General features: G+C 46.7%; 1 protein-coding gene across 2 annotated transcripts; it reads right to left on the bottom strand.

The window, feature by feature from the left end:
• Positions 1-22,419: 22,419 nt before the first annotated feature.
• SLCO2B1 (solute carrier organic anion transporter family member 2B1) lies at positions 22,420-70,683 on the bottom strand. 2 transcript variants are annotated; one of them, XM_060273993.2, is made up of 16 exons: positions 69,925-70,683; positions 60,245-60,314; positions 59,416-59,508; positions 54,697-54,834; positions 54,424-54,586; positions 52,477-52,686; positions 50,835-50,933; positions 49,399-49,529; positions 39,595-39,703; positions 34,546-34,710; positions 33,409-33,601; positions 30,478-30,637; positions 29,448-29,617; positions 26,324-26,388; positions 23,925-24,045; positions 22,420-23,353 (listed from the first exon to the last, which is right to left on the bottom strand). In XM_060273993.2, the coding sequence occupies exons 3-16, from the start codon at positions 59,482-59,484 to the stop codon at positions 23,209-23,211; spliced, it is 1,938 nt and encodes a 645-aa protein (XP_060129976.2). In that variant the 5' UTR covers positions 59,485-59,508; positions 60,245-60,314; positions 69,925-70,683; the 3' UTR covers positions 22,420-23,208. The 2 variants fall into 2 exon arrangements, with proteins under 2 accessions (XP_060129976.2, XP_060129977.2); XM_060273994.2 differs by lacking the exon at positions 60,245-60,314.
• Positions 70,684-71,687: the final 1,004 nt, after the last annotated feature.

Raw genomic sequence — 71,687 nt, 5'->3', positions numbered from 1 at the left:
GACAAACTGTGGACATGTATTTTGAGATATATATTTCAGGGTGGATTTGTGCGCGGGTTTTTAAAAATAAAAAGGGGAAGATCGACATAGAGATGGGTGGCCATCTGTCAGCAGGGGCGTTGAGCCCCCATTTTGCTGCCTGAGGCAAAATGGGAAGATGTCACCCTGCCACTGAAGTTTCCCGTGTGTGTGTGTGTGTGTGTGTGTGTGTGTGTGTGTGTGTGTGTTGAGCAGCAGCAGCACCTGCAAAGAGGGGGGCAAGGGTGGGCAGTTTCCGGTGAGACCTGGCAAGATCTCGTGGATTGTGTGAGATCTCGTGAGATTTGGGCAAATCTCCTGAGATCTCTCCAGAAGTGATTACCAATGCTGCCTCTCCACTTTTGTGGAAGGAAGGGGAACAATAGAAATTTAATCTCTACTTCTTCCCAACGCTGACACTCCTTCTTCTAACTGTGATGGTGGAAGAACTATCTTTCCTCTCCTCCGGAGAGCAATCTACATTTTGAACTGAACTATAGATATTTGTACATTTAAGGATGATTGCCTGCCTGATTTTCCTCGGTTTCTGTTGAATCCTGGCAAGACTTTTGATGTCAGTAAAGCTCATGTTTTCTTGTTTGCCTAAGAGTCTAAGTGTGGTTTCTTTATTAGGAGGGAAGCATAAAAGGGAGAATCATAGAAGAGTTGGAAGCGACCACAAGGGCCAGCCAGTCGAACCCCCTGCCAAGCAGGAAACACCATCAAAGCATTCTTGATAGATGGCTGTCAAGCCTCCGCTTAAAGACCTCCAAAGAAGGAGACTCCACCACACTCCTTGGCAGCAAATTCCACTGCCGAACACCTCTTACTGTCAGGAAGTTCTTCCTAATGCTTAGGTGGAATCTTCTTTCTTGTAGTTTGAATCCATTGCTCCGTGTCTGCTTCTCTGGAGCAGCAGAAAACAACCTTTCACCCTCCTCTATATGACATCCTTTTATATATTTGAACATGGCTATCATATCACCCCTTAACCTTCTCTTCTCCAGGCTAAACATACCCAGCTCCCTAAGCCGTTCCTCATAAGGCATTGTTTCCAGGCCTTTGACCATTTTGGTTGCCCTCTTCTGGATACGTTCCAGCTTGTCAGTATCCTTCTTGAACTGTGGTGCCCAGAACTGGACACAGTACTCCAGGTGAGGTCTGACCAGAGCAGAATACAGTGGTACTATTACTTCCCTTGATCTAGATGCTATACTCCTATTGATGCAGCCCAGAATTGTACTGGCTTTTTTAGCTGCTGCATCACACTGCTGACTCATGTCAAGTTTGTGGTCTACCAAGACTCCTAGATCCTTTTCACATGTACTGCTCTCAAGCCCAGGTGTCACCCATCCTGTATTTGTGTCTTTCATTTTTTTTTTTTGCCCAAGTGTAGTACTTTACATTTCTCCCTGTTAAAATTCATCTTATTTGCTTTGGCCAACAAGATAATCCAATTCTGCCTAAAGCACGCTTTGTCCTAACAGCCTCCAGAGATAAGCTGTGCATGGATGGTGGTGTTGAACTCTGCTGAAGTAGATATTTGCATTGTCACATAAGTGAGGAAGAGGAAGGATGATTACTAAATCAAAGATCCTCTCCTCCTCATCTAAATCCATCCAACAGCCTCTACACAGGTTCCACCTGGGTGGGCCAGCCCTGCCTATCATGGGTGCTTTAGCTGAGATTCCTGTCTTGCAGGGTTTTGGAGTAGATTACCTTTGGGTCCTTTCCAACTCTACGATTCTATGATTCTACCAAACGGGACGAAACTGGCTCACAAGTGAAGGCGTACAGAAATGGAACAGTCTGGAAAGAGACAATTCCACTGCAGCCTGATTCTCTGGTTGGGGGAGTCCTTCAAGCAGGGCTGTTTATTATCTTGCCAACATGTGTTAGTTGCTGGGTGGGGGGGATCTCCTCTACAGGAAGATCAGGGAGGAGAGCTAAATCTCATGCTGTGGGCTCCTCTTGACGAGCGCGTAATGAACCGGAATGACATTTGCCAATTGGAAATCCCTGTGGCAAGTTACGCAACTGAATTATCCGTCCATATGGCAGACAGGAGTCCGCAGTTAATTGATTTAATCTAATCATATGCAGCCAGTCGCTAGTTGTACTCAAAGGCACACATACGCAGCCCAAACAGCCACCCCCAACACGGGCACCTTAACAGGAGCACATCATGTTCCCTTGCTTCGCAATGATATGCGCTGCATCGCAAAAAGCTGCTGCAAATCGTCAGGGTGTATTAGGGAGTACAAATGAGGAAAGTGTCCACTTTTAATTTCATTAGAATTAGCATGTAATCAGAGAGAATGGAAGGGATTTTGAAAGGCAACCCTTCTCTCTCTTGTATATCTGAAGTGCATATTTCTCAAGTGTTTCTAATCTCTGTTATTGTTGGCAGCGGACAAGGAAAGCTGGCATTTCCCAGTGCCTTTACTGCTTCCCTCTTTCTAAAAATTACTTGTCATAGAATTGTAGGGTTGGAAGGGGCCCCCAAGGGTCATCCAGCCCAACCCCTTGCAATGCAGGAATCACAACTGAAGCATTCCCGACACAATTCTCCCCAAATGCATTATGAAAGCCTGTATTCCTGAACATACAACTCAAAACAGTATCCATCTGCAAAACTCATTCTTAAGTGATCCACAGGTTTCCACAAACCTTTGCGACTAGTCTTTGGATTTCTGAATAATTTGTGAACAAAATTAAGGTTCCACAAAGGCGTCTCTGTGCTCCCCCCAACCTTAATTTGTGAGTCAATTTTTCCATAAAGGCAATACGCCACCCTCCCTTGTACCAGGCGTTCAAGTCTGCGCCTTTTTAAGTCCTTCCAGAATGTATCTATAACCCTACGTGCTGCCATTGAGAGAAATACTATTGGTGTCCTGTCCCCCCCCCATTAATTCCTGGTTTATTAAGACTTTCCAAATACAGATTCAGTAAGGCAAGGTCTGGAGTCTTTGTGGCATGCTGATGTGTAATCCTACTTATCTCATAAAATACTTGTTCCCCCAAAATTGTCACCTTTGGGCATGTCCACCACAAGGGGTTTAGAGCTGCCTCTTCCCAGTGCTGTTAAGGAGAAAAATAAGTTCTCTGAGTAGGCCACCCAAAGGGGACATTGTTAAGAGGTTCCCAGGGGTCCTAAAAACCCTGGCTGTTTCTCCTGGGATCCCCATATATCTTATCCCCTTCCTGCTTTTCCTGGAACTTAAAAAAAAACCACTTTGTTTACAGGACCTCCAAGAGCTGTGCTGCGAAAACCTTGCCCACCCATCTTAATTTGCAAAGAGGCCTGAATCTGTCTCTTGAATATTTGTATATTGGCATTTGCCAATATTTTGCAAGTGTTTGTGATGGGGCTATGCTTTTTAAGGGCCAAGGAATGTCCTTGATGCTCACCTACTCTGCTGGGAGCTTTTTGAAACGGCCTTACGCTCTTTGCTGTTTTTCTAGAAAAATAGGGGCAGAACTTACCATGAAGGCCTCCCTCATTCTCTCAGATCAGTGGTGCCCAGCTGAGAGGTGCCGGAAGTGAGTTCCGGTGAGCTCCAGCTGAACAAAAAGCCCTGCTTACACCAAGCCAGGCTACTGGTCCATGAAGGCCAATTCTGCCTCGCCTAACTGGTAACCACATTCCAGGGTCTCAGACAGAGTGGGGGGGGGGTCTTGCCGTCACCTGCTCCCTGAAATCCTTTTAAATGGATGGAGAAAGCCAGCAGTAGTGCAGCAGAGCAGGGACGAAGGGAAGCCTCTGGTTTTGCATTCTTCGACTGTGGAACTCTCTGCCACAGGAGGCAGGGATGGCCACCAAATTGGATGGTTTTAGAAGAGGACTGGACAAATTCGTGGAGGAGGAGAGGGATATTGATGGCTACTAGCCAGGATGGCTATGCTCTGCCTCCATGGGTTCTTGGGAAGGGGGGGGGGTTCTCTCTCATTGGGGCTCGAAGGAAAGAGGCCCTCAAAATTAAGGCTTCTTGGGTTTGTGCATGAGAATTGGCAGTATTGAAGATCACTGCTCAGGGGCGGAGCAAGCGGGGGCGGGGGACGGTCCGCCCCAGGCATCGCCTTGGAGGGAGTGTCACTTAGGGCTGCGCCCCCACCCCTCGCCTCCACATGGCAGCCTCAGGGGAAAACAAAACAAAACAAAAGCTGCAGGCGCGCCGGCCAAGGGATTGGGCGCCGCGCGGGTGCCTGCTAGAGGGGGGGGTGACACTCAGGGCCACGCCCCCACCCCACGATCGGCGCCTGAGCCTGGACTCTCCGTTTAGGCTCCATTTAGAAGTTGTGGGGGGGCATGACCCCCCTCTACCTAGCACACATGTGCAGCAGGATGCTGCAAATGCGTACAACGTAGAGGGGATCATAACCCCCGCGACTTCTAAACGGAGCCTAAACTGAGCGTCCAGGCTCCATTTTGAATTCGCCGGGTGTGTGTGTGTTTTGCGATCCCTGTCTACGTAGCGACACACGCGTTATTACGTAGTGACACTGCCCCCACCCCCGGGGCATGGCAATTTGCTGCCCCGGGTGTCGTGGCGCCTCACTACGCCCCTGTCACTTCTAGTTATGTTATACAACCTTCTTTCTGTATGCCACAACAGCTGCAAGATTATTAATTGCCAAGAATTGGAAGACAGAAGAAATATCAACTATAGATGAATGGCAGATGAAGATGATGGACTTTATGGAACTCGCCGAACTGACTGGGAGATTTCGTGACCAGGGAGAAGAGATGGCGGAAGATGAATGGAAGAAATTTAAAGAATATTTGAGGAAATATTGTAATATTTAATACTTAGAAAGCTTATGGGAAGTTGATATAGGCTTTCGGGTTAGAAATAGAATATAGGTTTCGTTTTTTTAAAAGATAATTTGGAGTATAGTATTGGAAATTTAAAATTTGTTTTAGTAATGGTGATGCTATGATTTTTGTGTTAAGGAAAACTGCTAAAGATGATTATAAGTGAAAATCAGATGGAGGGGGGGGGGGACTCGGGGAAGTCACCTAAGAAGATAAATGGAAAATATGAATTTAAAAGAATATAAGTGTTGTTTGTAGGGTTTTTTTGTATTAGATTGTTTGTAGTTGTTTTAATATGTTTTGTTTGGTTGTTGTTTATATAAAATGAATAAAAAAATGAGAGAGAGAGAGAGAGAGAACTAGCAGTCTTGCAGGCCGGCCAAGAACAGACAAGGCTGCTGGACGGCACCTTTGCTTCAACTCCGTTCCAATTAAAGCATCCCGTTCCAGCTTCATGAATTATGTATCTTTCCCTGCCGCTGCCGCTCGGCTTTCCTTCCGATTAATTTCTGCTTTCCTGATAAAGATTAAGGTGCTGAAGTGCCAGGAGGGTTTAATAAGTGCAAACGCTTGGCCTTTTGGAGCCATTGTTCAGCTGTTGTTCTCGGTTCGCTTCCAGGGTGAAATGTAAATACAAAGCAAAAGAAACAGGAGGAGAGGCGTATTCCCCCCCCCCTACTTTTGCAAAATCTCAAATTGCGCTTGCCTCTCCACCTTTAGCACAAAAATAGCCAAGGTACGCTTCTGCCAGAGTGAGCCACTGTGGTATGGGGAAAGCGGTTTGAGAAAAAGTTTCCTCCTCTCTTACAGCGCCACAATTTGGTATTAACTTCAATAGCTTCTACAAAGGATGAGACAAATTCTTGGCCCAACATTACATAACGGTAAAGGGACCCCTGACCATTAGGTCCAGTTGTGACCGTCTCTGGGGTTGCAGCGCTCATCTCGCATTATTGGCGAAGGAGCCGGCATACAGCTTCCAGGTCATGTGGCCAGCATGACAAAGCCACTTCTGGCGAACCAGAGCAGCGCATGGAAATGTCGTTTACCTTCCCGCTGGAGCGGTACCTATTTATCTACTTGTACTTTGATGTGCTTTCGAGCTGCTAGGTGGGCAGGAGCTGGGACCGAGCAACGGGAGCTCACCCCATCGCAGGGATTTGAACCGTCGACCTGCTGATCGGCAAGCCCTAGGCCAGGCACCCCCAAACTATGGCTCTCCAGATTTTTGGCCTACAACTCTCATGATCCCTAGCTAACAGGACCAGTGGTCAGGGAAGATAGGAATTGTAGTCCAAAATATCTGGAGGGCTCAAGTTTGGGGCTGCCTGCACTAGGCTCTGTGGTTTAACCCACAGCGCCACCTGCATCCCCAACAATACATAGAACCTCCCTATTCATGGCAGTATATCTCTAGATAGCAATAACGGGGTGAAGTTGCTTCAAGGGAGCCAGCGTGGTCTAGTAGTTAAGAGCAGTGAACTCATAATCTGGTGAACCGGGTTCGCTTCCCCGCTTCTCCACATGCAGCTGCTGTGTGACCTTGGGCTAGTCACACTTCTCTGAAGTCTCTCAGCCTCACTCACCTCACAGAGTGTTTGTTTTAGGGGAGGAAGGGAAAGGAGAATGTTAGCCACTTTGAGACTCCTTAGGGTAGTGATAAAGCAGGATATCAAATCCAAATTCTTCTCTTCTCTTCTCTTTTCAGAATCTGGTATTCAGAAGCATTGCTGCCTCCAACTGTGGAGGCAGAGCACAGCCAGCCTGGCAAGTAGCCATCCATAGCCATCACTCCTATGTGAGTGAGTTCCATAGTTTAACTATGCGCTGCATTAAGAAGTCCTTTCTGTCTTTCAGATACCACAGAGAAGCTCATAAAACAAGACTTAGTTGAATCAGTGGTGTAGCAAGGGGTTGCCAGTGCCCAGGGCTGTGGGGAGAGGGCGGGTGGGACGGAGGGAAACGGACGCAGTACGCATGCGCATTCAACTGCCTAACAGCATCCATGATACCTAGGGGGTCCCAGCCACAGAGATAAGAAAAGAAGAGTTGTTCCGCTGTCTGGAGAGGTCACTTCCTGGTTCACCCAGCAGCTGCATGTGGAGGAGCGGAGACGCGAACCCAGTACCCCAGATTACGAGTTTACCGCTCTTAACCACTACACCAAACTGCAGGAAGGGAGAGGAGCTGTTCTTAAGCTCTCATCTGGCTTGCCTTTGCTGGAGAGAGAATTCAGGGTCTGATATACCCCTTGCATTTCCCAGCGAGGCCACTCTTTTGTTGGTTTTAGAAATACTGCATCACTTCCTGCTGTGATCAGAGCTGTACTAAAGGATGAGCTTGCAACTGGTAAGGTAAGCTTGATATTGGTTCGCCTGATGGAGGGAGAGACAGTGCTCATTAGCCCCCCAAGGTGCAGTTGTGATATTGTCTTATTTTCGGAGAAACATGGTACCTTAATTTCCGTGAAGAGAAATTGGCAATGGCAAGTTGTTGAAAAGATGCGGGTTTCTAGACCTCAGGGCACTCTCCCCACTGCGGGAACCTAATCAAGAGGTGTGAATACCTTGCAGACTCCCCGGCCGGAGTCAAGCAACTGTGTGCAACATTGTCCTCTGCTGGATGGAACCGGGTGTGCCAGGCTAACCGGCACCCGGAGCAGCGTGTCGGAGGGCAAAGCAAACTGCCCAGCGGGGCATGCACATGCACTGTACTTACACATGTGCCGTACGTAACAGCACTGCGCATGTGCTGCCGGGCGGTTTGCCAACAGTGCTGCTCAACCGCCGTACGGACGGCGGTGGGATCCTCCGCTCACGGCGGTGGTGGGATCTGTCACCCCCTCAGAGATGGCATCTGGCGTGGCCTGCCCCCCACCCTCTTCCTCCGCCACTGGGGTGTGCTCACTTTTGCACAAAGCAGGTGAGATGAGTTGGGGAAGCCCAGGCATCCTTTAGTTTTGACCTGAATGTGGTTTGGGTGAAGCTGGGTTAAAAATCCCCGTTTGGACCGTTCATCTGTATCGAAAGTGCGTCTGTCTGGGGCTGGATACACACCATACCAAAAGAAGCCTGGAAACTATAGCTTACCCCCCAAAGAGCTGCAATTCCCAGCACCAGGGATTCCCCCCCCCCCAGGGGGAACTCATAGAAACTCACTTCTGGCACCTCTCAGTCAGGAAAATAGCACTGCAACAGCACTCTTATCAAACTACTACTGGGCATGGACCAAAATGCAGGAAGCTGGAAAGGAGGAGATAGAGTTCTTTTGATTCTCAGCTGAAAAAGCTGGTTTTTCGCAAAGGTATGTGTGAGGGACAGGGGATATCGCGAAGTCCCTCCCCTCCTGAGTTCAAGCCAATCCCCGAGCACAGGGGGAAGCAGAGAGAGTTCCGATTCCAGTGGGGAAGCAGGAAGTCGTGTCCGAGGCTCAGGCAAGGTAGAGGAGCCAGGGTCCCAGGTGGGACAGGAAGGGGCGAATAAGGGCGGGAGACCCATCCCCCCAACTCCGGAATTACGCAGAAAGAGGAGGGGAAAGAGGATGGGTCTGCCAAAGCTTTTGTGTTGGAGAAAGACGCGCCAAAAGCCATTAGGAGGTTCTGAAACCGACTGACCACATCACTCCGTGTAAATAGCAATGACTTAAGCACTGTAAATACGCAGCACCAATAAAAGAATAAAATGCAGAGCTGCGTAGCGTCGTTACTCTGAAGTAGTCCACTCCGGCCACTGTGACAGCAACCTCCTAATCCTTTTTGGGCTACTTTGGAGTTGCCGGGATGAGCGTGTCAGAGGCGGAGAGATGGCGGCAGATCGCGGAGCAAGCCCAGCAAGAACTGCAGCAGCTGTCGCTGCAGGCGCAGGGGGAATTGAAGGCAGCTAAAGAAGAGACTAAGAAGGTCCAGGACGACCGGCTACAACTTGCGGAACAGGTGAGAGCGCTACAGGAAAGAGAGCAGGAATTAAGGGCGGTGGCGGTAGACCTCCAAAACAAGCTGGATGCAGAGAAAAACAAGGCGGGAGGGGCACCCCAAGTCCAAGTGCTGCCAGGAAGGAGAGCCGGGACGCTAGTAAGCAAGTTCAATGGAGACCCGAAGGAATATCAGGGCTTTGAGACTGAGATTGTGTATGCTCTTGAGCTGCACCACGATGAGTTCCCTGATGATGAGCACAGGGTAGCGTTTATTGTGGAGCACCTTACCGGGGCAGCCAGGGAGTGGCTAAGACCGTTAATTGCAACAAAGAATCCTTGCATGAAGAATGTCAAACTATTTCTAGAAGGTTTGAAAACGATGTATTCGTCCGATAGTCATATGGACCAGACTAAGGAGGAACTTCATAATTTACGCCAAGGAAATATGACAGTTCGCGCGTATTGGGCGAAATTCACCATGCTGGTGCACAGATTGGGGTGGGAACTAGAGTCACCCCCAATGCAAGCGGCGTTCTACTTGGGGTTGCATGAGGAGGTGAAGGATGAGCTCTCGAGAGGTCCAAAGCCCAGTAATATGGATCAGCTGAGCAAAGCGGCTCTGGCGGTGGGGGTGAGACAGGAATCCCGGTGGAGCGACAAGCAAGCAACGCGCGCAAAGCGGGCTTGGTTCCCACGGTCGCAGGAGAAGCCACTCCCCCAACAACCCTTTCAAGCCACGCCTGGGGCCAGTCAGGACCAGGAACCCATGCAGATCGATAGCGCGCGCGCGCGGGCTTTTCAAACCCCAGCGGCGCCAAGACGCAAGGAGGGAAGGGGTGGGAATTGCTTTCTCTGCAACTCCCCCCAGCATCTCGTCAGAGACTGCCCACATCGCAGGGAGTGGCAAGGAAAGGCGGGAACGGTTGTGCCCTCCCCCACTGACGCAGCACCACAGCAGGGAAACGGGAAAGCCTGGCTGCAGGAGACAAGGGGCAGCAGCCAGGCACAGTCAGCAGACAACAGCCCCAGCCCACCCACCCGCACAGAGAGGAGCAGAGCCAGCCCACCCCTCCCAGAGCAGGAGTGGTTCTAGAAGTGACGCTCACGCTCCCAAATGGCTATCCCCTGACGGTCCTCGCCCTAATTGACAGTGGTGCCTCAGCGAACTTCTTCTCGAGAAACTTTGCAGAAGAGCACCAGATCCAGCTTCTGCAGCTGGATTTTCCCCTGCACGTGGCAACCATTGACGGCAGAGAGCTGCTGGGAGGGGCCATCACTCATCAAACCCCCCCCATGAGAATGACGGTGGGAAGGCACTCAGAGACACTGGCATTCAACGTCACAACCATCTCAGACCCCCCCATCGTCTTGGGCATGAGCTGGCTGGCGCGCCATGACCCCTCCATAAGTTGGCACCAGAGATGCATCACTTTTGGATCGGACTTTTGCCTGGAAAATTGCATGCAGCACCAACCCGGGGAGGGGCCTCCGATAGCCACGGTGGCCACCATGCACGTCAAAGGGGGTGAGGCGATACCCAAGCCGTACTGGGACCTGCAGGAGGTCTTCAGCGAAGCGGAGTCCGACCACCTACCCCCACACAGGCCTTTTGACTGCCAGATCAACCTGGTGCCAGGGGCAACTATACCCCCAGCCAAGCTGTACGCCATGTCAGACCAGGAACTGGAGGATCTGCGCGCTTTCATCGACAAGAACCTCAAGCGGGGGTTCATCAGAGAAAGCAAGGCAGCAGGGGGCAGCCCGGTCTTCTGGGTGGACAAGAAAGACACGCAACAGCGCCGTCTGGTGGTGGATTTTAGACGGCTGAATTCAGTGACAGAGCCAGTGGCTTTCCCCATGCCCAGAGTGGATGATCTCCTGACAGCGGCACGCAGGGGCAAGATTTTCACCAAGCTAGACCTGAGGGGGGCGTACAACTTGATCAGGATCCGGGAAGGCGATGAATGGAAAACCACGATGTTCACGCCTCTGGGCTCTTTTGAATATCTGGTGATGCCCTTCGGGTTGCAAGGGGGCTCAGCATGCTTCCAGGCCTTCATGCACCATGTCCTGGGGTCCCTCCTCTTCAGGAAATGCTTGGTCTTCCTGGATGACATCCTTATTTACTCCAATGACCCAGTGCAGCATGTGAAAGATGTCAGGGAGGTGTTGCAGCGCCTGAAGGAGAACCACCTGTATGTGAAGCTGGAGAAGTGCAAGTTTCACACCAAGGAGGTGGACTTCCTGGGCTACAAGCTGTCAGACAAGGGGCTGGCGATGGACAAGGACAAGGTGCAGGCCATCCAGGACTGGCACAGCCCCAGGACGCGCAAAGATGCCCAACGCCTACTAGGCTTCGCCAACTTCTACAGGAAGTTCATCAAGAACTTCTCTCGCGTTACGGCTCCCATCACTGACTGCCTGAGAGGCAAGCAGAAGTTCAGGTGGACACCAGAGGCGCAAGCAGCGTTCGAAAGCCTCAAGAGGGTGTTCGCCTCAGACCAGAACCTGTTCCACGTGGTTCAGGACGCGCCCCTACGCGTGGAGACAGATGCTTCTGATAAAGCTGTGGGCGCCATTTTGTTGCAACTGGACGCCAACAGAGAGTGGAGACCCTGTGCCTTCTTCTCCAGGAAGTTGACCCAGCCAGAGCGAAATTACACAGTGTTTGATCGGGAACTTCTTGCGATCCACGCTGCGTTCCAGCACTGGAGACACTTCCTGGTGGGCGCCAAGCACCCCATCCAGGTGTGCACAGACCACAAGAACCTGGAGTTCTGGAGAACTGCCAGGGTGCTCAACCAGCGGCAGATACGGTGGGCAGAGTTCTTCTCGAACTTCAACTTCTCCATACACTACATCCCGGGAGAGCAGAATGTCAGGGCGGATGCCCTCTCCCGCAAGCCAGAGTACATGGAGGAGGAGGCGCCACCGGCACCCAGGCACATTTTCCCCCCGTCAGCATGGTCCTGCGGAGCAGCAGTGGTGAGCGAGGCAGAACTCACAGCACTGACGGCAGCGGATGAATTTGCCAACCGCATCTTCAGAGAACTGAGAGGGGGGGGAGCAGGCAAAAGACTTTGCAGAACGCAGGGGGCTGCTTTTCTACAAGGGTGCACTGTACCTGCCCACCACCCAGCTTAGACGTACGGTCCTCAAGCAGATGCACGACAACCCAACGGCGGGTCACTTCGGGAGGGACAAAACCACTCACCTAGTCATGAGACACTTCTGGTGGCCAGGGGTGCGGGAAGATGTTCGAGACTATGTAAGGGGCTGTGACACCTGCCAGCGGGCAAAGGTGGTCAGAGCAGCGCCACCGGGATTGCTGGAGCCCTTAGCCACGCCACACAGGCCGTGGGAAGTGGTGTCCATGGACTTCATCACAGATCTGCCTTCTTCCAGGGGCAAGACCGCAGTGTTGGTGGTGGTGGACCTCATGTCCAAAATGTGCCATTTTATACCATGTGCCAGGGCGGTCTCTGCAGAAGAGACAGCCAAACTGTTTGTGGATCACGTATTCAGACTGCATGGATTACCCTTAAGGGTTATTTCGGATCGTGGCCGCCAATTTGTTTCCAGGTTCTGGCGGCGGCTCATGAACCTCCTGCAGGTGGAGGTCAGCTTGTCGACGGCTAGACACCCGCAGACCAATGGACAGGCGGAGAGGGTCAACGCCATTCTGCAGCAGTACCTGAGATGTTACGTCAGCCAGAGGCAAACGGACTGGGTGGATCGCCTGCCACTGGCAGAATTTGCCTACAACAATGCGGTGCACGTCTCCACAGGGGTGTCGCCCTTTAAGGCCAATTACGGGCGTGACCTCAGATCTTTCCCTGAGAGGGAGGGGGAGGAGGAGGAGGAGGGCCCACAGGCTGAGGATTGGGCAGAGGAACTGGAGACGGTGCACCAGCAGCTCAGAGAACACTTGGAGAGAGCCAAGGAAGCGTACAAGAGGGGGGCAGATCGCCACAGGCGACCGGGGGAGGTCATTAGGGTGGGGGACAAAGTTTGGTTGTCCTCGGAGGGCCTTCCCATCAGAGGGCGATGCAAAAAGCTGGCGCCCAGAAGGTTGGGCCCCTTCACGGTCACGCAACAGGTCAACCCGGTGGCATACAGGCTGGCACTGCCAGAGGACATGAGGGTGCACCCAGTGTTTCATAGATCGCTGCTGTCGCCGTACAGGGAAAGCAGCAGGCTCCGAGACAGCGAACAAACCCCTGAGGGAGGGGGGGAGAGGGAAGGCAGGGAGCAACTCAATGAGGCCACAGCCATCCTGGATTCAAGGTGGGGGGTGGGGGGACTGGAGTACCTCATGGCATGGGAGGATGCTCCACCGTCCCAGAATGAATGGGTCCCAGCCACTCAGATACAGGAGGAATTCCTGGTAGAAGAATTTCACGCCCTCTTTCCCCATAGACCCAAGCCCTGGCACATGGAAAGGGAGGGGGAGGGGGAGGAAGCACGGGAGAGCAGTTCACCATGGCGCTGGGAAGCGGAGTTTGAGGAACCAGAGGATGAGGTATGGGTGTCACCGAGATCCACCCAGTCAGAGGAAGGAGCAGATTGGCAGAACATTTTTACCCCCACCAGCTCTGACGCCACAGACTTTTTGGGATTCCCGTCCTCCCAGGCGGAAGGGGGGGGGCTTGCAGGACTGGGGGGAGGTGTTCACACCAACGGGCTCGGAAAGCACTGAGTTCTTAGGCTTCCAGTCGTCACCGACACCTGGGGGGGACCTGGGGAGGGGTGAAGGAGAGCTTGGGAGGGGGGTGGATGTGAGGGACAGGGGATATCGCGAAGTCCCTCCCCTCCTGAGTTCAAGCCAATCCCCGAGCACAGGGGGAAGCAGAGAGAGTTCCGATTCCAGTGGGGAAGCAGGAAGTCGTGTCCGAGGCTCAGGCAAGGTAGAGGAGCCAGGGTCCCAGGTGGGACAGGAAGGGGCGAATAAGGGCGGGAGACCCATCCCCCCAACTCCGGAATTACGCAGAAAGAGGAGGGGAAAGAGGATGGGTCTGCCAAAGCTTTTGTGTTGGAGAAAGACGCGCCAAAAGCCATTAGGAGGTTCTGAAACCGACTGACCACATCACTCCGTGTAAATAGCAATGACTTAAGCACTGTAAATACGCAGCACCAATAAAAGAATAAAATGCAGAGCTGCGTAGCGTCGTTACTCTGAAGTAGTCCACTCCGGCCACTGTGACAGTATGTTTTGGAGCCTTACACTGGGGCCAGTGTATGTACGGTAAGCATAGAACCGTATAACTGAGACAATGTATTTTTTTATTGTATTTTGCAACATTTAAACCAAGTAAAGTAAAATGTGTGTGTGTGCTTGCGCAGCATTGATTTCTACACAAGACAGCCCCTTATAGGCTTATAATCTTAAAAACCTCCCACGACACACGAGGGAAAAGGCGCGGGAAGGGAAGAGGAAAGCAAAAATCTAAACTCAGCTACAACTCCCAGCATGGCTGTGCTGCTGCCTCAATTCATATCTGGTGAGGTCGCAATTAGATTCAGGGTGGAATTCTTTCCCGGGCCACACCCCACCTGTGGAGCAGTATCTGGCCATACCTGGCCTAGGTCTTCTCTGCTGGTAGAGGGAAAGGTGCTGCCGATTCCCCTTGCTTTGCCTCCCTGAAGTCCCCGCGCAGCCCCTCCACCATAAAGCAGGGCTTCTTGTTCTGTGCTGTGCAGGTTTCTGGGTTTGTAGGGCGGCCCCTAGGTGCGGGGTATTTAAAATGCAGTCGAACCAACAATTCATGTCTTGCTAGATGGGCACGTGATGGCTGAAGCTGAGAGAGTTTTCCTATAAGTGTGCTAGAGAGAACTCTGTGAGAGACAGTACCAGTGTGTGTCCTAACAGAGCGAGGGAGTAGCTATATATCTTCCTGCCTGCCTGGGTACAGTCTCTTCTTTCCATCTCTCCACCAAGCCCTCTGTACTCTTGCAGCTGACAAGGAACAAGGCTGCTTCCTGCTTTGCAGTCCCTGTTTTCCCCTCATTTGGCACCAAAGGACAGAAAGGGCTGACAAATATATATCCTTTCTCCTTGGCTTTTTGAGTTGAAATGAAAGCTGCAGAGGGAGGCGTGAAGCGCAGAGTTGGGAGGTGGGAGCCCCGCCATGCCCGGTTATCCACCTTTTGCAGGATTCCCTCCTGCAAAATCCCTGCCCGTGAGCTCCAATTTAAATGCAGCTGGGTGGGGAATGTGCTGTTCCCACTGGACCTGCCCCGGTTGCCGCATTGCAGACAGGTAGGCTTAGCGTTGCCAGGTCAGGAGCATCCCAGAACTTGTGCAAGGCCCCCAATCCCTGCTAATGTCACATGAGGAGGCCCCTGGGGATGGAAGTTAATTGGGAGAGGGAAGCCAATGAACACAGACAGACCCCCCTCCCCCCAAAAGGGTATGTGTACTATAATTTGCAACCAGCTCTTGCCAGGCTGATGCACACAAGCTGTAGGCAGTCTTCTTAAATCATCATCATCATTAAAGACCTACCTGCAGATTCAAGCCGTCCACCTGCCCGCCGGAGGAGGCCAGGCAACCTGGAAACCTCAGGTCACACCTGGATGTCTGGCAACCCCAGACATGTTCCCTGCCTACTGGGGAAGGTTAGCTGTGATTCCTGCATTGCGGGAGGTTGGACTAGAGGCAGGGGCATAGCAAGAGGGGTGCGTTGGGGGCGGGCTGCCCTGGGTGCCACCCTGGAGGGGGGTGACACTCAGCGCCCCCCCCTGCGACTCCCAAGCCGAGCTCTGCCGCCCAGTAGAAAGCCTTGCTCGGCGCAGCGGCTGGCTTACTCACTCACTCACCTGCTCAACGGGCGCGCGCTTTGCTTCTTCTTTCCTGTTGGGTGGTCCGTACGGGGTGCCACTCGTGCAGCAGCCTATATGGCCGCCGTGCGCAAGCAGCAGCCCATACAGAGTGCACATGCGCGGAATGCCGCACATGCACAGTCCGTACGGGGTGCCACACAGGCACCACACTGGGTACCATCTGGGCTTGCTATGCCACTAACTTTAGGTTACCTTCAACTCTACAAGTCTATGATTCTATGAAGAGGAGAGCCTGCTCTATGTACATAGGCTCCTTCTTCTCAAGCAGGCCAGGCAGGGACATGACGGAGCTGGTGAGGCCAGCAAGAATGGCTCTGCTCTCTCCCTTTGCATATTTTTTCCCTCACGTGGCTGCAGCGCAATTGTAAATGGGCAGCCCCCTCCCCTTGGCAGCATGCAAGGCTCAGACACTTCCATCATTCTGGCGCCAAGTAAAGATGTCTCGCTTTGCCTGGGCAATTTGCAGGTTATTAGAGTCCTCCTGTGCAATTTTAAATAGCTTTAGCACTGCATTTTTAGCATCTCTCACTATGTTTATAGTTTGGATGGCTTTTAAGGATCTGGGCTCATGTGCTATATTAACATGTGTTTTTCACCCCACCCTGTGATCGATGAAGGATGGGCTATAATTATGCCAAATGGGCAAGCAAATGGAGAGCAACCAAATGAGGTTTAAGGGAATTTCTATATCCATTCAAGAATAAATAAGATGTCTGCAGTACACTTGTTTCCCTTTGGTAGGTGTGCTCAGGGATAAAGGAGCACATAAAAGAAGATGTGTTGAGTCTGCAGGGACATCTGCACCAAGGTTTATTTTGTGCAGTTTCTCAACAGATGTACACATGTGAAGCTGTGGAACGCCATGCAAAAAATAATCTTGGTACAGTAACATCCCGTTATCTTGAGATTGCTTTATTTGAAGGATAAATCCAGCCTCATATAACCAACATGCTTAACTCTAGTTAATACATGGAGTTAAGATCATAGAGTAAGGGTTACCAAACTTTTTGTTCTCTCTTTTTCCACCATATTAACACTACTACCAGGGAGGTCTAGGCTGGATGCTCCATGCTTAGACCGCATGGCTTTAGCAAGCCATCTTTGTGTTTCTATGCAAATTATTTTGACATATTTACCATTTTGAAACTAAGTTAAACTTCCTGTCTTTTCTTGCTGTTTTTTAAAAGCAGTTTCCCCCACACATAATGGATTTTTGGATGTGCTTTTCACAAGTATTTTCATTTTTTGCAGGCACACTTTTTTCAGGGATTGCAGATTAGGTAAATTGATCTTTAAATGCAACCTATGTCAAAATCTCCCCTCATCCTTGCCTGGTAGTGAAATGTTTCATGCTGTGGTGTTACAGCAGTGAACAGCCTGGGGTGAAATCTACACACATATAAAAATGTTGTGAAAATGCTTTTTAGACTTTTCAAGGACATCTGAAGGCAGCCCTGTTTAGGGGAGCTTTTAATGTTTAATAAATTATTGTATTTTAATACTTCTGTTAGAAGCCGCCCAGAGTGGCTGGGGAAACCCAGCCAGATGGGCGGGGTATAAAGTATTATTATTATTATTATTATTATTATTATTATTATTATTATTATTATATTTTTTAAAAAAGTTTTGAAAAATACATCAAATTTTGCGTAGCTCACTGTCGCCATCTAGTGTCTCATCTGTATATTGCACCTTACAACACATTTAAAATGTTTTATTTGCAGCTGTGTAGATGAGTCCTGACCACAGCAAACTGTGTCGACCACAGCAAACTATGGCAAGTTCTTAAAGAAATGGGAGTGCCTGATCACCTCATCTGTCTCCTGAGAAATCTCTATGTGGGACAAGAAGCTACAGTTAGAACTGGATATGGAACAACTGATTGGTTTAAAATTGGGAAAGGAGTACGACAAGGTTGTATATTGTCTCCCTGCTTATTTAACTTATATGCAGAATTCATCATGCAAAAGGCTGGACTAGATGAATCCCAAGCCGGAATTAAGATTGCCGGAAGAAATATCAACAACCTCAGATATGCAGATGACACAACCTTGATGGCAGAAAGCGAGGAGGAATTAAAGAACCTTTTAATGAGGGTGAAAGAGGAGAGCGCAAAATATGGTCTGAAGCTCAACATCAAAAAAACCAAGATCATGGCCACTGGTCCCATCACCTCCTGGCAAATAGAAGGGGAAGAAATGGAGGCAGTGAGAGATTTCACCTTCTTGGGCTCCTTGATCACTGCAGATGGTGACAGCAGTCACGAAATTAAAAGACGCCTGCTTCTTGGGAGAAAAGCAATGACAAACCTAGACAGCATCTTAAAAAGCAGAGACATCACCTTGCCTACAAAGGTCCGTATAGTTAAAGCTATGGTTTTCCCAGTAGTGATGTATGGAAGTGAGAGCTGGACCATAAAGAAGGCTGATCGCCGAAGAATTGATGCTTTTGAATTATGGTGCTGGAGGAGACTCTTGAGAGTCCCATGGACTGCAAGAAGATCAAACCTATCCATTCTTAAGGAAATCAGCCCTGAGTGCTCACTAGAAGGACAGATCGTGAAGCTGAGGCTCCAATACTTTGGCCACCTCATGAGAAGAGAAGAATCCTTGGAAAAGACCTTGATGTTGGGAAAAATGGAGGGCACTAGGAGAAGGGGACGACAGAGGACGAGATGGTTGGACAGTGTTCTTGAGGCTACGAACATGAGTTTGACCAAACTGCGGGAGGCAGTGGAAGACAGGAGTGCCTGGCGTGCTATGGTCCATGGGGTCACGAAGAGTCGGACACGACTAAACAACAACAAGATGAGTCCTGAAGGGACGAGGGTGGCGCTGTGGTCGAAATCACAGAGCCTAGGGCTTGCTGATCAGAAGGTTGGCGGTTCAAATCCCCGCGATGGGGTGAGCTCCTGTTGTTCAGTCCCAGCTCCTGCCCACCTAGCAGTTCGAAGGCATGTCAAAGTGCGAGTAGATAAATGGGTACCGGTCCAGCGGGAAGCTAAACGCGTTTCCATGCGCTGCTCTGGTTTCGCCAGAAGCGGCTTAGTCCTGCTGACCACATGACCCGGAAGCTGTATGCCGGCTCCCTCAGCCTATAAAGCGAGATGAGAGCACAACCCCAGAGTCGTCTGCCACTGGACCTAATGGTCAGGGGTACCTTTACCATTAGATGAGTCCTGGCAGTCCCCAAAATTCCCTCTTCTGCACTCAGGAAATGAATCCAGCTCCCCTCCCCTCTCCCAAATGCATCTGGTTTTCTTAATCACATCCATTTCTTCAACCCAACACAGCAGTATTTGAAGTCAGAAAGGCCATGATTGTGACTGGCAAAACACACACACACACACACACACACACACACACACACACACACACACACACATTCCCCTTCACGAGGTCTAGTGAGATTGCCCATTGTTCTGGCTTGAATGGCTAGCAAATTGCTCCAGCCTTTCCTTGTCAGAAATGAGTTTCCCAATTTTAGGGTGGGTAATTGGTCCGGCTTTTTTATCATTGCATCATGCAGACTGCAGCAAAATTATTGCAAAAGACGCCTCTTACTTTTGGGGAGTGGGGTGGGGGCATGGAATCTTTGCAGACAATGCAGGCAGGCTTATTTCCTGCAACCACTAGGACTAAAGAACATCTGTGCCATTCAATACAATATTCAGCCCATGCCTATCCAACTGTCTCCTGCTTGAAGCTTCTTCTTGCTCCCTGATGGATTTGAGCTGCAGCATTTAACCAGGAGTTACCTGGTGGGTTTTTGAGGGAGCCTAAGCTCAGCCCTTGCACCAGAGTCACACAGTCTCTGTTCTGGCCGGGTATTTTCTACTTTATGCATAGTGGTCCTCAGATTCTCAGGGAGAGGGTCTTCCAGATCACTGGCGACAACCTGGACCTTTATAACACGGAGATGGAAAGGACAGATATCGAGACCTTCTGCATGCAAAATGGAGTAATAGAATTGCAGAGTTGGAAGGGACCACAAGGGTCATCCAGCCCACCCCCTGCGATGTAGGAATAAATAGCTTACCTTATTCCAGTGGTTCTCCAAGGCTGTGGCATGTCACACTGGTGTGTGGCAGGAGAGCATGTCAAGGGTGGCAGGAAGATTCAAGGACAGTCAAAGAAACATTTAAACATTTCAGTATACAGTGGAACCTCGGTTTATGAACACCTCGGTTTATGAATTTTCGATTTACGAACGCCGCGGACCCATCTGGAACGGATTAATTCACTTTCCATTACTTTCAATGGGAAAGTTCGCTTCAGTTTATGAACGCTTCAGTTTATGAACAGACTTCCGGAACCAATAACACCCATGCTTCGGGTTAAGTACGCTTCAGGTTGAGTAATCCGCGGACCGTCTGGAACAGATTAATCCACTTTCCATTACTTTCAATGGGAAAGTTCGCTTCAGTTTATGAACAGACTTCCGGAACCAATTGTGTTCATAAACCAAGGTACCACTGTAGTATAGTAAATTTGTTTGGATGTTCACCCAGAAACAGTATCCACACCTCTCTTCAAGAGCACTTTTATATTCTTCTACCATTCTCCATTGTTGTGAACAGGGATTTTCAACTCTGACAAATATCCAAGATCAGAAAAGAGCAAGGCTTCTATGCGCTGATGAGGTGGTGAGCATTTGTTTGTCCCGAATTAGACCTAATATACCATACCTTTTCCGTGTACAAGACGAGGTTTTTTTGTTACTCTAAAATTATGTTCAAAAACTTGCCTCGTCTTATACATGGATAGTGAATGGGGTGGACGGGTGATTGGCTGCCGCTGCCGCGATTGGCGTCTGCTGCTCTGGGACGCATACAGTTGCCAGCGGACAGCTTTTCTCGGTCAGGTATGATTTTTTTTTTTGCTGGGGAAGGGTCTGTTTGTGATTGGCTGTCGCTGTGGCAAGTGGCCGATTGTATGCTGCTGGTGATTGTCAGCGCTGATGGTGCATGTGAGCGATTTTTGGCAATTCCCTTCTCCCCCAAAGCTGTAAAACTCTGGACAATCCTCCACAAAAAGAAAAGAAAAGCTCAACAACTCCGAACCATCTTCCCCACCCCCATTTTCTTAAACTTGAGTGCCCCAAAATAGGGGGCATCTTATATATGTAGGTGTCTTATAGATGGAAAAGTTCAGTAAATCCAATTACCTGGCAAAAGTGAGCTCACACCTCTCAGTGACTTTGTATATGTGCAGCTTGAACGTGTGACGCAAGCATGCTCTGCAATGTGCCTGCATGGCTGCCACAGAACTTTGAGGACTCCCAGCCCCTTCACTGAATTTTTTTTGGGGAGGCGTCTGCTCTCTCCCCCCCCCCCCATTTGGCACACCTAACTTAAGGTACATACCGTGTTTCTCATATTATAAGACACGTCTTATATTTATTTTTTCCTCAAAAAAACACACTATGGCTTATTTTCAAGGGATGTCTTATTTTTTTCCTCCTCCTCCTCCTGCCGTGGCCGGCATTGCTGCTGCGCCTATCACTATGTCTTATTTTCGGGGTATGGCTTATATTCCTTGAATGCTTAAAAATCCTGCTATGGCTTATTTTATGGGTATGTCTTAAAATATGAGAAACAGGGTATGTAAGAGGTTCATTTATAATTATATTTCACAGAATCATAGAGTTGGAAGAGACCACAAGGGCCATCCAGTCCAACCCCCTGCCGAGCAGGAAACACCATCAAAGCATTCCTGACAGATGGCGTCAAGCCTCTGCTTAAAGACCTCCAAAGAAGGAGACTGCACCACACTCCTTGGCAGCAAGTTCCACTGCCGAACAGCTCTTACTGTCAGCTCTTACTGTTCTTATGTAGCTGCCCCATGATCACATTATAAAGTCGTGTCCTGTGTTATAAACTGAGCGCTGCAAGTTCTTCCTTATTGTTTTCCAGTGTATTTCTTATCAATACAAAATTCAGGCTAAGTTGAAGGTGCTGGTTTTGGTGTGCATAAAACCCTATACAGCTGGGGACTAGGAGATCTGAAAGATTGGATACTATCTTATCAGGAGGTCCAGTCCCTATGAGAGAGGAATCAGGTCTTTAGTGTGGTGGCACCGACCCTTTGTAATTTCATCCCCCTGAATATTAGTCAGGCACAGACTCTGTAGTCTTTTCAGCACCTGCTGAAGACTTTCCTCTTCCAGCAAGCTGTTGAAGTCAAGATCTTTTCTAGGTTGCATCTGTACTGTAATTGTTTTAATATGTTTGTATCCCTTGTTGTTCGCTGCTCTGAGGTCCTCTGGGAGGAAGGGCCGCCGGACAGAACTTAAAGAAAACAACGTTTTCATCAAGATAAGCGTTTTCACACACCTTATGGTTGGAGAACTGTGCCTCCAAATTTGGAGAAGTTTGAACTTTGAAGGTTAGGTGTTTCAGTTCGCTTATTGGTTTGGGAGATATGAATTGGGTAGGTTTGCCTACTAGCACATCTCTCTCCCATCCTTACCTGGGGAGGTGATGGCTCACTCACAAGAGCACCAGTTTTGCACTCAGAATTCCCCAGGTTTTTGACTCAAAAGGATTACAGGATTGAGATACCCTGATCAGCGACTACAAGATAGCTTCATATGCCTACCCCCAAACCTCAGCTTCTGGCCATCCCTCGACCCACACACTTCCGAGGCTTGCTTTTATTTTTTTGAAAGGACAGTTGGGATTCTCCAGAAGTTGAAGGAAGCACCCCGTACCCATTCCTGCACTTTCCTGACCCAAACGTGGACCAAGTGTGATGACTTCTGTAGACTCCCCATAACATGACATGTTCCAAACAACACTTCCCCTGGAGTCAGACTAACTTGCCCCAGCGTAACTGACACAAACCTTTAATAAATTCACAATGCCACAGGATATATTATTGCCAATATAAGCTTTCTTTTTATACAAAAGCGATTACTCCTGGAAGGAATTATTCCAGCCCTTACTGGTTCTCTTCTTTGAGAGTCCATGTAATCCAGTAGTGACAGCCTCGGGCTTTAGAACAGCCAGTCCACCCGACTCTCTTGGACGAGGTCATTATGTCAGTTCTCTGTCCGTAAAATGGGCACGTTACGGCGCCACTTCCCTGTGCTGTTACTATATGTAAAGGGGATATTGTGACGGGATTGTAGGGAGTCGCTGCTTCCTCCATGAGGATAAGAAGGGTTCAACCACAAGGATTCTCCTTCTCTCTGTAGCAGACAAAGGCAGCCTCCTCTTGCTGGTGCCGTTGCCCAATTTCCCACTGCTCTTCACCTTGAGCCACCAAAATGGAACCACAGGCCTCTCTCCAGGAAGGAAATATAAGACGTTGCACCCAAGGTGGTATGCAGCGTCTAATGATCAGCTTGGGGGTCCTGTTATGACTGACAGGTGGGGTTATATGTTTATGTAAAATATTTATATCTTGCCCTTTGCCAAATGGCACTTGGGCAGCTAACACCAAGTTGTATGTACAAAAGAAGGAACGGATAAAAGTGCCAGAATTGAACACGGCACGAGGAAGTCTGCTCTGTCTTCAGTCTCGTTCTGTTCGCATCGCAGCCGGGACACGTGCTTAACCTCTGCAGCTTGGCCTCTTCTTTTGGCAGAATAGAAATTGGAGGTCCTGGTGGGTTGGTCAAGCAGCTGTCTCCTGGGCCGGTGGCGGGGAGCTGGCGATGGATTCTCTGCGGGCCTCACTCTCCTTATTTTTTAACATGAAGTATATAATGCAAAGCAACAAAAAGCAGCTTGCTTCCAATAAAATCTGAAGGCCAACAAACCTGAGGGCCCAAAAAATTTAAAGGAGGAAATCAGTAAGGTCAAAGGGACCACAGTGCAGCATCTACCAGCCTGCCTAGCCATCCATCCATCTAAAAATGGATGCCAAGCCTCCTTCTCCACTCCCCAGGGAATCCAAATTCTGCCACATGCCCTGCCTTGGGCTTGAAAGGAGAACTGTGGTTAAAATCAAGATTCATACAACTAACCCTATCTTCTGACCTAGAGGAAACTTCTGAAAGTCATAGTTATCTGAAAAACAGTTGAAGGGCAAGTGTTATGCACCTGGCCACCTGAACAGATGGCCCGTCTTGTGGGACTTTACATCTGTTTTGCTTTGTCTTGTTTTCACATCGCCGTATTTTAAAATGGCTGTGCCATGAGATCACTTGCAATAAATTAAGCAAACTCCATCTTTTGCTGTTGCCTTTCAACCTGACCCTTATCTGTAAATAGTATTGATGCCACAAACACACACACACACACTCGCACACACACACACACACACACACACACACACCAAATTAGTGGCCTGTTATGAGGACAAAGAGAGGGGCTTGGTAGGAGACTTACCTGTGCCGGAATAAGACATTGTTATAGTATCTGCAGGCTGTTCTCTTTTGGCACTTGTATTGCCACAGGACACAGGAGGTGTCGATGAGGCTACCGTACACCACTGGGGCAGGCAACCAGGCTAGGAAAGCAAGCAAGAGGTTCATGCTAAATAAGAGTTGGCCTCCCCCAAACCTTTCCAACAGCAGCCCTGATATTGCCAGATTTCAGCCTGGACCACTTGGGCCATTTTGCAGGTTTTTGGAGAATTGAAAGGGGTTAAAGAAGCACTGCGTTGAAGTCACCCAAGCAGCTTGAAAAGTGCTCGCTGGCCTCGCAGTAAGAAATAGGGAATTAGCCAGGCAGTTTCATTGCAGGGCAGATGTCCCCATTGCACGGTCCCCCATGGTGCATGGGGCCCCAATAACTGGCATCCTCTTTTGGAGCAGCCTGAATAGGGAAGGCATTTCATTATTACCTACGTATGCCTGCAACTAACAGAAAGAGCAGCTTCAGCTCAGTTTGTTGCTGGCTGATCTAGATAAGAGAGACAGATTCCCCACCCCCCACCCCTCATCTATGCATACTGCATACTTACTGTATTCCATTGTAGTAAGAGCAATGATTGTATTTCAGGTCCCCTGTCCCTCCGTGTGTGTCTTTTTTTTAAAAAAAATTATTTGGTTGCATGTGTCTTTAATTTGAGGGGCTCAGTAAAGGGTACTGGGGTAAGTTAAATTGCAATGGAAATGTATGTGCAGCAGGGGGGCCAGGGCCGGCTCTAAGGCAAGGCTGGGTGGCACAGGGCGCCAGGGTGCCGGGCTGCTGTGCGGCTGCGCCTGCCCGCCAGCCGCAGTGGGAAATGGGGCGATGGGGGCGCCAGAGCGATCTTCGCACCACGGCGCCCGGTATGCTTAAGACGGCCCTGAGGGGGACAACCACCTATCCAAGGCACTGGTGGGAGCGAAATGATCCCAACATGGTTAACGCTTTCCTTTAACAGCGCAATAGCTACATTTCCACATTTGGGGATGAGGTGCAACCAGAAGTGATTCTAGACAAAGTTGGTGGAACTGCCCTGAAGCTAAAAGAAACTGGCAGGAAACAACAACCAATACAAGGTCTATTTTGAAACACCAGGTTCAGAAAAGACTTCTGAATATTTCTGTTTATGTAGTTGAAAAGTGCAACACCCAATGAAGAGGGAAATTTGTTATTTCCGGTGATAGTGGTAGCACCAATCCATATGCAAAATATTGCTGGAGAAAGGAAATTCTCCCGTTCGACGGAATGTCACATCAAATTGTGGGCAATGGCTGTTTTGAGTAAAATTACTTGTGTGTATTTCAGTTCCACAAGCAGAAAAAGAGGGTAAACAGATCTGAACAGAACTTGACACAACTTAGATAACTTTAGGGTAGTAAGCAGGTGGAGGTTATTATAATTCTCAATTTTATGAGATGTGATTTTAAGGCTTACATTTTCTCTTTCTACTCATTTTTTAATTTTACCACCTATTTTCCCCCTCTTTTTGTCTTTTTTATATTTAAGAGCTAGATGGACATTTCTATATTATTATTGATTACATACAGTATATTATAATCTCATGAAGTGTGTGTGTGTGTGTGTGTGTGTGTGTGTGTGTGTGTGTGTGTGTGTTACTATTTACTATGATTTATTTGTCATTAAGGATACTGATGATAGCATATGTTTGATTTTAAAACAAAACAACACCTACTTTATGTTGATGTGGCTGATAAAATAAGGCAGTGTTAGCTATTTCATATATTTTGGTTATTTTTCTCAAGAAGGGTTTGAGTTGAAGAAAAAACATTGCATTAGGAAGCAGGGGTCTGCCGGGCACAATGGGAATGACTGTATTTTTCTGTGTATAAGACTAGGTTTTTCTCCTAAAAAATAATGTCCAAAATTTGGGGGCATCTTATACACGGGTGCCAAATCCCCCCCCCAGTTTCTTAAACTGGAGTCCCCCAAAATAGGGGGCATCTTATACATAGGGGCATCTTATAGATGGAAAAATATGGTAATTTTTTGGGGGGATCATTACATTATCACCCCTGCATAATTGCACACCTGCACTATAAAAAGCTTATGTTGTATCTTAAATTTGGAATAATTATTCAGTATCGTGTGTGTGTGTGCTGTGACTATGAATTTATTGGGGCCTATTGGACCCCAGTCAAATCTGTAAATGCTTCTTGCATGTGTCCACAAGTTAAAATGCACAGAAAGCAACGATTGCTCTGCCTTCTGAGATTTCACCTGCACACTCAACAAATGTTCAGATTTTCTGTACAACCACCAAGGCTGGAAATTTCCTTTTCAGGATGCGAAATTCACCACCAAACAGCAAACTGACTGTGCCCCAAACACACGCGCACCACTTGCCTCTGACTTACCTAGAACTCTCTGCATGAGGAACTGTAGCCCTATGGCAAAAGACTTATCTTCAGGGTCAACGTTTCTGAAAGAGAAAGCCAAAAGGGATTGGTGGGAGCCAAAGGGGCGTGTCTGCAGAAGGCAGTGAGCCCTTAGGGTGATCTGCTGCTACACTAGAAAACAACCGTTTGCAAAAATGTGCACATTTGTTGAAACTGCACATGGGCGTAGGCAGGGGGGGCAGGAGGGGGCAGCTGCCCCCCCTAGAAGCAAAAAATTAATGTATTTTACAGACCATAACCAGCACTTTTCCCCTCCAAAAACTGAAGTGGAAAGGGCTTTGCTTTAGCAAGAGCAGCTAAGTCTCCGCTTGCTGGGGGGGGACACACAGCTGTAACAAAAACACATCAAATAAATAAAGCAAAGTGGCCACCAGTAGTTAAGCAGTTAAGACAATGGAGCATATATCCCCAGGCAAGATTCGATAGCTGACCATTTCACCCTATTGTTCTTAAGTGGGAGTTGTTAATGAGCATTCAGGAGCATTAAGAGTTCTATTGGCGATTTAATGAGGGTGCAGACTCAGAGGATTCAATTTGACTAAGGTGGCTCTGCAAGGCTAAAAGGAAGTGAATAAGAAAGGGGGGAGGCTGTAGCTTTGACAGACACAGTGATGTTTATAAAAAGCAGTGGTGTTCCAGTCTGCCCCTCCTCCTGCATCTGTATACTGTAAATCAGGGGTGGCCACCTCCCAAGAGACTCTGATCTACTCACAAAGTTTAAAACGGGGGGTGATCTACCCCCTTTTGGGGGGTTCAGGTCAAAGCTGTTGAGTTTTTTTAAGGAAGGGAAGCCCTGTTTTTTGGGGTTTAGGTCAAACTTGTTGAGCTTCTTTTAGGAGGGAGGGAGGTCCATTTTTTGTTTAGGGCTTCAGGTCATAGTTCAACTTTTTTGAGGGAGGAGGAAAATTTTGGGTGAGCTTTTTTTAGGGGTGCCAGTGACCTACCAGTGATCTACCACAGACATCCAGTGATCTACTGATAGATCACAATCTACCTGTTGGACGTGCCTGCTGTAAATCAAGCAGAGAGAAAGCTGCTTACAAGGCTCCTGTACATGCAGAGTTCCAGCATCACAGCGTCACCCAGAGGCACCCACAAATATGAGTTATCCCTCTCTCTATTTCTTCCTTCCTTCCCTCCCTCTTCCATCCTTAATAAAATACAGGGGGGGGCAGATAAGCCCCACATAGAAAGCCCATCAACATGGGGGGATGACTCTTTCAAATACGGTATTTACCAGTAATTGGGGGGGGGGAGAGAGGCACCTAGGCCCCTAGGAGTTGGCTGCTATGCCTAGGAGTAGGACAATTCAAGAAAGCAGAATGATGCATATGGTATGGTAATATATCAATAGAATCGTAGAATTGTAGTCGGAAGGGACCACAAGGGTCATCTAGTCCAACCCCCTGCAATGCAGGAATTTTTTCCTAAGGTGGGGCTTGAACCATGGTTGAAATATTATGCTGATATGCAGCAACGCCTCGGAGCCGTCGTGGCTGCGGCCATGCCTTGCCCCGCCCTCGCCCGCCCTGCCACCCCCTCTCGCCTGCCCGACCCTCCCGTCCTCTCCAGCCAAGCAGGGTAGCTGCCGCCGCCAGTCCCAGAAGCACAAGGTGGCCGCTGCCGCCGCCGCTGCCGCCACAATGTCATCGGGCCCGCTGGCCCTGTAGCCCCACCCACATTCCCACTTTGTGGCCCCTCCCCTCCCGTGCCTTGGCCCCGCCCCTGAACGACCATGGCTTGCCCCCCCCCTAGTTTTGATCCTGGCTACGCCCCTGAAACTGCATGCAAAAATGTGCTCATTGGGAGAAGTCCACAACAGAATGTGGGTAAATTTTCGTTACAGGTAGGTAGCCGTGTTGGTCTGACGTAGTTGAAACAAAATAAAAAAATTCCTTCCAGCAGCACCATAAAGACCAACTAAGTTTTTATTTTTATTTTTATTTTATTTTATTTATTTATTTTCTATTTTTTTAAAAAAAGACCAACCAAGTTTTTATTTTGGTATGAGCTTTCGTGTGCAAAGAAGTGTGCATGCACACGAAAGCTCATAGCAAAATAAAAACTTAGTTGGTCTTTAAGGTGCTGCTGGAAGGAATTTTTTTTATTGGGTAAATTTTCATGAGCATTTAATAACCATATATATGCAAATTGCTGCAGAAATCTGGAAAACTGAATTTAAGCTTGGAAGTGGGGGGAAATCAACTAAGAGAATTGAAATGGACACATCCTTCCAGTTCCTAGTTCCAGCTTTCTGCACATGAGGAAGTGCAAGGTGTATTTTTCAGAAGAGATTCTGCTCTCTTTCCCTTGCTGCTCCTAATGCCTGGAACTTCTTTTTGAAACATTTTGTGGTGGCACTTCCTTCTTGCTCTCTCCCTTAAAATCCTTCCTGAAACTCACTTTTCACAGGAGGCTTATGCCCTCTTCCTCACCCTCACTGAACTACCGGTAAGCTCAAGAGCAGGGGTAGGCAACCTAAGGCCTGGGGGGCCGGATGCGGCCCAATCGCCTTCTAAATGTGGCCCACGGACGGTCCGGTAATCAGCGTGTTTTTACATGAGAAGAATGTGTCCTTTTATTTAAAATGCGTCTCTGGGTTATTTGTGGGGCATAGGAATTCGTTCATTTTTTTTCCAAAATATAGTCCGGCCCCCCACAAGGTCTGAGGGACGGTGGACCGGCCCACGGCTGAAAAAGGTTGCTGACCTCTGCTCAAGAGAGAGCATTTAGCTGCACTTTTTCATATTCATATTGTTGCTTCCTTTGCCTCTCCCATTCCTGCCCTATAGCTGGCGTTTCTTCCACTGTCAAAGTTGAGACTCTGGGCTCTTTGGGGGCTAGGAGTCTGTCGGTGAAGTGCCATGTAATGCCCAGTGAACACTAATCAATAAATAACATGGCATAAACTGTTGGGGTTTTTTGTTTGTTTTTTAAACGAACCATCTCTTCCCTCTCCTTTGTGAAGGACAGGCATTCAAATACAGCAGAGCCCACAAACACATCTGATCTAGATTCCTTGACAGAGAAAGGCCACTGCTCGAATGTTCCCAGGAAGTTCTTTTTAAATGTCACAAAGTACCTGAGAACAAGCACGAAGCCTGGCGTGTGTGTGAGGCTCCCCAGGAACGTGGACAAGGAGGCGACAGTCACAAAAGGCATCAGGAATTTGCTACAATGAAAGCTGCAGCTCCCGGGGGAAGCAGATCCATAGCCGCCATCGACAACAACGCAGTTGCAACTGGTGTAGTTCTGAGGGAACGGGCAGGAAGTCAGGGAAGGAACAACAGCAACAGTACCAGGGGGAGGTGGGAGGAAAGGTTAAGGCTGATCTCCTCCTTCCCTTCTCCCCATTGCCATTCCCCCATCTTGACGAAGGAGCATCCATTAATCTAAAAGTGTGAATCACAGAACTGGAGTTGGAAGGGACCCAGCTCAACCCTCTGCAAGGAAGGAATATTTTGCCCAGCGTGGGGCTCATGTGTATTTCACATTAAAGGTAAACTCTGACAGTAAGAGCTGTTCGGCAGTGGAATTTGCTACCAAGGAGTGTGGTGGTGTCTCCTTCTTTGGAGGTCTTTAAGCAGAGGCTTGACAGGCATATGTCAATAATGCTTTGATGGTGTTTCCTGCTTGGCAGGGGGTTGGACTGGATGGCCCTTGTGGTCTCTTCCAACTCTATGATTCTATGATTCTAAAGGACCCCTGACAGTTAAGTCCAGTCACAAACGACTCTAGGGTTGCGGCGCTCATCTCGCTTTACTGGCCAAGGGAGCCAGCGTTTGTCCGCAGACAGCTTTTTCTGGGTCATGTGGCCAGCATGACTAAGCCGCTTCTGGGGCAACGGAACACCAAAACCAGAGCAGCGCACGGAAATGCCATTTACCTTCCTGCTGTCACAGTCCCTATTTATCTACTTGCACTTTTGGGTGTGCTTTCAAACTGCTAGGTTGGCAGGAGCTGGGACTGAGCAATGGGAGCTCACCCTGTTGCAGGGATTCAAACTGCCAACATCTGGTCAGCAAGCCCAAGACAAGAGGCTCAGTGGTTTAGACTACAGTGCCACCCGCGTCCCTGTATTTCACATTAGCAGTGCCCATTTTCAAGCTCACCAGAACTCTCTGTGTTTCGGAATCGACATCTAGCCCTGTGCAGCCAGCGTAGCAAGGGGAGATGTATTCAATACCATTCACACCGCACACAGGGTTAAAGGCTGACGGGGAGCATTTGCACATTTGGTTACAATCGAAAACATGTTCCTCAATTCCAGAACTGCAGAAGGAAGAGCACAGAATTAGGTCAGCAAGAGCATCATGGCCTGGGACATTTTTGCGTGCGCTTGGACAAAGGCTTATGCAAGTATTTATTGGGGCTGTCATTCAGTGCAAGACACCATAGTCAACTGACTGTATGAGTTTTACTTGATTAAATCCGCTTGCATTTGCACATGAATTACAAAAAGCTTTCCTTCCTTCCTTCCTTCCTTCCTTCCTTCCTTCCTTCCTTCCTTCCTTCCTTCCTTCCTTCCTTCCTTCCTTCCAGAATCAGAGAGTTGGAAGGGACCTCAAGGGTCATCTAGCCCAGCCCCCTGCAATGCTGGAATCTCAACTAAAGCATCCATGACAGAGTCTTTGTACATGATGCTTACACATGTCACAGCAGGTGGCATCCCAGTGCCAGAAACTGCTGAGCACTGCAACATGTGTTGAGAGGCGTAACTGCAGCCCCTCAGGCTAGAACCTTCCTGATCTGGCCTGACTCCATATTCCTAGCTTCCTTTATGAGCCGACCTTGTTGCTTGAGCAACAAGGCTGACCTGTGGCTCTAGAGCAGGCAGCCCCCGACTGCGGCCCTCCAGATGTTTTGGCCTACAACTCCCATGATCCCTAGCTAACAGGACCAGTGGTCGGGGAAGATGGGAATTGTAGTCCAAAACATCTGGAGGGCCGAAGTTTGGGGATGCCTGTTCTAGAGGACCTTTTCATTTCCAGTCTTCTTCCTCAGTCCTGACTTTCTCCATACTGCAGACACCCTTTAATTCCTAAATTTGCTGCTCTGGTGGCCTTGAATCTCTGCTAAGCTTGGTTCCTGGTTCTCTCTCTTTCCCCACTCTCCTTCCCTTCACTACCTCTGTGACAACAACTGATCATTTTAATTAATCATAGTATCTATAGAGCAATGTTGGGGAACCCTTTTCAGTCCAAATGCCACAGCCCCTCAGGGGCAACCCCTCCTTGGGGGCTTCCTATCTGTGGTGGGAGTGGCTAGAAGCAGAAGAGGGGTGTGCAAAAGATGTGACTCTTAACTTGTACAGAAGGCTGAGAAAAGCCTGTGCGTTCAGCCCCACAGGCCCCGTGCCTGTTATAGAGCATCTTGGGACTAGATCCCATACATTTTTTAAACAACCACAACTCCCAAACCCACATAAACTTAGGAATGGGTCAGTGCTGAGAAAAGCAATAGGGGTTGATGAGAAACAGCAGAGATCAGAGGTAGTATGCAGAAGCATGAGAGGAATTTTGAGAAAGGTTGCAGGAGGGTGCCCCTCCAGCAGACCCCCCCACTACCAAAATAAACACAATCATGCCTGCAAATATTCCCACAAAACACTTCATCACACAGTTCCCTCCCCCCATCTCTACTCAAAGGGGCCTCTGCTGCACATTACCAAATGTACCAAATATAATAGTTCACTGATAAATGTATCTATGTACCGGCTCAATGGGAAAACTTTAGGAAGTCATATAAAATCACTCCAATATCGGATTTGTGCCATTCCAACTTTGTTCTGTTCAGGAAATGAATGGCTACCAAGGGGGGAGTCTGGGAAGTGGGCAGCCATAGTCCCTGAAGCCTGAGATCACATACCCAGCAACCTCTTGCATGGAAGATATGTTGGTTAGGATCTTGGTCAAGACAAAAGAGGTGTGATTAACTTGGCCAGGAGAACAGGAACATGTACATACTCGCCTTTGTTTTACAGTGGTGCCTTGGTTCTCAAACGCCTTGGTACTCAAACAACTTGGAACCCAAACACTGCAAACCTGGAAATAAGTGTTCCGGTTTGCGAACTTTTTTCAGAAGTCGAACGTTCTCAGATTCGAGTGCCACACTTCCGTTTTGAGTGCCACACTTACATTCTGAGTGTTACGCTGAGGTCTGTCTGTTTTTGCTATTTATTTTGTGGTTTCGTTTTTGTGGCTCTTTGTTTTGTTTTTTTGTGATTGTGTGGAACCCAGTTCAGCTACTGATTGATTGATTGATTGATTGATTGTGTGACTGCAGTATACTGTTTATTGCTTTCATTTTATGGATCAATGGCCTCGTTAGATAGTAAAATTCATGTTAAATTGCTGTTTTAGGGGTTGTTATTAAAAGTCTGGAACAGATTAATCCATTTTGCATTACTTTCTATGGGAAGCTGCCTTGGTTTTGGAAGGCTTTGGTTTCGGAACGGACTTCCGGAATGGATTAAATTTGAGAACCAAGGTACCACTGTACTTAATGGGTATGAAGTGGAGGTCAAGGTAGGGATGGGGGCAAACCTGATGCTCAGTTTTCTGCCAGAAGACCCCTCCCAGGTTATGACACAGCTGTGATGTATATATGATGTATGTACGTATGATGCTTCACTAAGGATGTTGTGGGTAAAAAACTTATAAAAAAGGGGGCCATTCTTTGTTCGGGGCTTCTTCTTGCTTGTTCCATGTGGTGGCTGGAAGTCCTGTTGCTGCAACAGTCTTCTAAATAAAGATCAGGCCTACAGGCTGCTATTTTGCTCCTATATTCCTGGCTGTTGTCTTTGTTTGGCAATGCAAGTGAACTCAAGGATTTTCCTATAACAAGGTGTAGACAGAAAACGGGCAAAGAGGGGGAGCGCCGAAGAAAAAAGGAAGACTAAAGGAAGGGGCCAGGAATCGAGGCATGTCAACTGAAAATCCCTACGGTTAAAGCCTTTCCTTTTTCTTCTAACCTACACTTTTATGGCCTTAAACTGGACAACTTCCCCACAGTTCTTCCTCAAAACAGGCACTCTTGTGTACCTTCCAGAAAGGTCAAGGCCCGCCACCTCCTGCGTCTGGCAGCCCAAGAAGAAGAGCGGCACGTCACAGATGGTACAGAGACCCATGCTGATTACACACATCAGGGCGATCTGGGTGAGGGAGAGGCGGCAGTTCTTTATTATGGCACCTCCAAGGGCGATTCCGAACATGCCACTCGGGATGTTGATAGCTCCTGTGGGAAGGTGGTGGTGATTTGTTAAATTTGTATACCAACCTTCATACGAAGGGCAGTTTGCAACATAAAAACTACAAAATCAGAAATACAAAATGCATTTTAAAAAAGCAGCGATAACTCTGTCTGTTCCTTCTTTAAACTGCAGGGGTTTTGTTACAGTCAAGTGGTATGTGGATTTTGTTAGATAAATACACAATGCAGAGATCCACCAGCAGAACAACCTTTCCCTGCCCACAGCCTGCTTCTTTTAAAGTAGCTTCTTTTAAAAAAGGGGTGGAACTGGGTGTTTGCAGTCTTTCCCAATGGTGCTTCAAATATACATGATTTCACCGATGCGCACGGTGCCTTGGGACGTAACCCCCTCGTAAATGGGGGCTTGGCCTGTACAGCGGCATCCACATTCCTGCACTTCTCTTGGGCACGCATTTGTCATTTTAGAGCAGGCATTCCACATACAACCAACAGCAGAAACACGTGACAGATTGACAAGGGTTTCTGATTCCCAGTTGTTTAAGAATAGCGACTGAAAGAAATCTGGGTGGGAGGAAACCAGGAGTTCTTTTTGTGTCAAAAGCTCAGGCCTGGTACTGAAAAGCAAATTCCTGGGCTGAGTAGACACTCAGACTCGGATGCCCACCCCTACTTTCCTCTGGGCTCTTGGGAATCTAATGAACTGAGACAAAGTACGCCCTACAACAAAGGCCTAAAGACTGCTCACTGCCTGATGCAGAGTGCAATCCCTTCCCATCTCTTGACAAAGTGCTCCATTGATTTTCAATGGGTTTACCCTGAGTAAAACTTAGCTGAATACCACTCATGATTTTTGCCCTGAAAAAAAACGAAACACTGCCAAAATTTGGCACAACACTGCCCCTTACTAAACGCGACAGGAATGGGATCTAAATGACCTTGAGATCTGGAAACAAGGAAGTAGCACACACCTAGGATCATGTTGGCAACAGATGCTGTCAGGGAGAACTGCCTCTCCAACAGTTTGGCCATGAAAGTTGCTATGCCAGCAATCATGCCAGAGAGATTGACCATAGCCAAGATGACCACAACCAAGATTGGGTTCTTCATCAGCCTCATGAAAACCACAGGAAACACTGCAACAGAAGAAAGAGTAGCAAATTATAAATAATAATAATAATAATAATAATAATAATAATAGGCATTCTGTTGCTGTTTCTTGCTGCTACAGACTAAGTCGGCGGTTCTCAAAGTGGGTACTTCTGCTCCTGGGGGGCAGTGGGAATACCTATGGGGGTGCTAAGCGGCAAGGGGACACCGGAGGTATAAATAAGTGTCAGAATTTGAAAAACTGGTGTCACTGGATCAAGTTAATTAGTTAAACTAAATAGTTTTATATGCCTGTTGTCTTTGTCCATGGAGTTTTCTTGGCAGGGATACTGGAGTGGCTTGCCAGTTCCTTCTCCAGGTGGATCACGTTTACTCAAAACTCTCCACTATGACCTGTCCATCTTGGGTGGCCCTGCATGGCATAGCTCATAGCTTCTCTGAGTTATTCAAGCCCCTTCGCCACGACAAGGCATTGATCCATGAAGGGACGAGATGGTTGGACAGTGTTCTCGAAGCTACGAACATGAGTTTGACCAAACTGCGGGAGACAGTGGAAGACAGGGGTGCCTGGCGTGCTATGGTCCATGGGGTCACGAAGAGTCGGACATGACTAAACGACTAAACAACAACAAAAATAGTTTTAATTGGCTTTTAAATAAATTTGCAATTACTGTTTTGAATTCTGAATTTTGTTGTGTTATTATATTCTTTGTGGGTTGTGCACACCATTTTTGTGAATAATGTTTTTTATCTGGTAGGGTAGAGGGAACTGGGTATGGGTTTATGGAACCAAGTGGGCAGTGGTGTGAAAAAATTTGGGAGCCACTCGGCTAACTGGTTTTTTTTGTCTTGAACAGCAAGTATGGTAGTTTCGGGCAGCCAACACAGGGCGGCAACGTAATGCATATGTGGGAAGGAATGGCAGCTTAGCCTGTCCAACAAAATCTGTTGCTCAGACTGAAAAACTAGCTGGGGCTTAAAAGGACCTAACAGGGTATGTTTAGCATGGAAAAGAGGAGACTGAGAGGAGATAGGATCGCCACCTTCAAATATCTTAAGGGCTGTCACATGGAGGGTGGGGCAAGCTTGTTTTCTGCTGACCAGAGGGGAGGGCCAAAACCAATGGATTTAACTAACAAGGAGTTTCTGACCAAATATTAGGAAGAAATTTCTGACAATAAGAGCTGTTTGGCAGTGAAACGGTCTCCCTTGGGAGGTGACAGACTCTCCTTCCTTGGACATTTTGAAGCAGAAGTTGGCTTTAGCTGAGATTCCTGCATTGCAGGGGGTTGGTCTAGATGACCCCTGGGGATCCCTTCCACCGCTACAATTCTATGATTCTATGACCAGTGGAGCTGACTGAGTGCTAAGTGAGGTGTTTGAGGCTTGTATGGCAGTGGACACCGTGCCCTTGAGGAACTTGCATTTTAGAGGACATGTGGTAAGTTACGCTGTCAAGGTGACTAAGAAAAGGGTGGGGGGAATCTGCAAGGCTTGCAGCAGAAGCACTTCCCTGGTGGTTGGGCCAGGAAGGCTCTGAAACCTAGCAGGTGGAAGCCCAGGTCACACAGAGAGACACATGCCCCCACTTCCCTACATGGAAAAGTTGCAATGGCAAAATAGTAGTGGCAGTAGTTCTGGGCAGCTTATTTCTGCTTGAGACTCTTGATCCACAGAGGATGATGACATGGCCCAACGAGTCAGGCCACCCCGCACATGAGCAGACTTTGCAGTCAACAACATCCCCCCCCCAAGACTTCTGCCATGTACAAGATGTTGTTCCTTGGCAGTTCATCAGACATCATTTTATTTGTATGTGGCCTTTCCACAACTCAAACAATGCTCAAGGCGGCCTACAACATGAAAAAACACACACACACAACTTCAACAAAAGTAGTCATAAACCGTAAGCAAAACATTAAAAATATATATAACCAAACTGAACAATTTCCACATGAATCATAACAGGATCTAAAACGAAGATACAGTGGTACCTTGGCTTAGTTTATGAACAACTTGGATTAAGAATGCTGCAAACCCGCAAGTAGATGTTTTGGTTTGCGGACTTTGCCTTGGAAGCGGAACATGTTCTGCTTCCTGCGGAGTGTGTTCCATTTGTAAATTGAGTCCCCCACTGCTACGGGAAAGCACACCTTGGTTTAAGAACGCTTTGGTTTAAGAATGGACTTCCGGAACGGATTAAGTTCGTAAACCAAGGTACCACTGTATAAAAAACCAACAACAACTCCCCAGCCCAAGAGTCTTTTGCAGTTCAGCTGATAAAGCATTCCTCTATTGCAGTAGAAAGCTTTGCACAGTGATTTCTCTCTCTCTCTCTCTCTGGAATTTGTCCTCCCTGGCTGATTAACAACGGTGGCAGATTGGAAGCATATTGTTATCTGATGGAAATAAAACTTGCTAGGCTAAAAGTAGGAACAGGGCATTTAGCTTAATCCGGAGGAGAAAGAGAGTGCTTTATTGGACCGGACAGTGAATGTTCCCCATTACTCTGCCTGATAACAGATCCCTAAATCAATTTTAAGTATGCTGCATCCCAACAGAGCTTTAAAGCTGCAGTTTTACAGAGTGTCTGGAATCCCGCTCCCCCTCCTGCAATTGTGGCGAAAGTTATAGGCTCATCTTTGGCCCTTTATCGCTTTATCATGATGCAGATTAGTAGTCTGGTGGCTGGTTAAAATCTGCCCGGTATTACTGAGGAGATCCGTTCAGTTGGAATTCTCCACAATCCTATTTTGCCCTGAGCGAATGGACCCAGCGCCATTACGAAGGAACTGGAAGAAGCCATAGTGATTTCAGCCAAACCTCCTTCCACAGCAGCAGTGTAAGTCTGAATGTTCACATTGTCTACCACATGCTGGCCTAATTAGAAAATTTACTGTATCTATTGTTTGCAGATCCAGTTATTAATTCTGAAAAAAGCAACTTCAGTAGTGATGGCATCAAGCCTCAATATACATTTCGCGGGAAATTTCTCTACCTTCTCCCATATGGGATCTTGGTAACCTGGATAGGTTTTCTGATTCTTATGTAACTAGATCCAGAATGTAGCCATCATTTCTCTTGGAGACGCCCCCCCCCCCAAGAATAGGGATGGAGGAGAAATTCAATTCTATTTGGATCAGAAAGAACCTTCTGACAGTGAGAGTGGAATCATCTCCCTTGGGAGGTGGTGGACTCTCCTTCCTTGGAGGTTTTTAAGTTGAGGTTGTATGGCCATCTGTCGTGGATGCTTTAGCTGAGATTCCTGCATTGCAGGGGGTTGGACTAGATGACCCTCGGGGTCCCTTTCAACTCTATGATACTATGATTTCAATGAGAAACTATGTAATTCCCAGTTCTCAGACCAATATGTGAACCAAACCACAGCCATCCTTAGAAATTTACAATTTTTTTAAAAAAAAATTGCGATTCAATTACCCAACCAAATAATATGTATGTACAATAATGCATATGTTGGGTGAAATGTGCATAAAATGCATACATTAGTAAAAATAACATGGAGATGCATTATTATAGCATGGGGAAATGCTTGCAGAAAAGTGCATATTAGCCAAAACACAGACAAAAATGTGTTTATTAGCAGAAATCTGCCCTTAATTTTTTCCTACACTAAAATGTTTTCAAAGGGATTTAAAAACAACAACAACAACAAATCTGCAGGCTGCTGCAGAAATTAGAACTGAACTTCAGACTGGAAAAATGAGAACGTGAGAACTGAAACTTGCATTCAGCCATTCCTGCTCAAGAAGCCCTGCAAAAGTCTGTTCTCTGCATTCTCACTAGTGGTGGCGTTCCTTCAGATGTCAAGGAGATAAAGAATTACACAACTTTTGGAAGACATCTGAAGGCAGCTCTGTATCAGAAGGTTTTTAATGTTTGATGTTTTAATTATGTTTTTAGATATGCTGGGGAAACCCAGATGGGCGGGGGATTAACAACAACAACAACAACAACAACAACAACAACAACAACAACAACAACGCCACCTTCTTGGATGCCCATGTGAGTGGACCTCCTCAGCTCTCATAGTCCTCCCTTCACCTTACTGCCTCTTCCCATCACTCTGCCTCTTCTCTATGTTATAGCAGTTTAATCATGAAACTTAAAGGAACATTAGCGTGCTCCCTGGAAAACCTATCTTTTATACAAATATAAATGGATTTCAATTGAAATTTTCCTGGACAAATAAGAATACATAATAGCAAACACAACATACATAACTAAACAACACAACAGTGAACTTAGTCTCGGTACTGATTGTTGATGTGCAAGAACAAACAAACAGACAAATAAATGCAGCAACCAGAAGACACAATAACAGGTAAGGTATAGAAACAGCAACCTGGAAGACCGAAGGAAGAAATTCATTCATTTTTAAACTGAAGGCCAAAAGTGTTTGGGTATTATATCAGTCCATAATGGGCAATGAAGATCTGTGGGGAGCACTGCTCCCTGCAGTCGCGAAACAAATTAAACAAACAGAAACCAAGTAATTGAGCATGAAGTTTTGGATCTTTGATTCAACTTGGATGGGTTCTAAAGCTGCTTACTTGAGACCGCAGGAAACCAACCCCCCTTTCTCTCCATTATCTGGAACAGTTAATTACTGCCATTGCTTTTCTCTCTCCATCATCTTCATTTCCTAGATCTCGCTATCTCTCTGTCCTCGTGTGGTCCAAACCCAAAATACTTAATCTCAAGTAATTAAGTGAGTGCAGCAACCTCTGTGGTGTGCAACAAAATCTGGAGCAAATAGCCCAAACATTCATGCCTACATGGGGAAACATGGGTGCCTGTGTAATGTGTGAACCAAGACATGTGTAGGCTTCATAACTTGGGTAAGCAGAGCAGAGTAGGGCTTCTAGATGGGCAAATAAACACAAGCTTACTTTTGAGGAACTCTTTCAGAGTGTAGTCTTTCAGTTCTTTTTGGTTACTTTTTGCAGGTAGCAAGTCGTTGTTTTGAGGTTCCGAAGGGCTGTTCTGGGGCAACTCTTCCTAGAAATGGGCAAGTGACATTGCATTAGACATAAACACGAGTCAGTATGGTATAGTAGTCAGAGGGTCAGACTAGAACCTGGGAGAGCAGCTTTCAAATCCCCGCTTGGCCATAAAGCTCACAGGTGGCCTTGGACCAGCTACTGCCTCTCAGCCTAAACACAGGGCCTTTCTGGGGATTAAATGAGGAGGACGCAGCTAGGAAAAACAATCTGCTTGAAAAGTGCTACTAGACAATCTACAAGCCTGAAAAGGAATCAGCAATTTAGGCAAATAAGCTCTGTCTGGTGCTAAAGGTACCTTAACAGCTGGATAGAAAATGGAAGAACAGGCCGGGGTGCTCTTTTGTCAGACAGTTTTTACATTAAACAAATGGGTGTTTTTCTTAAAGCTCCAAAAGTGAAACTCTTATGGAATTCTAATTGTAAAATGTCTGCTCAATTAACAAGTCCTTGCTGGGGAAAAATAATAATGAGGAGGGGAATAAACCACGTATGCCACCTTGAGCTCCTTGGAGAAAATGGGGGGTGGGGAATATACCGGTAAATGCAATAAATAAAGAAACATTAAAATTATTGGGAAACCTCTGGATCGGTCTACCAAAGCAAGAATCCTGCACAAAGTTGGGCTTTGGTATCCCCGTAGTCCAATTTGTCAATCTTACTCCCAAACTCAGATGAACTCAACCTCACTTTTTATTCCTCCCTTCAGTCAGAATTACATCCTACTGCTGTTTCCCATTTTCCTACACCTCCTTTGCCACCCAACCCCAACCCACTGTTTCATAGAATCATAGAGTTGGAAGAGACCACAAGGGCCATCCAGTCCAACCCCCTGCCAAGCAGGAAACACCATCAAAGCATTCTTGACATATGCCTGTCAAGCCTCTGCTTAAAGACCTCCAAAGAAGGAGACTCCACCACACTCCTTGGCAGAAAATTCCACTGCCGAACAGCTCTTACTGTCAGGAAGTTCTTCCTAATGTTTAGGTGGAATCTTCTTTCTTGTAGTTTGAATCCATTGCTCCGTGTCCGCTTCTCTGGAGCAGCAGAAAACAACCTTTCTCCCTCCTCTATATGACATCCTTTTACATATTTGAACATGGCTATCATATCAACCCTTAACCTTCTCTTCTCCAGGCTAAACATACCCAGCTCCCTAAGCCGTTCCTCGTAAGGCATAGTTTCCAGGCCTTTGACCATTTTGGTTGCCCTCTTCTGGACACGTTCCAGCTTGTCAGTATCCTTCTTGAACTGTGGTGCCCAGAACTGGACACAGTATTCCAGGTGAGGTCTGACCAGAGCGGAATACAGTGGTACTATTACCGGTACTTCCCTTGATCTAGATGCTATACTCCTATTGATGCAGCCCAGAATTGCATTGGCTTTTTTAGCTGCTGCATCACACTGTTGACTCATGTCAAGTTTGTGGTCTACCAAGACTCCTAGATCCTTTTCACATGTACTGCTCTCAAGCCAGGTGTCTCCCATCCTGTATTTGTGCCTTTAATTTTTAATTTTTTTGCCCAAGTGTAGTACTTTACATTTCTCCCTGTTAAAAATCATTTTGTTTCCATTTGGTGTCATCTGCATACTTGCTCAGGATGCCCTCAAGCCCATCATCCAAGTCATTGATAAAGATGTTGAATAAGACTGGGCCCACCGCACACTTAGTATTTTATCAGTTTCCATTATAGGCGTTGGCTGGCCCTCTTAATCTGATAGTTTAGCAGCTGGCGGATTCAAATCATTTTCTACTGGATTAGCTAACTGCACTCTGCTTCAGTCTGATCTAAACCCACCCAAAGATTTCCATAGACATTTTCAGCAGGGATATCACACACACACACACACACACACACACACACACACACACACACACACAGTCAACTCACAGCTTCCATCCATTTAACCTGTACAATTTCAGCTTTTACACATTTGACCCAAAAAAGATATATTTAAGGGGGGGGCATCCAGGAAAAAAGTCAGCAAACCCACCCACCGTTGTATTTGCCTTGGGATCCAGGAGTACCCACCCCCAAGCTACGAATCTGCTCCTTCAGAGGAAGGGTAACCCCATAAAGAGCAGGCAACTTCCCATCCATCCAGGCTAAGGAACTGCCCCCTAATAATGCCTCGGTCTTATCGGGATTGAGCTTCAGTTTGTTGGCTTTCATCCAGTCCATTACTGGGGCAAGACAAGACAGCAGTCCAGCACATCCACTGCCCCACCTACAGATGTAAAGGAGAGGTAGAGCGGTTGTGTCATCAGCGTACTGCTGACAACTTACTCCAAAGCTCTGGATGACCCCGCCTAGTGGTTTCATGTAGATGTTAAACCTCCTAGGGCAGGCACATCCAACAGAACCTCAACAACTCTGGCTTCCCTAAAAATGCTCAACATTTTAGCCCTTCACCCCCTAAAACAGGGCTTTTCTCCCGCCTCAGAAAAACTCAACAACTCTGTCCTGAACCCCTAAAAAAATTGGCCTTCCTCCTTCCTAAAAAATCTCAACAACTCTGTCCTGAACCCCTAAAAATGGGCCTTCCTCTTTCCTAAAAAAAATGTCAACAACTCTGACCTGAACCTCCCAAAAGGGGGGAGATCACTGCCAGTTTTTAACTCTGTGAGTAGATCGCAGTCTCTTTGGAGTTGGCCACCCCTGTCCTAGGGGATAAAATTGAGCCTTGAAGAACTCAACACTGAAGGCTCCGTGGAGCTGAAGAGCACTCCCCAAGCATCACCCAAGTAGGACTGGAACCACAAAGCAGTGCCACCGCCACCTCAACTCAAGACAGCTACTCCAGAAGGATATCATGGCTGGTGGTATCAAAAGTTGCTGAGAGGTCAAGGAGAATTAACAAAGACACATTTCCCATGTCTCCCTCCCAACGGTGGTCATCATATAGAATGGCCAAAGCCAGTGATGGGCAACCTTTTTGAGCTTGGTGTGTCAAAATTCGCCAAAAAACCTAGCATAACTCGGGTGGTGTGTCACTTCGAGAGAAAAAAACATAATTTCGTGATATTTATAGTTTAAATAACAAAAATTTATAATTGTAATATATAACTGTATTTAATAAACCAAAAACTAATTATTTTACCAAACCAAACCAAAAAACCCTTATTTATTTATCACAAAGTGCCCAGAGTTGTTGAGCTTTTGGAGGGGAGCTGCTGACCAAAGTTTTGGAGGTTTTTTGGGGGGTGCAAAAGTTGCTTTGCTTTTGGGGGGGGGGTGCCCCAAAGCTGCTGCGCTTTTTAGGGGGGAAAGAGAACAGAAATAAATGACGAATAATATCTTTGCTGGAACTAACACGCAGCACCGACATAGTCTGCCAAAGCGCCCAAAAACCAGCACAGAACGAGTTAAAAAACAAACGTTGTTACACCCAATCATAGTCTGCCAAAGCGCCAGGAAAAACAGCACAGAAAGGGTTAAAAAACCAATCTCTGGCTACCAGCAACAACAACAAAAGGATCCGGGTTTTAACAGCGGAGACAAGCTGTAGTGTGAGGAGGAGCGGGAGAACAAATTTGGGGGGGGGGGGACAACAATAGCGCGAATGGGCCGATGGGGCGCGTGCCAGCAGTGAGGGCTCTGCGTGTCACGTCTGACATATGTGTCATAGGTTCGCCATCACTGGCCAAAGCAGTTTCTGTGCTAAAACTGGGCCTAAACCCCAATTGAAATGGATCTAGAAAATAAGTTTCCTCCAAGAACACCCTGGTCCATAACCGCCTGCTTAATAACCTGGCCCAAGAAAGGGAGATTGAAATCCGAAGACTCAGTGAGATCACTGACAGAAAACATCCTTTTATCACTCTGCTGCTTTTGTAATCTTGTTCTCCTCAAATCCGCTATTTTGCCAAGGAAAAGGCTAGAAGAGAGTTTTTGTCCTTCTCTTTGTTAAGGCTATTGGATCTCCTCTGTGGACTTTGTTAAAATGGACGGGCCCTGTCCCCAAGATTCCCTAGGGGCAAATCAATTTGACTATGCGCAAATAGCATGGCATAAAATCAAATGGATGCAGCAAAGTCAGCACTCCACTTAAAGGCAGAAAAGCGCCATTTAAATATCCTTCTTTGGAGAGGTTAATGCCTGCTTTGTCTTTCTGGTGAGGTGACATTTAGCTAGCCTGGCTCTCAGCTTCATGGCACTTAGTAGCTGAATGCTGAAACTGGCCGGTACAAGTACAGTTGGTTTACTATCAGGGCGGTCTCGAGCAGGTCGCACGCCCTGATGCTGAGGGGCGGAGATCGCTCCGGCGCCCCCGCCCTCGCAGGGCGCAGCATGGTTTCCGTGCGGCGCCCTGCCTACCGGCCCGGCGCACCACACCACCGGGGGTCTACCTAGAGCCGGCCCTGTTTACTATGAGAGCTAAAACACTCATTACATAGAAGTTTCTGTATATGTATAAACCCTCACAATGGCTTGTTCTGGGAAGCAGCATCAGGAGGAAGAGACTTGGAGAAGCAGCAGGTGAGAATGCTTAACCCCCTCTCCACCTGCTGCCTGTCTCCTGAAATCACTTCTTTCCTCTACTGCTGCTCACCCCGACCCCTACAATATGGTTACCAGACGTCCCCGTTTCCCGGGGACAGTCCCCGTATTTACAAATCTGTCCCTGGACAAAATCTATCCCCGGAATGTCCCCGGATTTCATTTAATGTCCCTGGATTTATATTTTAAGTGTTGTAGATTTATTACCGTAGTAGGGAATGAATGTTGCGTGATTGGTTCAACGGCACAAGACACATCATATGGGGACTTCCGGCAAGGCAAAATGGCAGGCGCCACGACTACCGAGCAGCTCCTGAAGCCAGCCAGAGCCGACTGCACTACCAAGCTGGCTCCAGGCTACCGAGACTGCTGCTGCTGCCACTGCTGAGGGGGAACCCCTGACAGCCCCCCCCCAACGACCCGAATCAAGCCGGGTGCGAGAGCGCCCAGCCACCCGGCCGACAGCCCAGTGGCGCTCCAGGGCCAGGAAAACCCTGGAGCCGATGCAGGGAGAAGGAGGAGAGGAGAAGGAAGAGAGAGAAAGAGGAAGGAGAAAAAAAGAGGGGAGCCCCAACCTTGCAGAGGTAGGAGAGCACCAGGAGGGCAAGGATACGTGGCCGAGCCCAGGCCCGACCCAAGCCTACTCCATGGTGGCTAGCGCCCAAGAGAGCAAGCCGGGGCTCAGAGCAAGGCCGTGCGACAGAGGAGACCACAGAAGAGATTACTACTTTTTTAAATAACATTTTTTCCCTCTCTCTCTTAAAGTGTCCCTGGATTCTTTAGGGGGGGTGGGGAATCTGGTAACTTTACCCTACAAGGGCTTGTGAGGGTAAACATGTCTGGAATGCAGTTGGGGGAAGCAGTTGCATCAGAAAACCAGAGGGGCAGGGAAGGGTTAAGCATCTGTCTCCCCCTACCACTGCCTCAGCTTCAGTTTGACCCCTCCCCACGAGGAGGAAACCATGACTGTCACACAGGACATTCCTTTGGGGCTTCTTGCATCATGATGAAACTTTGCAGGCCACTTGGGCTGAGGCTTCTACTGAGAAATGCAGGTGGAGCGGAGGCAGGAAAAAAAGCAATTACCCAGCTTGGGAAGTGGCCAGGACATCAAAACTTATCACTGGTGCTCTTACAGCGCATGCCAAGGGATTGTTAACAATCAGGCGCGACCAGGGTCTTGGCTTTATGTCTCACTGGAAAAGAGCAATTCATTTCAAAACGCTGCTTCTCCTCCACGCTTCTTGCAGTGAACTGTTTGCCAGCGATCACTCCGCAGAGCTCGCAAAAGCAAGCATTTCCGCCTCAGCAGAAGATTGTGTTTGCCTGATCTGATCTTTTGGAGAAACTGCTCATAACGAAGGGGGAAGCAACTTAGCAAACAAATTATGAGACTTCCCCTACCGCCACCCTTCACAGCCAACCTTCACCTTCTCCAAGAATGCCTCTGGATTAGATATATATCTGTGACTCATCACCTTTCTTTCTTTGCTTCAGTGTTCCTCTTCCTGGTGTTCTCTCACCAGGGCTGGCCCTAAAAAAAGTTAAAAAGGACCCCTGACAGTTAAGTCCAGTTGCAGACGGCTCTGGGGTTGCAGTGCTCATCTCGCTTTACAGGCTGAGGGAGCCAGCGTTTGTTCACAGACAGTTTTTCCGGGTCTTGTGGCCAGCATGACTAAGCCGCTTCTGGCACAACAGAACACCGAAAACAGAGCAGCACACAGAAATACCGTTTACCTTCCCGCCGGAGCGGTGCCTATTAATCTACTTGCAGTCTTTGGTGTGCTTTTGAACTGCTAGGTTGGCAGGCGCTGGGAGAGAGCAACGAGAGCTCACCCCGCCATGGGGATTCAAACCGCCGACCTTCTGATTGACAAGCCCAAGAGGCTCAGTGGTTTAGACCACAGCGCCACCCACGTCCCTAGGGCTGGCCCTACCATTAGCCAAAGTGGGGTGGCCACCTCAGGTGGCAGGTTCTGAAGGCCAGGAGATGAACAGAACTGATGTGCCTGCTCTGTGTTCCCTAAGCTAGTCTGCTGCCCTCAAGTGTAGAGGAGGACACTATTTGCCAGTGATGAAGTAATATTCAATGACTGGTCTTCTGTACGTGGTTTGTGGAGGCACCATTTTCTCCTCCACTTTAAGCAGCAAAACGGTTTGGGCCTTCCTTGTCTCTCACACAGGACACAAAGATAAACTCAGCCATCCTTCTGCCACATGGCAAACACACTTTGTCGTGAGACTCACACCTGCCTCCACCTTCATGACTTGAATTTTGACGGTGTACCTACTCATGAATGGCTTGTCTGGGCTTCCTGTTTCCTGTGTGCCAGGGGATGGGCGCCTCTACCAACACCCTGGGCCGAGACAGACGGAGATAATCAGAAAATGATGGGGGAATTACATTTTCTGCACTCCTCTTTGATAAGAATAGGGACCTTGCTCTCACCCACAGTTTGCCCGGCGGTCTGGCGCTCTCTTCTTCATGGAATGCGAGGGCAGGCAAAGGCACTGGGTGCATGGAGTACTCTGGCTGCCACGACCGCCTGCCCCCCCCAATCCCTTTCTTGGAAGCACAGGTTATCCTGCTAATTAGGTTTGTTTAACTGGAATAAACTACAGGCACCTTCTAGAGATGATGAGATAAGAAACTGTGAAAATGAGCCCAGCTACAAGGATTTAAAAGGTTTAGATTGAGAGGGGATTTAATTTGGTGAAAGAGACGGTGCGGGGAGAGGAGCCCACGGTTTGCTGATTTCAAAGTTTTTATCTACATTTATGATATGGCAACCCTCCCCTGAAAGCAGGTATTTCTTTTTTTTTTTTTAAGAAATCTGTACAAGTGCGGAAGGAAGAAATTGGAATGTAAATATGGAATTTAACAAAACTGGAACTGCACATGCGTGAGAGAAAGGAACTGAGAGGGAAGGGAGGGGGAAACGCTATGCTTTGAAAATATGGAGCACAGTCCTCTCTAACCTCCTTTATCCACAAAGGAATGTGTTTGAGATAAGGGTAATTGGCCATAAATCAGCAGCAGGGAGGAAAGGAGTCTACCAGCTGCGGGAATAGAAGCTTTTGGATTAACTATTTGCAGTCTGAATTCAGACCGTTCTTCCTAGGCTGGAAAAATGGTGACGGCGGCTTGACAAAGTGATGCAGTGACTTTTGGAAACTGTGAGATAAACGCTTCTCCCGAGACATAATGGGAACCATCAACAGTTGTAGTAATGCAGGATATAACACCATATATGGTCGGGAAAACATAATGGGGGGTGGGGGTGGAAACTGTCACACGCAAGAAAGAATAAGGATTACAGGTAGAGTTCTTCACTTGGAACTTTATAAATTACCTAACATACCAACATGAATGAAATCACAAGATTGTAGGTCTTATATAAGGGATTATTATACTGTATCTAAATGGAAAATAATGGAAATTATTAAGATTTTGGAATGCAGGAAAAATGTTGAAGAATGAAGTAATCAAATCTAGCATGTTGGGATGCCAGTTTGATTAAATTGTATATTTTGACATCAGAATAATTGGCATTAATAATTGTATTAGTTGAATAAAATTGGTATTGTTATAATGAGGCTGCTATTGGAAAATCAATAAAAATATATTTTTAAAAAACAACAACAAATGGCTTGTCTGAATGCTTGAATGCTTGTCTATGTCTTGATTCTTCAATCTGCCTGCTTCCCAAACCTGCACAAGTCCACTCACCCAACCCACTTTTGTGAAACATGGTCATTGCGTTAAAAATGTAGACAAGATGTAAATGTGCAAAGTCATCATTTATGAGTGTGCTGCTTTCCTTTCTGCTTCTGCTTCTTCCCTGAACGCCCAGATGCGAGCGTTACCATCGAACGGCTACCATCGAAGGGCTCTGCCTTTGTGCCTTGCCTGGCCAGTTCTTCAGTTCCTGCATTATTATTCCTGGGAGTTGGTAACAGTTCATGCCCAGTCTATCCTGCTGTCAGTCCCAGCCAGGGCCTGGCACGACCTTCACTGTGTGCTCCAACTGTGACGAGTTCTGTCTCCCGTTTGATGCTCAAGTAGCACCTTGACGGTAAAAGGTCTGGCTGGGTATCAAGAGGTCTAGGGAAGGCTGCCTGACAGATGGACACTGTCAGGGATTGGCGGGATGAGGAAGAGTGTTGGGTGCTGCCTGCCCAAGAGCCACCAAGGAATGACACAGAGGAAGGAGGACAGTGGTGGTAGGACCTGGAGGACCAGTCTGTGGAAGGGACAAGCTGGGAGGTCATAGAAGCAGGAGGTTTGAGTGAACATGGGGGGCGGGGGTCAGAAGAAGAAAGCCATTTCAGGACAGGGCTGGGCGCCAGGAGTCTTAGTGTGAGCGCAGGCTCTGAGAGAGAGGAGCCAGATGCTACTTCAGTTGCTCCAGCTAGCTCTCCTCCTCCACTGACACCCAAATCACAGAGAGTCCTGCACGTGGTTGAGCAACGGGCCAGACAGGCCCCAAAAGGAATCCTTCCTCCTCGTCACAGTCCACTGCTGCTTTGGAGGAGTCTAGAGTGAGGGGGCTAGAGAGAGAAGGAGAGGCCAGATGCCAGTTCCAGCAGCAACATCTTCAACAAGAGAAGACCAGCCTAGATGAACTCTGTTGTGTTTTTACTTTTGTGAATAAAAAGGTTACTTGCACTTTGCATCTCAAGTGCTTTTCCTGACCTGTGAATGAACCTGCCTTCTCCTGACAGCCTCTTGACAGACACTCACTTGTCCACTCGGAGGTGTGATCTGCTTGGGATCTGCTCTGTCCCAGGAACCAAGAATGTTCCTGAACATTCACTGCCACATTGGGCCTGTTCAGCCAGACATGACAGCTGTAAACCCAAGATGGAGAGCACACCACACAAGTAAACAGAGCAAAACTTTGCCCTTTCTCCAAGGTACTCAGATGGCATACACAGGGTTTCCCTCTCTCTTTATGTCCACAACCCTGTGGGATAGAAAGGTTAGACTGAGACAGGGCTTGGCCCTAGAGCACCAAGGTTGTTTTACAGGAGGGCATGAAACTGGATTCAGATCTCTCTGGTCCAAGCCCAGCACCCTACGCACTAAGCCGTAGTGGCTCATGCGCCAGTGTTTTGAATTGCCTTACTTTCCATTTCAAGAGGAAAGAGATCGTGCCTTGAGAATAGCTCTTCTCAAGCGTGTCCTTACCTCTCTAGGCAGCTCTTTTGGAAAGAAGAAATAAGGTATTGAAGCGATGGCGACCACGCTGGCGGAAATTATGAAACCGAGCCACCAGGCTCCAACCCATCGTGGATCTTTGTTATTAATGTGAATGTCCGCTGAAACACAGAGTACATGGAAGAGCTCAAAGATACACCGGTGCTTTGGTGACTCATAGCACAACTCTCAGAGGCCTCAACAGCTGCCTACCCCTTTTGCCAGGAACATAGACTCAGGCTCATCCAGATTTGCTTTTATACCACTTTTTAAGGCATAAAAAGGCTGAAATAGATCTGTGGCTTCTGACTGTGTCTGTCTCTGGAAGCGGCGCAGGTGGAAGCTGCAGATCCATTCTGACCTTTTTCTTCTGCCTGCATCTCTCTCTGTTGCATGGCTCTGTCTCCATCAAAGCGCCACTCACCACATTTTGCTTACACCTGGTGAGTGACATCTCATTCTCTAGAACAGGAAGATGAAGAAAATTTAATCTGTTTTGCTCAATTGGGGGGGGGGGTTAGCTCATTATCTGGTTAAAGATAAAGAACATGAAAACTGACTGTATCACTACAGCAACACCTGATATCTCTACAGCAAAATAATATTTTGTTGTCTCATTTTAAAGTTGGTATTTTTCAGGGAAAGTTTAGTTGTTAATTTAATTTAAAAACCAGTGCTTAGCTAAGTTTTAGTTTCTTTTGTTTGTTTGGTGAATAAAAATAATATATTTTATGATTATGAGTTCAATTAAAGTTTGCCTTTTAGAGGGGAAAAAAATCCCTGGGTGAACTCCCTAGTGAAATGTGCTATGCATGTCTATGGGGTCAGGACACAAATATCTTCATTTTAAACTGTGGTTGGCATCCTATAATCCTGCACATTTTGTAGTGGCTTCCTGTGAAGGACATCATTCGCTCAGTGAGCCATGGTTCTTTTAAACCAGGCATCCCCAAACTGCGGCCCTCCAGATGATCCCTAGCTTACAGGACCAGTGGTCGGGGAAGATGGGAATTGTAGTCCAAAACATCTGGAGGGCCGAAGTTTGGGGGTGCCTGTTTTAAACCCAGCTCCTACACTAGCAGATTCCATTTGCTTGCCTGTCTTTGTGTATGTTGTTCTATGAAATCTGAACCCTGGTGGCTTAGATAGGACTGAAGTCATAAACCTCCACTCTGAGACACAGGAAGGTCAGTAGTGCTGACTTAAGCTAAGTACACATTCACTTGCAGACTCATTGTTAAAACCGTGTTTATGGAAGACAATCTTACTCGGCTAGAAGGGATCGCCAAAGAAGAACAACACAATTACCAGACATAGTGATAGACATCAGAGCAGAAGCACAAATTCTGGCCCACACTTCCTTCCCTCTGTGTCTGCGAGATTTACTCACTCACAAAGATGCTCACACAGAACATTTATTAACTCACCTGAGGACATTTTATCAATGTCAACAAAATAGCGCAATGTAGCTGCCCCCACTATGAATGCTAATGCAGGACCCATTGTAGTTGCAGCAAAGAGGATTCCTGTAAAAAAGAAAACAGAACTTCTGCTCAAGTAGCAAGCCCACTAAGCATCTTTCAAAATTTGTCCCAACGAGTTTATTTAACATTTACTGCATATACCGCCCTGATTGTGGCAAAATCTTTAAGCAGTTTACCCTCTAAGGGGGGTTGGAATAATGAGGTGGATTCACACAACTCGCTCTTGTCAAGGGGATTTTCAACCCTGGTTGATATTCGGTTTGGGTATGTATGCATCATCCCAGTCTTAGAAATGGCTCAGTGTATGTGCAGATGCATATCCAGGTCAGTGGCAAGCCCGTGCCACGTTTTACAATTTCTAGACAGAGGCTGCTGTACCCCCACCCAACCAAATGGTGGCAAATTCCTGTCCAGGCTGGCAATAAAAGGTAAATTTAGTATGGTGGTGGTAGTAGGAAGCTTCCTGTTAAGTAAAGACCTGGTAGTAAAAAGGAAAAAAAAATCACAAACACAGTCAGCAACTACTCAAGGGAAGGAGAGCACCTAGAAAAAGCCACACACACACACACACACACACACACACACACACACACACACACACGACCATTGCCTGGGGATAAGGGTCCCTTTCAACCCCAAAAGTAAAGTAAACCCAAAGCCAGACTTCTGACAGGCCTCTTGCAGCCTCATGTTCAACCGTAGCACCCACTCCAAGGTTCATATACTGCCAGCTGTTTTATTTCATGATTATATTTATTTTATGTTTTGATTTTATGCTTAGACTGCTGGTTTTGTAAATCATTTTGCAGGGGCTGCGACAGGGGAGAAATTTTTGTTGGGGCTGCAGCAGAGAAGAAAAGGTTTAACTCCTTACTCACTGCAGGCCTGATGAAAATCCCTCCTCCCGGCTATTCACATTAACTTCAGCAACACCTCTAGTTTGGCCTTTGGGCTTGTCCACACTTCCAGTTGTTCCATGCTTTCAGTCTCTTCCCCCTTGCTCCACTCCTTTCGCAGGGAAAACCAGCTCTTTAGCGCTCAATCGGAACAAACATCCATCTGGGGAAAACTCGAATTGCCATTTGTTCTGAGTGAGTGCTGAAAAGCGGTTTTCCCCAGGGAAAAACAGCAGAACAAGAGGATTAGTGGATAAGCCTCTCATTTGAGGTCCAACCAGACAATCTGTTTCAGAACCACTGCTTTATTTCTTCTTTCCTTGGCTCAAGGCTCTCCTTCACCCATTTTCAGGTGCATTGCAGGTCACAACTCAAGACAATATGCCTATATGGTATAAGGCACTAGCTCCAATACTTTGGCCACCTCATGAGAAGAGAAGACTCCCTGGAAAAGACCCTGATGTTGGGAAAGATGGGAGGCACAAGGAGAAGGGGACGACAGAGGACGAGATGGTTGGATAGTGTTCTCAAAGCTACGAATAATGAGTTTGACCAAACTGCGGGAGGCAGTGGAAGACAGGAGTGCCTGGCGTGCTCTGGTCCATGGGGTCACAAAGAGTCGGACACGACTAAACAGCTAAACAACAACAACTAGCCTGGGCAGCTAGCCTTTGTTTCTAGCATCTTACCTATATAGAGAGGGGAGTTGCTCTTACTGGCAAAATCATCAATGTATGAGATGCCAAAGGGCTGGATGGGAACCCCGCCAATCCCCAGCAGAGTCTGCCCAAGTAAGAGCAGCATCACAACCACTCGGGTTTCTTTCCTTTGGGATTCAGTGCATACTTCTGTCTCATTCCGGGTTGGGAGGCATATGTCTGAAGTGGTACTTGCCGAACCTGTCGAGGCAAAAGGAGACGCTATCAAGCCGCCACACTTCTTCACCCATCTATTGTTTTACTGCTGGGTGAAACTCCCTTTGGAACTGGGCACAGCAAGCAGAGCTATTGAGCAGCAGCAGCAACACAAAGCTGGTTTCTGTTCTCTTACCATCTTCCCTTACCCCTCCCTACCCAGCCTCTATATGGAAGGATGCCACAGCAGCACACAGTCGTGCTAGGAGGAGCATTCTGACAGGTGGCTTATGACCAGGTTACTTCAGAAACTGCCAAGTCTTTGAGACTGGCCCTGAAGGCCCCACAGTGGCAGACCTTTGGGTCTCAAATTCAGTGGCACCAAAATTGTGCCTAGAGCTGTGTCTCATTCGGCTGCAGTCTCCACATCCAGTTCTGGTACAGCAGGCTTGTTGAAGGTTTGGTGGAGGCAGTGATGGCCACCAACTTGGATGACTTGAAAAGAGGGTTAGACAGTGAGATTCATGGAGGAGGGAGTTATCGACGACTACTAGCCTTTATGGCTGTGCTCCACATGCACCAGTTTCTTCGAAACGATAGGAAGGGAGAGGGCTCTTGTGTTTGAATCCTGCTTGCGGGTTTCCGATAATGGGCATCTGGGTGGCCACTGTGAGAACAGGATGCTGGATTAGATGGGCACTGGCCTGATCCAGCAGATTCTTCTCATGTTCTTATGAATCATGGACCGGGAGAGAAGGGAAAACCCAATCTCATCACTGTCTCATGCTATTCGTTTAATGGAATGTGCAGTGAGAGCCTCACTATTGCCCCCCCCGACTAGCTGAAATTGGCAATAGAGTCTAACATAGCTTCCTGCATTGCTTTGGAAGAAAATTTATTGTCAAAATGTTTTTTTTGTGTGTTTTTAAATGTATTAGTTTATTGGTAACAATGAATTTAAGTTTATGTTGTACAGGTGTAAGTAAGTATAATAAAACATAATAATTGAAAAACCAATAAAATAAAATAAAAATGAACTTGGGTGTGTGTCAATGTCCAACTCTTGGCTTGATCATCTGTGGTTTTCTAATGCAAAATGAGAGTGGGAACCAATAGTTTCCCCCTCAATTCCAAATGTGAACCTCCATACTGAAAAGCTACCCTAGGAGATATGGGTAGAGACTGTGAGGAGATATGATAGCCATCTTCAAATATCTCAAGGGCTGTCTTAAGGATGGCAGAACAAGCTTGTTTTCTCCTGCTCTGAAGAATAGGACTTGAACCAATGGCTTAAAGTTACAAGAAAGGAGATTGCAACAAAACATCAGGAAGATCTATCTGACAAAATATAGAGACCAACTAAGTTTGTTCTGGGTATAAGCTTTCGAGCGCATGCACACGTCTTCAGATGCATGCACACAAAAGCTTATACCCAGAACAAACTTAGTTGGTCTCTAAGGTGCTACTGGACAATTTTTTAATTTATTTTGACTGCGTCAGACCAACACAGCTACCTAACTCAACTATCTGACAGTAAGAGCTGTTCAACAAGGGAATGGTCTCCCTCAGGAGGTGGTGATTTTAGGCAGAGGCTGGATGGCCATCTGCCATGGATGCTTTAGTTCAGATTCTTGCATCACAGGGGGTTGGACTAGATGACCCTTGGGGTCCCTTCCAACTCTACGTTTCTATGATTCTATGAATCAGCAGTTCCCCCAATTCCAACTGCAAACCTCCGTGGTGAAAAGGTCCCCAAGGATATCATACACAGAAAGTCCTTACCAGTAACGGAGCGATCATATTCATAGGGTCCCGAGATAAAGTGAGGGAGCGACATGACCAGACCAGCCATGGAGACGAGGACAGCCCCATAGCCAATGAAGCGGGGCCTGTGGACTCTGCAGCCCAAGTAACTCACAAAGGCGATCAGCAGCGTGCTTCCCACCTGGGTAGTGAGAAGAGAGGTTGAGAGGCCTCTTAGGACGCTGGGGAAGCCACATCCTTATGAAAGATAAAAGCAGGGGAGGAAAGATGCACAAGCAGCTAAGGTGGTACCTCGTTGAAGGAGACCACCATGCCGGCCATCTGGCTGGACAGTCCAAAGCGCTTCTCAATTGTGGAAATGGAGCTTTTCACAAGGCCAGACGTCATCAGCTGAGAGAGCTGCAGAAATCCCTGGCAAACAACGAAGAACTGCAGAAGGAGAGAAAAAGAATGAACAAAAATCAAAATGGAACCTGAGGAACCTGAGGCTGTTCTGACGCACTGGGAGTAACGAGTCCTGCCTCGCTCCTTGCTGGATAGTCTGTGCAGGGCACACAGCAGCTGCTTTCCAGCCCACCTGCCAAGTCTCTGCCTCCTTTCCCTTCCCTGTCACAAATACCTGTTCTAACTATCAGCTTTTGTGACGTATCTATGCATGTGCAGAGTTAAAACTGTGAGCCGGCGTACAGCTTCTGGGTCATGTGGCCAGCATGACAAAGCCGCTTCTGGCAAACCAGAGCAGCACATGGAAACGCTGTTTACCTTCCCGCTGTAGCGGTACCTATTTATCTACTTGCATTTTGACGTGCTTTTGAACTGCTGGGTTGGCAGGAGCTAGGACCAAGCAACGGGAGCTCACCCCGTCACAGGGATTCGAACCGCCGACCTTTTGATCAGCAAGCCCTAGGCTCAGTGGTTTAACCCACAGCGCCACCTGGGTCCCGATGACGGGATAACCAGTCTCAAATAACCAACATGTTTAAGTCTGGATAGTGAGAAGCTGGATAGTGACAAGCTGGATAGTGACAAGCTGGAACGTGTCCAGAAGAGGGCAACCAAAATGGTCAAAGGCCTGGAAACAATGCCTTATGAGGAAGGGCTTAGGGAGCTGGGTATGTTTAGCCTGGAGAAGAGAAGGTTAAGGGGTGATATGATAGCCATGTTCAAATATATAAAAGGATGTCATATAGAGGAGGGAGAAAGGTTGTTTTCTGCTGCTCCAGAGAAGCTGACACGGAGCAATGGATTCAAACTATGGAGGCGCAGGTCAATTCTGTGTCCAGGGCAGCTGTCTATCAGCTCCATCTGGTACGCAGGCTGAGACCCTACCTGCCTACGGACTGCCTTGCCAGAGTGGTGCATGCTCTGGTTATCTCCCACTTGGATTACTGCAATGCACTCTATGTGGGGCTACCTTTGAAGGTGACCCGGAAACTACAACTAATCCAGAATGCGGCAGCTATACTGGTGACTGGGAGCAGCCGCCGAAAACACATAACACCAGTCTTGAAAGACCTACATTGGCTCCCAGTACATTTCCGAGCAGAATTCAAAGTGTTGGTGCTGACCCTTAAAGCCCTAAACGGCCTCGGTTCAGTATACCTGAAGGAGCGTCTCCACCCCCATCGTTCTGCCCGGACACTGAGGTCCAGCACCGAGGGCCTTCTGGTGGTTCCCTCACTGCGAGAAGCAAAGCTACAGGGAACCAGGCAGAGGGCCTTCTCGGTAGTGGCACCCGCCCTGTGGAACACCCTCCCATCAGAGGTCAGAGAGATAAACAACTACCTAACATTTAGAAAACACCTAAAGGCAGCCTTGTTTAGGGAAGTTTTTAATCTGTGATATTTGATGTATTTTAATGTTTGTTGGAAGCCGGCCAGAGTGGCAGGGGAAGCCCAGCCAGATGGGCGGGGTATAAATTATTGTTGTTGTTGTTGTTGTTGTTGTTGTTATTATTATTATTATTATTATTATTATTATTATTATTATTATTATTATCATTATAAACTACAAAGAAGATTCCACCTAAACATTAGGAAGAACTTCCTGACAGTAAGAGCTGTTCAACAGTGGAATTTGCTGCCAAGGAGTGTGGTGGAGTCTCCTTCTTGGGAGGTCTTTAAGCAGAGGCTTGACAGGCATATGTCAAGAATGCTTTGATGGTGTTTCCTGCTCGGCAGGGTGTTGGACTGGATGGCCCTTGTGGTCTTTTCCAACTCTATGATTCTATGATTCTATGATTAATGCATGACAGGGTTAATACTGTAAGCTGTCCTGCCTGGCTTAGCTATATCCACTCCCCTCACCTTGGGATGAAATGATTAATCAGAGAAGCTCAATATGTGAGGAGGTCTGAGCTAGTTGCTGCAGCTTAGACTGCATGGCTCTTACAAGCCACTCTTGAGTTCCTGTGCCAATAATTTAGGAACGTTCACCACTTTGGAAATATGCCAAATTTTACTGCCTGTGCAACTTTTTCTGAATGCTGTATGGAAAAGCACAAGAATATGACCTTCGGAGAGTTTGTACAGTGAGGTACAGTTTGTACTCGTGGAGTTGCAATGATCAGGAGAACGGCGATGAAGCAGCCCAGAACTACACGGGGGCAACTTGTCAGTGATCTCAGGGCAGCTGGGACCATAGTCACCATGAAAACAGTTGGTAACACACTACGCCGTGAAGGACTGAGATCCTGCAGAGCCCGCAAGCTCCCCTTGCTCAAGACAGCACATGTACAGGCCCGTCTGCAGTTTGCCAATGCACATCTGAATGACCCAGAGGAGAACTGGGTGAAAGTGTTGTGGTCAGATGAGACCAAAATCGAGCTCTTTGGCATCAAATCAATTCACTGTGTTTGGAGTAGGAGGAATGCTGCCTACGACCCCAAGAACACCACCCCCACCGTCAAACGTGGAGGGGGATATATTATGCTTTGGGGGTGTTTTTCTGCTAAGGGGACAGGACAACTTCACCGCATTGAAGGGACGATGGACAGGACCATGTATCGTCAAATCTTGGGTGAGCACCTCCTTCCAAGAAACATGGGCCCCTTTCTTTAACTATATTAATGACCAAAATCAAGACCTTCTTATACCAAACGCTGCATATTCTCAGCGGAGAGGTGATGTTAAGTAATATGTTTGAATGTTGAATGTGCAAGTGTATTAGAGACAAGGGATAAAACAAACAGCATTAGCTGGATAAGTGTTTAATGGTTATTGTATTGTTTAAAAACAAAAAAAAAATGTTTAAAAAGAAAATGGTGGCCATGTTTAACCCATTCCTTATCTCGGTGCGTTCACTGCTCACTCGCTGCACATGGGGCAAAATGTGGAAAGTTTTGAATACCAAGTGGAAACTAATGATAATCGCCGCAAACTGGATAACATTTTCTCCACAGTTCGCCCCCACACCCGTTTAAAGAAAAGGGGAAGCGGGGAGCCAACCCCGGGGTGTTTTACATTTTTACGCATTCAACGAACATCTATTTTTAAAGTCCACTATCTTAGAAGGGGCAGCTTCTAACCTCCTTGGAATGTTTTTGCTCACAAAGGCAAAGATAAGAGTTCCTGGGGTTGCAACCAGCTTGCCGGAACAGCCAAGCTTCCTCTCCGGCACAGGAAAGGGTCAGGTGGGCAGATGGCTTTGAAGTGCCTAGAAGCAAGTTCTGGATTCAAGTGCAAGAGAGGCACTGAAGGTCAAGTGAGCCAGCAGGTAACAGATGTGCTCTGAGAGCTCAGGCACAAAAAGTCCACAGCACAAGCTGCTTATTCTCATTTTCAGCTCTTCTGGAAGTTTGAGAAGAAACTTAAAACATGTCATGTGAAGCTGCCTTATGCTGCATTGGACTGATGTTTTGCCTAGCCTTCCCCCAAGCTGGTGCCCTCCAGATGTTCTGTACTTACAACTGCCATCAGTCATAGCATTGTGCAGATGTGCCAGTTGAAGTACATTTCCGAGCACAATTCAAAGTGTTGGTACTGACCTTTAAAGCCCTAAACGGCCTCGGTCCTGTATATCTGAAGGAGCGTCTCCGCCCCCACCATTCAGCCCGGACACTGAGATCCAGCACTGAGGGCCTTCTGGCGGTTCCCTCATTGCAAGAAGTGAGGTTACAGGGAACCAGACAGAGGGCCTTCTTGGTAGTGGCACCCGCCCTGTGGAACGCCCTCCCAGCAGATGTCAAGGCAATAAGTAATTATTTTACTTTTAGAAGACAACTGAAGGCGGCCCTGTTTAGGGAAGTTTTTAATGTTTAATGCTGTACTGTTTTAATATTCGGTTGGAAGCCGCCCAGAGTGGCTGGGGTATAAATAATAAATTATTATTATTGTTATTATTGACAGATATAGTGCAAAACCTCTGGAGGCCACCTGCTTGGGGAAGGCCGACTAAACTGAATATTGCTTTCTCTGTCTGAAAGCAGCTTTCCAGGGATTCCAACAGGAATCCTTTCCAGCCCTGCCTCCTGAAATCCTTTCAAGTCTGCAATTCTGGGGACTGATCACCAAGCCAGTCATGAAGTTAAGTGTGCTGTTTGAAAGTGTGTGCATCGTTTAAAAATGTTTTAAAAAACACAAAACTATAACTAGCAGGCATCCTACAGGAGGGGGGGGGTAACCTTGCCCTGGCATGCTATGGTTCTAATGAAAATCACATTATTATTATTATTATTATTATTATTATTATTATTATTATTATTATTATTAAAATTAAATTAAATGTTACATAACGTATTTCCATTTAAACATATCCATCACCTTTATATTTAGGATTCTCAGAATCCCTTGACTTCCCTTCGCCCTTTTCTGGTTTCCATTGTCCATCCCTTTTTATTCAGCTTATCCTTTCTAAAAACTTTGGCAGGATTAGAATAATACTTGTAAAAGAAAACTTCAAAGCTGCCATTTGGAAGCACCCACTGGCAGGAAGGAAACTGCACTTTGGTATACTTTTCTTCCTTGGCGCTCTAGTCAGGCAGAAGGGGTTAATCTGGCTCCTGGTACTTACTCTGATAGTGAAAATTGAGCCTGCATGAGATAGTCGTTTGAAGAAACCATCGCTCCTTTCGTCTGGCATTTTTTAAATGTGTGCTTTGTGTCTCTGCAAAAGAGAAACCAAGGCTGTTAAACGTCCCACCTAAGTTTCTCCACCTGGTTGAGCGCAGCATGACATTGTTCAGAGGGAGACTGTAAGCATCAACAGGGCTCATGGGCAATTATAAAAAAAACACCTATTTGTCAATAAGAACGAGCCCATTAATTGCTGGGGGTTATGGGGTGCTTTACAAAGCCATGTTCCTCAGTAAGAAACTTGTTGGCGAGATCAAGCCAGGCCATTCTTTGATTCTTCCTTCATCCTTCCAGGAGTAAAATAAAAAAATTCCTTCAGTAGCACCTTAAAGACCAACTAAGTTTTTATTTTGGTATGAGCTTCCGTGTGCATGCACACTTCTTCAGATACACTTGAAACAGAAGAGTCAGACCCTTATGTAAGACCCTTCCAGGAGTGTTGAACTTGGGAGGTGGGGATGGATAGAACAATGAACAGGAACCATTTTGAATGGAAAAACAGTTATTAGGGGAAGAGTTCAGCAAACCACCTCCCTTTGTTACCAGGCTCAAAGTCATATGTTTCCCAAGTGGCTTTTAAGGGCTCACCCACACTCCCCTTTGTCCCACTAGGAATACTCACTGTTTACTGCTGAATCAGAAAAAAATATATTTAAAAATCATGAATTAGTTTTTCTGCGGATTGATGTTTGTTCCAATTCAGCAGCATACAGTGGGTTTTCCCTGGGAAAGTGGCAGGACAAACACAAAACCGCTCAGAGACGTACCTAGAAAGCAAAGGAGAAATGGAAGACCTCTTGGACCCGTGCATGGGACAAGCAGAAGTGTGGCCAAGCCCTAAGTTAAAAGAAAAATGATAGTGGGCTTTGGTTAAACATGCTAGCATGTAACATGCACTTTGCCCCTAAGCACATCAAACTCCACCATGCAGAGAGAACCTGGAAAGAGACAAATCACCTTTCTATAAAAGCATTCAGCAACAGAGTACTTGAATCTCAATAGTTTCTATTCATTACCATTGAGTAATAGCTCTAGTACCGGAACTGCCTTACCTCTGAGTGCCAAATGTCGGGGAACATGAGTATGGAAAGGGCTGTTGTGCTCATGCCCTGTTTGCAGAGTTGCTATAGGTATCTGGTTTGTCCATGGAGTTTTCTTGGCAGGGATACTGGAGTGGCTTGCCAGTTCCTTCTCTAGGTGGATCACGTTTAGTCAAAACTCTCCACTATGACCTGTCCATCTTGGGTGGCCCTGCATGGCATAGCTCATAGCTTCTCTGAGTTATTCAAGCCCCTTCGCCACGACAAGGCATTGATTCATGAAGGGACAGTGCAAGACAGGAGTGCCTGGCGTGCTATGGTCCATGGGGTCACGAAGAGTCGGACACGACTAAACGACTAAACAACAACAACAACATCTGGTTTGTGACGATGAAAGACATGCCTGGACCAGCTACACTACGAGTGGGTGGAGACTAGTCTTACGCTTGTCCAAGAGACATTGAAGACTCTCAGATCCCTGAGCAACTGGCTCTCATCGCATCTCTCAGGCCTCAGGGATGAATTACAGACCCTCCAAGTGCCCCAATTTTCCAGGGACAGTCCCGGATTTACAGAAGCCGCCCTGGTTTCTGATTTGATCCCAAAATGTCCCACTTTCCCTTGGAAGGGACATCTCTATTTTCATCCGAGAAATGTTGGAGGGTATGAAATTAAATTCCCACTTAAATGAGGACAGAGGAATTTGTTCCAGCACTTGTGGGTCAGGCCACACACACACCCCACCCAGTTGTGGAACGACAGTGGCAATTTCCTCATCCACCAAAACTGACTCACACGGGTTACGGTGTCATGGTAAAATCAATGCTGTTGATAATCACAATTGCAAGAACTCTGAAGCACGCTGTTGTATTCTATAAGGACATCATCTGAAGCACTAATGTGAATGTGGAAGGAGGAATATTTGGTATATTATACTTCATTATTTCTCTATAATTCTCTTTGCCCCTTAAGAATGAGGGAAATTGAGAGGCTAATGCAATTTGATCACATTTCTGCTGTCAGGCTTGATCTTGTCAAGACAAGCAGAGCTGGATGCTTCTGTAACTCTTAGGAGAGAGAAAATGAGCACAAGGCATCAATCCAAGAACACACGCTGTATGGCATGAGCTGACACTTGTAAATAGTTTTCATCAACTCCCGAAACCTATTCAATTATAGGAGAAATCCAGAAGAGGGACTGAAATGGAAATGGCTTTAACTAATCACTCCACTTCCCCACAAACTATTGTCTGCAGTCATACGAGCCTATGAAGCTGCCCTATTACACTGAGTCAGTCCATCAGCCTTCTTTTAGTGTTTTTCGCTAAATTTGCATCCCCTCTTTTCTACCAAAAGATGAAAAGCAGCATGCATAATTCTTCTCTTATCCTGACAACAAGCATGTGAGGTGGGTTGGTCTAAGACTACCCCAAAGTCACCTATGAACTTCACGACTGAGTGGGAATTTGAACTCGGGCCTACCCAGTTCCAGCCCAACACTCTAACCGCTCACTATACAATGCTATGTCCTCACTTGGAGTGCTTTGTACAGTTCTGGCTACTGCACCCCACAATGGATAACACAGAGGCTGAGTCTACCTAGCCCAATGTTGACCAGCTTTGTCACCATTCAGTCATCAGAGCTACCAAAAATGACAGACCTTTTCTCTGACAGTAGGTCTGCATGTATATAATACTTTGCCACTGGGAGAAAGTTCCCCAAGGACTGCCCTGCAGTGTCAAAACAGCAAGCAACTCCGACTTGTTAATGTAATTAAATTGACTGTGCAAGTATCAACAAATTACTCACATGAAGCTAATTAAAAAGGGAGAGAATGTTCACATTGAAGCTTAATTACCTAGATGTTTGTACATAAATCGCTTTGCAACGCTCAGATGGCGAATGCTCTACACCGCACTGCAAATTTATCTTGCCTGTAATTTCTGGCTTCTCCTCAAGAACTGAACATAAATCTTGAGAGATTGTTCAGATCCTTTCAAAGAAGCAAGAACCGTAGCTTCGCTCTGAGTGCAGCGTCCCACCATCCCCTTTCCTGCAGCAAATGCTTGATAACAGCTCAGCTGTAATGGCAAAGAGGAAGTAGGAGCTGGGCTGTCTATTCCTATAAATCTTTGAAGCATTTGGGAGCAAAATAATGCCTTATTCTTCATACGTTTGCTATCCCACAGTGTTCTTCCCTGGCAGTCTTGCTCCATATCCCACTGCCATTCAAAGACCAGCTTCCTGGGATGCAGGAAAGGACATTTTCAGCCACATCACCCAGATTGTGGAAGTCACTTGGTCCCTTCCCTATTGGAATTTCTCTGTTTTGTAATGCACCCCTAGTAGATGGCTCCATAGCCTACGTCAACACCTGCAGTTTTACAGACAGCCCACCTCCATCTCCCTAGGTCACTGGGTTCCACTGTCAGGCTGCTCTTGCATCAAGAGCTTTCTCCTAATGTTCAGCTGAAATCTCTCTTCCTATAACTTAGTCTTAAACAAGTCTTTGCCCTCTTCTATGCAACAGCCCTGCTTTTGTGGCCCTCTCAGGCTTCTCTTCTCCAGCCTAAACATACCCAGTTCTTTCAACCTTTCCTCAAAGAATCATATAATTGTAGAGCTGTGACCATGAGGGCCATCTAGTCCAACCCACCTGCAATGCAGGAGTCTTTTGCCCAACAGGGGGCTCAAATCCATGACCCTGAGATTAAGGCTGGCGATATATATACTCTCTCTCTCTGTGTATCGCTATTTAAAACTCTATATGAAGAAAAGAAGTTTCCAAGGCAATCTGCCATTGACTTTGGATTCTCCTCTACAGCACCATCTGGTGTCACATTTTTGAACACGTTTTTAATGTTATAAATTGACCTGTGTAGCTGAGTCCTAAGAGTCCCATGCTCTACTGACTGAGTTATCCCTGCTCTTTGGACTTGTTTCCCACATCCATTGCCATCTTAGTTCCCCTCATCTGAATTCACTCCAACTTTTCTATACTCCTTTTAGGGTGACACCCAGAACTGGACACGACCTCTGGATGAGGTTGTAAAATGGAATATAGTAGAGCTGATACTTCGAAACAGTGGTTCTGTGATTGAATCCTAAAACCACTTTCACCTCTCTCTCTCTCTTCATCACAATGCTGACACATGTTCAGCTGAAACTGACTACGACCCCAACAACCTTTTCACATATGCTACTCCCCAGTCAGGTACCTTGCTTGCTTGCTACGCCTGTGCACCTGCTTTTGCGGGTTTGACTTAAATGCAGAACTTTGCACTTGTCTGTGTTGCCCACTTGCTGTGTCTTGAACTGATCATATTGAAAGACCCCGTGAGCCCACTAGTTCATTTCTGAAGCCTATTTCTGCAGAATTGCTTTTACTGGAGCAGTATTTGGATAGCAAAATGTTGATTTTATTGTAGTACAGAGTTCACATAGCCCTGGATAAAGGACTAAATACTGCAATGCTCAAAAGGACTTGCCTCACCTTGCCTCACTTTGGCAATGTAATCAGGAAGAAACTCTCGCAGTGAGAGACATCAAAATGGCAGCAACGGCTGGGTCAAGCCTTTCAAATGAAGACATTGACCCTATTACAGAGACCTTTCAAGCTGACAAAGTTTCTAAGAGACATTAAAAAAAAACTGTTTACTTATCACACGCTTTGAAGTCAACTGGAGCTCCGGGAAATAAAGTTCAACTGCCATAAAAGTTAGCGGGACTTTCCACATTTTTGATAGGGGTTACAGTAGCAAAGAAAGTTACATTTTAAAAAACAAACATGAAAGGGCAATCAAATTTAACTTCTCAAAAGTGTTCTATGGAACAATGTTTCCTTGTTTAAGGACAAAAGCGAGTGGTTTCCTTTTTGCAATCAATGAAGCTAACGGCTTTGTGATAATCAAAGCACCCATTGTTTGTTCTTTATGGGAAGAACGTAACTTGCATCTCAGTCACGCAACATATACTTCAACACATAATTAACAAAGTTACAGAGTTTCAATTATTTGTTTGGCCATGGAGCATAACAGTGACAAATCTGCAGTTTAAATTATTTGTTTGGCCACGGAGTGTAACAGCAATTAACAATCAAAGTCAAAATGACAAATAAATAATGAAGTTTCAAGGATGTAAAATTCCAGTATTTCAGACGTGGGCTTCACACTCCACCTCAGTCACCATTTCATTTATTCAGATAGCAAAAATACATTTTATAGAATGCATGTAAATTTCATTTATCTGCAAATATCAAAATGCACTGGATGCTTGTTTACTATTGCCAGAGCAAAGGTAGCTACAGTAGTTGCTTGCTGTATTACCTACTTGTCACTAGGGAACAGGAATTTGTGTCGTCCCCCCCCCCCCCCGGCAAATTAGACTGATATTCACGACCTTTGCAGAGATGAGAAATTTTGCATATACACTGTCAAAAACTGGACAATCAAATAAAGAGTGTGGAACATCCTCAGGGACTCCCTGTGTGAATTATATGGGATTTGTCAGCACTTCCCATATCAGAATCCTGAAGGCATTCATAATTCATTCATAGATTTCATTGCCACAGTTGAACATAACTGGTAGATGCAGGTGGGTATATGGATGTGTGCATGGGTGTGAGGGGTTTAGGGAAGGGGTAGCGTAGCACCTCTGGTGAGGGGCACATTGTGCTGGGGTAGTTAGTCCACCTTTGGTGCCCACCCTGCACTCAGCTCTCACCTGTGGCTCCTAGAAGCTGTCCGCATGTGACAGCGGCCACACCCCAGGAGCAGCTTCAATTGGCCAGCTAAACCAGGTGAGAGTAACTGATGGCTCTCAAAACCTCGGTGAGTTAGGGACTTCCCCTGCATGCGAAGACAGGTTCTGGCAGATTGAGTGGGTGAGACCAAGAGTGGGCCAAACTGTCAAGAAGGCAGTTTCTGCACATGGTCTAGTGTAGAGGAAAATGATGGGCAGAGGGGGCTCGTCAACCTAGGAAGGTAGCCCATCTAGGAGAAGAAATACTCTGGTCCTAAACCAGGGGTTGGCAACCTAAGGCCCATGGGGTGGAAGCGGCCCATGGAGGCCGTTTAACCGGCCCACAAGCCGCCCCTGAACCAAGCCGCCCGTTTGGCGAGTCCCCATGCACTGTGCAAAACCGGCACAACACGGGGACTCTCTTCTGCAGCTCCGGAAATCGCTTCTGCGCATGCCCAGATACCGAAAATCGCTTCTGAACAGGCACAGTTTTCAGCGTCTGGGCATGCACAGAAGTGATTTCCGGTGCCGCGGACATGCACAGACACGATTTCCAGCATCGCGCTGCACCGGTCCAGCCCACGGAGGATCTCCACGGGAGTGATCTGGCCCCTGCTTGGTAAGCCTTGCCGACCCCTGTCCTAAACATTTGCTAGCTTGTGGCTATACTTATTTGTGAGAAGGGCTTTGGAAGTAAACCCCAAGGAAAAATCCACACCCACTGCCTTGTGGGACATGTGCTGATGTGCTCTGAGGAAATCAGTTTTAGGTGCCAAGTGTTTAGGATGCAACTCCCCCCACTGCCCCTGTGAGATGCTTGAGACTGCCTTCTAGCCAAAGGTTACCCGATTTTTTTCAATGTGTCCGGGGACACTTTAATTAATTAATTAATAGTATAGTACAACTTGCTCTTGGGTGCTGCTATTAACTGGGGTAAGGAGAAATCACTCCTTTTTAGAACTCTGGATAAATTACATTGTGAAAAAAATTCATCTCAATAGCACAATGGCTCAAGTGCAGACAACAGCAGCGAATATCTACACTTCAAATCAGGGGAAAAGTTACGGTACCTTCTGCATTTAACCTTTTACTGGCATAGGAAAGAAAAGTTTTAACTGTTTTAACTCAGTTAATGCACCTTGAATCCAGGATCCTTTAACCACACAACCCAAGAAGCAACTGGGTCGATTCACCATAACACAGCTTCAACCTCAGAAGTGGTGATTTCTGAAGTGGAGGTAGTTGTGCTTATTCCACGACTGAGAGATGAGTCTGGGTGTGGGCTGATCTGAAATCCGGTCCCCATGGGTCCCAATCCAAAACTTTTTTACACTAAACCACAATATTGCACAACAAGCCCTGGAGAAATGCAAAGAACTAATTGCCAGGGACCGTGATCCTCAAGCCACTTCCTCCACAGGCAGACCCATTCACCACTATCCGGACTGCTGCAGGAGCTGCAAACTGTGGTGCAATTTTCAGAAGCTGCCAGCTTAATCTACGGCGTTTGCTCTGCCATGTGATTTCAGCGACATCTGGATGAATGATAGGGCAGGCACTCTGTATTGTTTGTGGCAGAAATATTGTGCAGCTCCTGCAAAACAAATTGTTCGTCTGCTGGTGCCATAATTAATTCATGTCACAAGTGGGTGCCCTCCTAGCATTATTTAATAGGATGCAGAAAATGCTAATTAATTATGTATAGATGCTGTTTTACACACACACACACACACACACACACACACACACTTTTCTTGACAGTGGAACTTTAGTCTCAGTGTGAACAGTGAAAGCAAGTAACGCCGAGTCAGGAGCTTGGTGGTATGTTTCATGTTATGGAATAAGCACATTTTGATCTTAACCACAGATCACAGTCCACTTGTTTCAGCATTTTAAGAAATATCACAGAAGAAGAAATCTAGGCCATCCCCTTTCATTTGAGGGCACAGCTCCTACCTGAGAAAATTTCAGACTCCAGGAATGTGGTTGCGGGCATACTCAGACCTTATTGGCCAATCCTATGTATATTTGGTCTGCTTTCAAAAGAGCTTACTTTCAAAATCTGCACATTTACTCCCTCCTACCATTCACAGCGGGTGGCACTGTGGGTTAAACCACTGAGCCTAGGGCTTGCTGATCAGAAGATTGGCGGTTTGAATCCCAGCAACGGGGTAAGCTCCTGTTGCTCGGTCCTAGCTCCTGCCAACCTAGCAGTTCGAAAGCACATCAAAGTGGAAGTAGATAAATAGAGGTACCGCTACAGTGGGAAGGTAAACAGTGTTTCCGTGTGTTGCTCTGGTTCGCCAGAAGCGGCTTAGTCCTGCTGGCCATATGACCCAGAAGCTGTACGCCGGCTCCCTCGGCCAATAATGCGAAATGAGTGCTGCAACCCCAGAGTTGGTCACAACTGGACCGAATGGTCAGGGGTCCCTTTACCTTTACAATTCACAGATGAATCTAGGGACATGCTTGTGTAGGACCTGAACTTCAATACCATGAATTGCTGCCCAAGACACATATGCTATTATACACATTAGGGAAGGGTTGTGCTGAGTGGGAGAGCATTTCATTTGCATGCTGAAGAGAAGCCAGGCTCAATATCTTGCAACTCTTGTTATGGATTGGGAAAAACTCCTGTATGAAACCCTGGAGAGCCATTGCCAGTTAGTGCAGGTAATGCTAAGTTTGGAGGGCTAAAGGCAGATTTGATCGACCACTCAAAATATTCCTCAGCAGCTGCAGAATGCAAAACAGCAGGCTAGACCATTTCACGTACCGTAGCTGATGAAGAATATTTTGAACTGTTGATTACATATCGTAGAGTAACTCTATTTTCCAAGCATATCTCGTAACAACAATAAAGAATAAACAAATGCAGCAGGTGAGAAGGAACATAGGCAGCTGCCTTACATCCATGCTAAACCCTGCATGGTGCTTTGCAGTGCAATCTTATACATGTCTAGACTACTGCAATGCACTCTCTGCGGGGCTGCCCTTGAAGATGCTCCAGAAACTGCACTAGTGTAGAATACAAAGTCTAATGGGACTACTGTATGTGTCACTGATACTCACAGCACTACACTGGCTGCCAGTGAGCTACTGGGTCCAATTCAAGATACTAGGGCCAGCACACAAAGCCCTATACACTAATATTCAGATTAAAATTGAGTGGGGCTTACTCTCAGGTAAGCATGTCTAGGATTGCAGCAAAATAAAAAAATTCCTTCAGTAGCACCTTAAAGACCAAGTAAGTTTTTATTTTGGTATGAGCTTTCATGTGCATGCACACTTCTTCAGATACACACGAAAGGTCATAACAAAATAAAAACTTACTTGGTCTTTAAGGTGCTACTGAAGGAATTTTTTTATTTTGCTTCGACTCAGACCAACACGGCTACCTACCTGTAACTAGGATTACAGCGTTAGGGTTCATGCACATTTTAAAATTTTATTTAACAATATTTGTATATCGCTTTTTAAAAATCCCTCTAAGTAGTTTATATAAAATGATATAAAATGTTCATTAAAAAGAAGCTTTGAAACAGATTCACTATAGATGCATCCACCCCCCATGCAGAGAATTAACTTCTAGAGACTCTGCAGGGATACTAAACCCTGAAGAATGACAATGTTAGCAAATTACTGCTAGTTGAATTTTAACATGGCCTTTCCTTGGAGACAGAAATAGGAGCAGTGATTGTGATTTACCGGAGTTGGGTATCAGAAAACAAGGGCTGTCCTTCGCAAAGAGAGACAGCAGAGTGGCAGCCAAACGTAAGACTGTAGCCAAATAAAATAATGATCGTTTTTCAATTGAATTGTGTTATCTGGCACTTTGTATGCTTTTGTAATCAGCCCAAATATTTCATGCTCCAGGGAGACCAACAGAGCAAATTTGACATTTGTGAAAATTTCAAAATAATTGAAGGTGATACTGATGGTGGTGGACAGGCTGCCTTTCAGGGAAGCTTGTCTGCCATTAGTAATCTTCTCAATTGAAGAGCTCTTGGTAACCAGAATTTGATTAAACCACAGTCCTAGTTGCTGTTTGTCTCTAATGAGGAACATTCCTAGTTCTGCAAAATTGACTACGGTTGTGCTCCCTGCTCCACAGACCACCATTATCTCCCTATTCCTTAAATCATCATCTCTCCTTATGAGGACAATAATTTGCTTTAGAAGTTGACAGGGGGGGGGTATCTTATTTGACTATATGCTTTTCACTCCAGGTCAGTTCTGTAAGGTAGAACAAATGGGAATGTTGAAAACAGATCTCTTAATGTTTTGGGGGTGTCAGACTGGATAGAATAGGAGAGAACACTTGTAGAAACATTCCCTGAAAGTCTACACAGACTGAAAAGATATGCTTGCTCTCTTGCATACAGGCAGCAAAGAAACCCAAGCCCCAAACAGCTCAAAAAGTGCTAAAAAGAAAAGCCAGTTAGATTTACTAATTTTACCAGTTAGTTTAGTTTGGTTCAGTTTTCATTGTATCTTATGTTGAAAACTTTCAATAAAATTAATTAAAAATAATAATAATGAAAATCCAGTTAAGGCAGATTAGAGACCTAGAAAGACTTCCAAAGATGGGCTTGTTTTCAGCTTGAGAAGTGGGGCTCTTCAGTTAAGAACCAGGAAATTGAATAGCATTCTGTCTGATACTTACAATTGCTTTTCACCGTCTTACAGCTGCCTCAGCCAGCAGTTTATGGCTGGATAAAAAAGTTAGAACAGGAACTCCGCACTGCCTTTCCTCGCCTTAAAAGTACGCAGAGCCAGCTCCCTCCCATTTACCAGCAACATTTTGGAATCGAACTCAGAGAGGTGGAGTTAGTAGGCTATACTAGTTTATTTGGTTGTAAACCGCAGCACTGAAGCGACCACTGTGAACTCTGTAGGGCTGTCCTTTAGCAGCAGCTTGGTGAGAAGAAAGCACTCCTCAAACTCAGGCTTATGAGCCAGCCATAATTTGTGGTCACTGCTGTCCCATTCCCCGCACCCTACCCCACAAGTCCTCTGGTTTGCTGGACAATTTGGCAGAGGGGAGGGAGCATCCTGCGCTTTAAAACAGGTAGAAGCAGCACAAATCTCAGTGCAAGAATCTTCTGCCTGCTCCAAAGCCTGGCACAATTTGAGAGGGCCCCCTCCAGAGCCCGGGGAGGGGAAAGGATCCCCTCATTGCACTGAGCGGGCAGCAAGGGCACTTGGTCCCTGGCAATTTGGCAAATGGATACATGGGCACCTCTAAGTACAGTGAGAAGACATTAGCAGGTGATGCTATTGATCTCTATGCTGAGAAATTGGTTTTAGTGCACATCAAGAAGCTGTTAAAGGCAGGAGAGCAGGCAAGGCAGCCTTCCCTGATCAGTTCTGGATCTGTGCCCACACTCCAAGACTCCTCATTCTCCTCACAGCCTTTATGTTTAAAGGCTTTTCTTGCCTTGTCACTCTGTTGCAAGGGCTCAAGACAGACCTTGGCACCTTTTATTTCTCACACCATGAGCGTGTGAAGCAGATTAGGACAAGTCGAAACATCATGCCCAAGGTCACCTGGCAAGCTTCACTGCAAAGCTCAGATCAAACCAGGGCCTCCACTGTCACAGCCAGTGGCTCCCCCATCCACTATCATCGCTCAGCAATCTTGCAAAAGAAGCAGGAGCTGGTCTTTGCAGTTAGTCACTCCAGGAGGAAGAAATGAATAAACTACGCTATCTTGGTTTGCTTGTGGCTCCATCCCATAATTCACTCCCACAGTGAATTTTATGGTTCTAAATTTTGTCAGCAGCTTCCACATCTAGCAATGTTGGGTTTGAACTTACAATATGCTGATGACACCCAGTTCTGTCTTGTGTGTGTGTGTGTTTACACTAAAAGATATGCAGAAATACAAACCCATTACAAAGTATCTTTTTATAATATGCTGAAATAAAACAGCTATTTAATCTGAAAAAGAACAAGGGCAGAAAGAATTTTAAAAAAAGGGAAAGACAGACGTAAAGGGAGAGAAAGCAAAAGAAGAGAAAGAGAGAGGAAAGATAAAAGGAAGATAAAATGACTTCTGGGTCCTGCAGCTAACTAAGATCCAACCATTCTATTTTCTGTAAACCAGTATTTTTTTCAATCTTTCAATGCAGATATTACAAGTTCATTTTCTCTCTCACACAAAAAGTCCATAAGAAATTCCCAGCATTTTATTGCAAAAGTCTCCTAATAAATGTATTTTTGTTTGCAGTTTTGACTGACTTACAATTATTAAACAGCAATTTCTCCTAATACAATGCATTCTATGTTATTTTCACTATCTCCATTTTATCCACACTGTCCCCTAATATATATGGTTTCATACACTGTGTTTGGTTGGGAAACTGCCTGCAAAATTCAGACATATGCAGATATTGAGGGATAGCTGTGTTTCAGTTCTCATATTGT

The sequence above is a fragment of the Zootoca vivipara genome, chromosome 4 (assembly GCF_965207765.1).
Source record: "Zootoca vivipara chromosome 4, rZooViv2.hap1.1, whole genome shotgun sequence".
Taxonomy (NCBI): domain Eukaryota; kingdom Metazoa; phylum Chordata; class Lepidosauria; order Squamata; family Lacertidae; genus Zootoca; species Zootoca vivipara.
The sequence above is the reverse complement of the archived record's forward strand: the minus strand, read 5'-3'. Positions and strand labels throughout refer to the sequence as shown.

Bases quoted from the DNA above. Each gene is read 5' to 3' on its own strand.
- SLCO2B1 (XM_060273993.2), bottom strand. From the start codon at position 59,484: ATGCCAGACGAAAGGAGCGATGGTTTCTTCAAACGACTATCTCATGCA. The intron at 30,638-33,408 runs GTACACAAGAGT...TTCCTTCTGCAG, and splicing joins GGCCTTGACCTTTCTGGAAG to TTCTGGAATTGAGGAACATG. The intron at 24,046-26,323 runs GTAAGTCAGAGG...TTGCTTTCCTAG, and splicing joins CCTCATGCAGAGAGTTCTAG to CCTGGTTGCCTGCCCCAGTG.